This window comes from Hylobates moloch, unplaced genomic scaffold (genome assembly GCF_009828535.3).
Source record: "Hylobates moloch isolate HMO894 unplaced genomic scaffold, HMol_V3 SCAFFOLD_1, whole genome shotgun sequence".
Lineage (NCBI taxonomy): Eukaryota > Metazoa > Chordata > Mammalia > Primates > Hylobatidae > Hylobates > Hylobates moloch.
In genome coordinates, this window is record NW_026652276.1 from 162,638,583 (window position 1) to 162,710,671 (window position 72,089).

Consider the following 72,089-nt stretch of genomic DNA (forward strand, 5'->3'; position numbering starts at 1 on the left):
AACTCAGAAGAGAGAATGGAGCCAGGATATTGCAATAAATAAGAATATTGCCGTAGTCATATTCTTCTCCTTCCTACCTACCATTTAATCACTGCCATTCCTTCAAATTACAGACAAGTGGATAGACTTAAAATACTCAGCTCTTAGACTGTATCCCTAAGAGTAAAGAAAAACTGGTCTCATATTTGGGGAAAAATCATAGCAGACAATCATAGCTTTTCTAGCTATGATACTTTGCCCACATCCTTCAGAGCACTACCGGTCTACCATTTGCCAGTATCTTTAACTCTTTTCCTTAAGGCCTCCTCTGAATTTATAGGAGGCTTCCTGACTGTGGGGTCGGGGCGGGGCAGGGGAGAGTTAGCACTCCTCTGAGAGCTGGCCTTGACCAAATGACTGATAGCAGTTGATGTATGAGTACGTGAGCAACCTTGCTCCTTGGGTTGGATAACTTTGAGGAGCATATTTTGAATTATTTCTTGGAATCTACCCGAGGATTTAAGCTCCAGTTGCCTCCAGTAGTGGCTAGCCTTATAGATACACCCTTTATTCAGTGACTTCCTGTCTAGCTCATTTCTCCACTCCCTGCTGGACTTTTACACTTCCCAAATAAATTACTTGCTATGGAATATTTGCCGTAGGATATGCTTCTGATTCCCCAAATTAAGACAGGATTCAAAAAGCCATTCATAATATACCAAAGCACATACAATGCCTGGCCAAAGCTGTCTAAGTGCATCAGCTAGGGTCCTAGCAAAAATGATGGCAAACTCAAAGGTTTTAACTGAAAAGCATTTAAGGAAGAAACTACCAAAATTTGAATGATGTTAAGGAAACCAACAGGAGATGGAGAAGCACTGGGGACTAGCAGAGCCAGAAAGATATTTCCTAAAGAGAAGAGGAGAAAGAATTGTGCTAGTGGAGTCATGTCAGTGATGGAGCCATGGAAGAGAGGCCACCAGGCAGAAGCTGCGACAGTAGAGGGACGTGGCCATTGTAAGACCATGGCAAGGCAGGAAAGGAGTGGGGATAAGTGCCTTGACTTTTCCCTCTTTCCATCTTCCAACCTCCCGCCAATTCTTCCTGTTGGCAGAACCCAATAAAAAGCCAGAGGGCAAAGGAGGCTGCTGTGGTAATGAAATCAATGTAAGTCAGCCTCCTTGGGCACAGAGCATGTCAGAGGAGGGTATAAATGGATCTGGGCATGGTAAGAAGAAGGAAAATTATCAGCAAACTAAGTGAACAATATCTAAATAAATGGAGTGGAAACTATACAAACATTTGACAGCAAAATATAAAGGAAATAAGCAAGTATGCAAAAGATAGCCAATTCACTCTAAAAGAAAATATCAACCAAGGAACATTTGCTTTACACTGTAGAACAACCTAATAAAAATTTGAATCTGATATAGAGCTCAAAAATAAGATGCTAATACAACAAAATAAGATTGAAAGAAAATTTCCAAACTCAAGGAAACAATTTGAGGATCAAATCTCAAAATAACAGAACTAATAAATGTACAGAAATGTCAAGAAACAGAATTAATATAGCTGATGCTGAAAATGACAAGGAGAAATGAACAATCACAAATAATGTTAATAAAAAAAGACAAAAAGATTAAAACAATTAGAGAAACTAATAAGTATTGAGGACAGAAAAGATCCAACATAAGAATGGCAGACATCTTTTAAGTAGAGAACATATGAAAGTAAAATAAGTATTAAAAATATGAGAAAATATCCCTATAATAAAGAATAAAAATTCTGGTTGAAAATGCATAATGAATTACAAGTAAATTTCATCCACAACATTCAACATGAACATATTGTAGTTATAATGTTGTACCTTAAGGATGAAGAACACTCTAAAGCATCCAGGTACAACAATCAAATCATCTACAAAGAGAAAAAAAAAAGTTGATTATCAGATTTCTCAATTGAATATTGCAAATTTTAGAGGCACTGGAGAAATCTCTATTTGGAGGGAAATAAGGTGTAACTCAAGGATATTACACAAGCCAACATTTTTTTCAAGCAGAAATGCAATAGGCAGATATTCTCAAGCATTGTTAGTAAAGGTTCCTGAAGGAGCTGGGATTTGCGAACATCCTGATGATGGGCAATGGACAGGCTTGGCGGAGAGTAAGGAGTCTTTCTAAGGAAGAAAAGAGATCATTGGCAAAGATGTGGAGGGTGATTCTTGAAGACAGCAGGAAGACAATGATGGTTAGAATTGAGAGCATGTCTTGGTAAGTGAGGGAGACACAGTTATACAGGTAAGGTAGGCCCAAATCATGGAAGGTCTTTAAAGGCAGGATGAAAAATTATTTGTTTCAGTGGGTTAAGAACGGGTCAATGGAGATTTCTGGGAGGTAGATGACATATCAGTCATGTATCTCTGGTGGATAGTTATACCTATAGTTGCCATTTCCTGCAGAGCTTAGGACTATGATCAATTACTGCTTAGATTATTGCAATACTATAATACTACTACTCTGGGGGCCCAGTAGATTATTTCCCTCAGTGCCTATGTAAACCAATGCAATTACAGTCCTGCTTGTAAACTTGGTGTTTAGACAGATTTGTGGACTCTTTCAAGTCATTGGATAAATTATTGTTCTGTCTTTTGTGTGCTCTCTTAAATGTGTCATCATTTCATACATACTTTACTTACTGCTGCAGAATTCTACATGACCCCTCAGTAACCAGAATGTTAATTCATCCTCCTAAATGCTGACTTACTACCAAAGAGACGATTAAGCACTTGACTGTATGGATAAGTTAATTCTCAGTTGGCCAACTATAATAAAGTCTTTTGTATGAGTGGATTTCAGAACTTATTTTTTTCCGATTCTCAACAAGAATAAGTCAGTGTCAAAACAGAAGAATGAAAAATTTATCCCTTTAATCAACAAATTTATATGGAGAACTAATTCTGTAGAAAGCTCTGCAAATGAGAAAGACAAGATTCCTGCTTTCAAGGGACTTGCCACCTAGTGTATCCACAGTACAAAGAACAGGTAGTGAGGTGAAAGTGGAACAAAGGGTTATTTTAGATAGAAGAGAGGCTAGGTACTTCCGAGAGGTTGGAGGTTGCTGGACTGGGAAAAACAGGTGGGATTTTTACAGGCTCAGATAAGGCTGAGGAGCAGAGTAACAGGAATCAAATTTGGTGACTGAGTGCAAGTTGATTAAAAAATGAAAAAAGGGACACTAAATCCCTGGTGAGGGGCCAATGCAGAGTCCAGGAGAAAGACAGAGAATAACTGAAATAGAGTTGTAGCTGTGGAAATGGGCAGATGGGACAGCTACCAGCAGCAGGCGACACATTTTGGTCTGCGTAATAAATGCATTTTTTACTGAGTTCAAAAAAGAGGCTTAAGATCATCATAGATGGAGCATTGTTTTTGCAATATGCAAAGCCATCATTTGCCGTTTCTTTATTTTCATGATGAAGGGAAGAATCAGAACACAGCTCTTTTTTAGGAAGAACATAATTTTGAATAGTTGATATATATAATCTCAAACTAGAAATTATAAAGTGATCCTGTTTCCTCCAATAATCTTATGAAATTTAGTTTTGGTATCTCTCCCTTACATAAGGCTTTGTAAGCCTCTAAGTTTTGTTTAAAATTTGGTGAGTGAGCAAGAACTTCTGTAGCTCATTAATCTCCATGCCCATAATCTTCATAGCACAGCCTCAGAAATGTGCTGAATCCTGATATGTCTTTTGTTTCAGCTCAATGGAGCTCACAGCTGGGCCAGTGCTGTGGCAAGCTGCTGAATTGCCTGGTTTCTGTGGTAGGCAAAATCCTAAGATGATCTCCAACCTTCGAGTGTGGAAGGGACCTGTAAATATGATGGGTTATCACTCCCATGATTAGGTAATATAATATGGCACAGGTGGCCTTAAAAGAGGGCGATTACTCTGGGTAAACCTGACCTAGCTAATCAGGTGAGCCTTAAAAGAGACTGGGCTCTTCCAGGAGAGCTATTGGAATTCTGGGAAATTTGAAGCATGAGAAGATTGCGTTCGAGACAGATTTGGCTCCGTTGTTGGCTGTGGACCACATGGCTAGGAGTAAGGGCAGCCTCTAGGAGTTCAGAGCATCCCCCAGGTGACAGCCAGCAAGGAAACAGACTTCAGTCCTAAAACCACAAGGAACTGAACTCTGCCACAACCACATGAGCTTGGAAGAAGCCCCAAGCTCCAGGTGCAAGTGCAGCTGACCAAGACCTTGATTGCAGCCTAGAGAAAAACTGAGCTGAGAACCCTCCATGGCATGCTTGGGCTTCCAAACTACAGAATTGTGAGCTAAGAAATGAGAATTGTTTTCAGCTGCCAAGTCGGTGGTACTTGGTTCTGCTGCAGTAGAAATGAAATCAAATTCTAAATCTGAATTTGCCTGGGTTTAAGAAAAGCCAATAAATGATATTCCCACAACTACAACCAAATAATTATCTTGGAAACTAAGTAGAAGGTCTTGTCCTTGCTGCTCCAATGTCACTGAGGGGTGGCATGACTTCTCTGTATGTCAGCTTCCTGGGTCATAAATGAAGAAGCTAGGTAAGATGGTATCTAGTTTCTCTAGCCTTAATATTTTATGATTCTCTTCTGGCCACTTCACCTATAACTGATAAAAAGAAAGCTATTGCTACAAGAGTAATTCCATTTTCTGCTTGCAACATTAAGCGGGGAGGAGGAAGTGCACTTGCTGGAAATAATTCTGCAGTGCTTGCTGAAGATACGGTTTCATTTTTCTATCCCTACTTCCTGGTTCACTCACCTGTGCCACACTCATGAGATACACATTGAAACCTATAGGGTCAGTTCTCTGAGCAAACATTAAAACCTGTACAGATGGTTTGGTCTTTCTTGGGAGATTGATGAATAGAAATATTTTGAAAGGTAAATGTGTCATGTTACAGGTCTGTTATCTCAAGCAGTTTCATCTTTACATTATTTTATTTAAAACAAAACAAAGCCAAACTGCACAAAACAAGAAAATAAAAACATGTCAGCTGATCCAATAAGGATATGTCATCTCTGCTTCATTGGCAGATGGAATATGCAATTTATTTCCAGCATATGACTCTTTCCCTGTTGCTATGGGCATAAAAACATGTGGCATGCTTCACACACCAACTAAGTGCTGAGAAAGAAGAATGATGAGATGGTCATTGTATTGCTTCTGAAGCCAGGTGTCCTGACCTTCAATAAACTGGTTTTGTGCTGCAACTTAATAGATGGTAATGATTAAACACACTCAGTGATTCAAGTTTTCCTGTAAAGCCTGGATGAAATTCTAACTTGTAAAATCTCTATACCCGCCTCGCTGTGATTTGGGACTCCTATTAACACAACAATCTGAGTCTTAGGATTTGTTTGTTTTGTTTTGTTTATTCCTCTTGTTGTATTTGAAGACTAAGAGGATATTTTTCTCTTTTTTAAACTACAGAACTAATTAAGGTTCATCATAGAGATGTTAATAATGCAGACAAGCAAAAAAATTCTACAGTCCGAATTAGAGAAAAATCATTGTTCAATTCTGGATATGCCTCCTTCCGTATTTAAAAAATAAAGACGTTTATTTGAATGTTGTGAGGTTGGGCACATCCAGGGCCTGTCTGTGCCATGGTACTAAATTGCCACTCTTCCACCTTCCACTTTCCCTGGCCTATTTCCAGCGGCTTCTGACCTAGAGCTCAGAATAAACTCATTCACCTTTCCCAGCCCACTTTTATTCAGCCATGACCCACCCTAACCACTTTCCTCTTAAGCCAAGGGCTGACCTTATCTAGTCCTTCCTCCCTCCTTTCAGTCCCTCAAAGCCTTTCCTTCCCTGCTTTCTCCTCCCAGGGCTTTTCTCTATTCACTGTACATTAAGGACCTCAGTCCATGTCTGTAAATGTTGACTTGAATCATTATTTTAAGTGGTGGCATATCATTTCTTCAGATGCCTGTAATGTAACTTGTTGAGCCAATCCTATATTGTTAAACAATTTTTAGTTTTCACTGTAAAAAAAACCACTGTGATAAATGCCTTATTTGCAAATATTTGCATTTTTTTGAGACAGGGTCTTGCTATGTTGCCCAGGCTGGCCTCAAACTCCTAGGCCCAAACATCCTCCTGCCTTAGCCTCCCCAGTAGCTGATGTAACCCAGAGTCCCTGGTTTTTCAGGTACCACTGTGAAAAACTACTTCCTTATAACTGTTGCACCTGGAGTTCTTGTTGTTTTAAATAGCTCCAAGAAGAAGTTCAGGCTCTGTTAAAAAAAAAAAAAAAAAAAAGAAAAACAAACAAAAAAAACCCCAGCTGTATCCAGAGTGGTCCGAGTCTAAGATGAACTTTTGCAAATGCTTCTCATCACTGTACTAAAAACCCCACCCAGGGAGGAGCTCATTTGCTACGTTCTATTCATGGGACTGTGCCAGTGCTACATACAGTGACTCAGCTAACCAGCCTATTAAAAATCCTGTTTTCACCTCTGTTCAGGGAGGAATTGCTTTGGGGAATTATCCCTGGTGTCCTTCTTACTTGTTGCAGATGGTAAAATCTCCTTGTTAATTAAATCCTCCTTGGTTGTGGTCATCTGACTGTCACCCGCTGAACCCTCCCCTTGTCTGGGTAACACTGGGACTACTGGCACACGCCACTGCACCTGGCTATATTTGTATCTTTGTCCAGTTATTTTCTTGGGATAAGGTACTACACATAGAGTTGCTGAGTAAACTGCTGTAATGGGTATTTGTCCTTTTTTTGACCATTCAGCATCTACTCACTCTCTTGTTTGGCAACAAAACTAAGCACTCTAATTCTTCGGGGGTGCCACCATCCCCTTTGTGTGTAGAATTGGTAGAACTATAACATAAATTGTCCTGCTCTCACCAGTCAAGCTAGGCCAATCAGATTATCTATTTTCTCTTGGTAGTAGTTCTTGAGAGCAATAATGTAAGAAATTAAAAATGTTGGGGGCTCTTTTGTTTATTAATTATTTTATTCTATGAGGATGGTTTGATGATTTGTCCAGTTCCATTTTTTTTTTTCCTGGACTTGGTTTTCCAACATTCCCTTTGAGTTTGTGTACTATCCAACATCCCTCCAACGAATTTGTTTTTCACATAAGTTAGTCAAAGATAGTGTCTGTTAATTGCAACCCTAATGGAAACAAAGGAAACCTAAATTTTAAGATTTTAAAATATAAATCATCAAGCTGACTTTCCAAAATGTATCACTTTTTATTCCTATCAACAATGTATTAAACTGTCCCTTCTCTCATTCCTTCCTTAAAACAGAATATTATAAAATATTTTAATGTTTTGCTGAACTGGTGAACAGTCTTTTACTTTACTGTCAGTTTTTTACTGTATGTATAGATGCTCCTAGACTTAACGATGGGACTATGTTGTGATACTCCATTGTAAGTACAGGGGCATCCTAAATGTATGTCACTTTCACACCATGGTAAAGTCAAAAAAATTTAAGCCAAATCATTTGTATGTCAGGGACCATTTGTATTTATCTCTACCTTTAAGACTTTTTGTACCCTAGGATTAAAAACTCTAAATTCTTCTTTTGCAAAATAAGTTTTAAAAACTATTTAGATCGTGAATCTCTTTGAAATGTTCTGGAATTTTGTTAGATGTAAGGCAGGGCTCTAATTCTTTTGGTGGTATTGTTGGCTACGGTGAGCCAATACTGATTCAAAGTGACTCTTTGCTACCTTGACCAGCATTGGAATAGCTCGTCATTTTCCTTTTTCCAACAAGCTGAGTCCAAAGACATCTGTTACTTTACCTTACTTTCTATTATGCAGATTCTTTCATATTCCCTTTTTCCTACCAAATTTATTTAAGATTTAGGAGCACATATTTTAAAACCACTATTATATTTTAGTTAATTTTATCTTTACCTTTTAGAAGTTTCCACTTTGTGTATTTCAACGCCATGTGATTTTTAAAGTAAATATTCGTAAGTTATTTTCATTGCAGATTATATACTCCTTGTCCCATTTAATTTTTTCCTTTGAATATTGATATTAATTTTATAATACCATGTTTCTTTTTTTAATCTTAATTGTTTTTGACCCGCCGGGTTTTTACATTGTTTTAATTTGTTTGATTTCCCTTGTCTTAGATAAATCTCCATGTATAACATGTTTCAGCGATTTCACTTTTTATAGGCAAGTTTATCCTACTTACATTTATTGTTATAGTACATGTGTTTGGCTTTGCATCTGCTATCTTTACTTATATTTCCAGTTTTACTATTCCTTCTCTTTTGATATGTAGTCTCTGATTTCTTCACATTTTTACCCTCTTCCCTTCTCTTCCTTTCCCAGTTAGAAGATAAAAGCACCTGCTTTTTATTCTCCTCGAAATTTTCTATATATCTTTCAAATAAATTTATAAGTCTTTATAAGTCTGTGTTTCCTCATCTGTCAACTTTTGAAGTAAAGTTATATTTTCTGTCAGTCCTCAAGACAAATAATAAATAGATACTTTTTTTTTAAGACAGAGTGTCCCTCTGTCACCCAGGCTGGAGTGCAGTGGCACAATCTCGGCTCACTGCAACCTCTGCCTCCCGGGTTCCAGCGATTCTCCTGCCTCAGCCTCCTGAGTAGCTGGGACTACAGGCACGCGCCACCACACCCAGCTAATTTTTGTATTTTTTGGTAGAGAAGGGGTTTCACCATATTGGCCAGGCTGGTCTCGAACTCCTGACCTCATGATCTGCCTGCCTCGGCCTCCCAAAGTGCTGGGTTTACAGGCGTGATCCATAAATACTTTTATATTATTACCCCTGCCTTTTACCTTCATTGTATTGGCATTTTAAAAATTTTTTGACCTAGTCCATTATCCTCAAACTGTTCTTATTTTTACATTATGTAGTGGTTTTTTCAAGAGCTATAGCAATTACATTTTGTTCTGTAACTCTTGTTAGCATAGTGATTTAGACTCAATCGAGTGGTCATCAAGAGTCTTTTTATATTATGCCTTTTCCAATTGTGAGTTTTAAATTTTGTTTTATTTTTCAATTGGCCTTTTTTCCCCCTTGATATATGAATGACCTAGGGATACCACATTTTGGATAAGTTCTTTTTCTCCACAACACTTAGTGGACAGTTCTTCAGTTAGCATAATTAATTGCTAATTAATTAATTCTGCTCTCCAGCTGCCACCTCCTCTGCCTGGAAGGTGTCCTTGCTTTTCTATCACAAGGCTTGTGGAATTGCTTTTTATCTTTTAGTTTCCGTAACTTCTTGAACTTTATGTTTCCTTACCGATTTTTTTAATAAGGAACTCTCTCTCTTGGGTTGTATCCATTTCTTGTCATTATGAACAGTGTTTTTATATACATTTTTATACATTCTTCCTGATATATTTATATAAAATTTTCTCTAAGGATGTATTTTTTGGAGTAGGATTCCTGAGTTGCCTGGTATGCACGTGTTCCACTTCACTAGGTAATGCAAAATTATTTTCCAAAGTGTTTAGCCAATTTCCATATAATACCAGCTGCATGAAAGGATTCCTATTGATGGGTCCAGATTCAGGGCAGGAGCAAGTATTATTCAAGCAGAGAATCAATACAGGTACTTGTGCTCATAAAATCACTGGAATAACTACGGAAACAAAAGTTAAGCCTGCCACTGGAATAGTGAATTCAAGAGCACAGTACCATAGCTGAAATGCAAGGGACAGGAAGCTGCTGTTGCTGCATATTGCAACCCTGAGTCTGGCTGCCACATCTGTCTTTAAATGCTCACACTTCTATGGCCTGGCTTGCAAGCAATAACAGCAGAAGGAAGATGGCCTCTGCTTCATTTTACCTTCCAAAACTTGTTCAATACACCTATTAAACAACTGTACTTTTCCTTCTTGTTATTTTTTCCTCTGCAGAAGAGGTTTTGCTCTTCCTTTCTTTTCCATGTATATATATATTTCCCAATTCTTGGTTTTAATTAGGATTATTTCTGGCCCATCTCCCTGCCCTACCATGGAGGCCCAATGTTTAGTCCACCACTTTCTACCCTCCACAATGTACAAAATATCTAGGCTAGAAAATTTTTTAATCAAAACAACCAATTAACGGTTTATAAAGTTAATTTAGTACAGCTTGACCAGCATTAAAAATGAAATAAAGGCTGGCATGGTGACTCACCCCTGTAATCCCAGCACTTTGGGAGCTGAGGCGGGAGGATTGCCTGAGCTCAGGAGCTCATGACCAGCCTGGGCAACATGGTGAAACCCCGTCTCTACTAAAATACAAAAAATTAACCAGGTGTGGAGGCGTGCACCTGTAATCTCAGCTACTTGGCAGGCTGAGGCAGGAGAATTGTTTGAACCCGAGAGGCAGAGGTTGCAGTGAGCTGAGATCACGCCACTGCACTCCAGCCTGGGCAACAGAGCGAGACTCCATCTCAAAACAAACAAACAAATAAATAAATAAAATAAAAATGAAATAAAATCGTATAGGAGAATATAAAAATAACAGTTTATCACATATAGTATATTCTTACAGTAAGGGTATTTTTGACACCAATTATATACATACATGCAGTAGGTATGTATTTATATGTATTAGTTTTCTATTGCTGCCATAACAAATTACTACAAATTTAGTGGCTTAACATAAAAAGGAATGAATTAATGGCATTCCCAGCAACCTGGATGGAATTGGAGACTAGTATTCTTTTTTTATTTTAATTTTTAAAATTATACTTCAAGTTCTAGGGTACATGTGCACAACGTGCAGGTTTGTTACATATGTATACATGTGCCATGTTGGTGTGCTGCACCCATTAACTGGTCATTTACATTAGGTATATCTCCTAATGCTATCCCTCCCCCATCCCCCCACCCCACAACAGGCCCCGGTGTGTGGTGTTCCCCACCCTATGTCCAAGTGTTCTCTTGTTCAATTCCCACCTATGAGTGAGAACGTGTGGTGTTGGTTTTCTGTACTTGTGATAGTTTGCTGAGAATGATGGTTTCCAGCTTCATCCATGTCCCTACAAAGGACATGAACTCATCCTTTTTTATGGCTGCATAGTATTCTATGGTGTATATGTGCCACATTTTCTTAATCCAGTCTAACACTGATGGACATTTGGGTTGGTTCCAAGTCTTTGCTTTTGTGAATAGTGCCACAGTAAACATATGTGTGCATGTGTCTTTATAGCAGCATGATTTATAATCCTTTGGGTATATACCCAGTAATGGGATCACTGGGTCAAATGGTATTTCTAGTTCTAGATCCTTGAGGAATCACCATACTGTCTTCCACAATGGTTGAACTAGTTTACAGTCCCACCAACAGTGTAAAAGCATTCCTATTTCTCCACATCCTCTCCAGCACCTGTTGTTTCCTGACTTTTTAATGATTGCCATTCTAATTGGTGTGAGACGGTATCTCATTGTGGTTTTGATTTGCATTTCTCTGATGGCCAGTGATGATGAGCATTTTTTCATGTGTCTGTTGGCTGCATAAATGTCTTCTTTTGAGAAGTGTCTGTTCATATCCTTTGCCCAGTTTTTGATCGGGTTGTTTGATTTTTTTCTTGTAAATTTGTTTGAGTTCTTTGTATATTCTGGATATTAGCCGTTTGTCAGATGAGTAGATTGCAAACATTTTCTCCCATTCTGTAGGTTGCCTGTTCACTCTGATGGTAGTTTCTTTTGCTGTGCAGAAGCTCTTTAGTTTAATTAGATCCCATTTGTCAATTTTGGCTTCTGTTGCCATTGCTTTTGGTGTTTTAATCATGAAGTCCTTGCCCATGCCTATGTCCTGAATGGTATTGCCTAGGTTTTCTTCTAGGGTTTTTATGGTTTTAGGTCTGACATTTAAGTCTTTAATTCATCTTGAATTAATTTTTGTATAAGGTGTAAGGAAGGGATCCAGTTTCAGCTTTCTACATATGGCTAGCCAGTTTTCCCAGCACCATTTATTAAATAGGGAATCCTTTCCCCATTGCTTGTTTTTGTCAGGTTTGTCAAAGATCAGATGGTTGTAGATGTGTGGGATTATTTCTGAGGGCTCTGTTCTGTTCCAGTGGTCTCTATATCTGTTTTGGTACCAGTACCATGCTATTTTGGTTACTGTATCTTTGTAGTATAGTTTGAAGTCAGGTAGTGTGATGCCTCCAGCTTTGTTCTTTTGGCTTAGGATTGTCTTGGCAATGTGGGCTCTTTTTTGGTTCCATATGAACTTTAAAGGAGTTTTTTCCAATTCTGGGAAGAAAGTCATTGGTAGCTTGATGGGGATGGCACTGAATCTACAAATTACCTTGGGCAGTGTGGCCATTTTCACAACATTGACTCTTCCTATCCGTGAGCATGGAATGTTCTTCCATTTGTTTGTGTCCTCTTTTATTTCATTCAGCAGTAGTCTGTAATTCTCCTTGAAGAGCTCCTTCACATCCACATCCCTTGTAAGTTGGATTCCTAGGTATTTTATTCTCTTTGAAGCAATTGTGAATGGGAGTTCACTCATGATTTGGCTCTCTGTTCGTCTGTTAATGGTGTATAGGAATGCTTGTGATTTTTGCACATTGATTTTGTATCTTGAGACTTTGCTGAAGTTGCTTATCTGCTTAAGGAGATTTTGGGCTAAGACAATGGGGTTTACTAAATATACAATCATGTCATCTGCAAACAGGGCCAATTTGATTTCCTCTCTTCTTATTTGAATACGCTTTATTTCTTTCTCTTGCCTGATTGCCCTGGCCAGCACTTCCAATAGTATGCTGAATAGGAGTGGTGAGACACCCTTGTCTTGTGCTGGTTTTCAGAGGGAATGCTTCCAGTTTTTGCCCATTCAGTATGATATTGGCTGTGGGTTTGTCATAAATAGCTCTTATTATTTTGAGATAGGTTCCACCAATACCTAGTTTATTGAGAGTTTTTAGCATGAAGGGCTGTTGAATTTTGTCAAAGGCCTTTTCTGCATCTGTTGAGATAATCGTGTGGTTTTTGTCTTTGGTTCTGTTTATATGATGGTTTAAGTTTTTTGATTTGCATATATTGAACCAGCCTTGCATCCCAGGGATGAAGCCCACTTGATCATGGCGGATAAGCTTTTTGATGTGCTGCTGGATTTGGTTTGCCAATATTTTATTGAGGATTTTTGCATCGATGTTCATCAGGGATATTGGTCTAAAATTCTCTTTTTTTTGTTGTGTGTCTGCCAGGCTTTGGTATCAGGATGATGCTGGTCTCATAAAATGAGTTAGTGAGGATTCCCTCTTTTTCTATTGATTGGAATAGTTTCAGAAGGAATGGTACCAGCTCCTCCTTGTACCTCTGGTAGAATTGGCCTGTGAATCTGTCTGGTCCTGGACTTTTTTTGGTTGATAGGCTCTTAATTATTGCCTCAATTTCAGAGCCTGTTACTGGTCTATTCAGAGATTCAACTTCTTCCTGGTTTAGTCTTGGGAGGGTGTATGTGTCCAGGAATTTATCCATTACTTCTAGATTTTTCTAGTTTATTTGCGTAGAGGTGTTTATAGTATTCTCTGATGGTAGTTTGTATTTCTGTGAGATCGGTGGTGATATCCCCTTTATCATTATTTATTGCGTCTATTTGATTCTTCTTTCTTTTCTTCTTTATTAGTCTTGCTAGCAGTCTCCATTTTGTTGATCTTTTCAAAAAACCAGCTCCTGGATTCATTGATTTTTTTGAAGGGTTTTTTGTGTCTCTATCTCCTTCAGTTCTGCTTTGATCTTACTTATTTCTTGCCTTCTGCTAGCTTTTGAATGTGTTTGCTCTTGCTTCTCTACTTCTTTTAATTGTGATGTTAGGGTGTCAATTTTAGATCTTTCCTGCTTTCTCTTGTGGGCATTTAGTGTGATAAATTTCCCTCTACAGAATCCCAGAGATTCTAGCATGTTGTATCTTTGTTCTCCTTGGTTTCAAAGAACATCTTTATTTCTGCCTTCATTTCGTTATGTACCCAGTAGTCATTCAGGAGCAGGTTGTTCAGTTTCCATGTAGCTGAGCGGTTTTGAGTGAGTTTCTTAATCCTGAGTTCTAGTTTGATTTCACTGTGGTCTGAGAGACAGTTCATTGTAATTTCTGTTCTTTTACATTTGCTGAGGAGTGTTTTACTTCTAACTATGTGGTCAATTTTGGAATAAGTGTGATGTGGTGCTGAGAAGAATGTATATTCTGTTGATTTGGGGTGGAGAGTTCTGTAGATGTCTATTAGGTCCACTTGGTGCAGAGCTCAGTTCAATTCCTGGATATCCTTGTTAACTTTCTGCCTCGTAGATCTGTGTAATGTTGACAGTGGGGTGTTAAATTCTCACATTATTATTGTGTGGGAGTCTAAGTCTCTTTGTAGGTCACTAAGGACTTGCTTTGTGAATCTGGGTGCTCCTGTATTGGGTGCATATATATTTAGGATAGTTAGCTCTTCTTGTTGAATTGATCCCTTTACCACGATGTAATGGCCTTCTTTGTCTCTTCTGATCTTTGTTGGTTTAAAGTTTGTTTTATCAGAGATTAGGATTGCAACCCCTGCTTTTTTTTGTTTGTTTTCCATTTTCTTGTTAGATCTTCCTCCATCCCTTTATTTTGAGCCTATGTGTGTGTCTGTACATGAGATGGGTCTCCCGATTACAGCACACTGATGGGTCTTGACTCTTTATCCAATTTGCCAGTCTATGTATTTTAATTGGAGCATTTAGCCCATTTACATTTAAGGTTAATATTGTTATGTGTGAATTTGATCCTGTCATTATGATGTTAGCTGGTTATTTTGCTCGTTAGTTGATGTAATTTCTTCCTAGCATTGATGGTCTTTACAATTTGTCATTTTTTTGCAGTGGCTGTTACTGGTTGTTCCTTTCCATGTTTAGTGCTTCCTTCAGGAGCTCTTGTAAGACAGGCCTGGTGGTGACAAAATCTCTCAGCATTTGCTTGTCTGTAAAGGATTTTATTTCTCTTTCACTTATAAAGCTTAGTTTGGCTGGATATGAAATTCTGGGTTGAAACTTCTTTTCTTTAAGAATGTTGAATATTGGCCCCCACTCTCTTCTGGCTTGTAGAGTTTCTGCCGAGAGATCTGCTGTTAGCCTGATGGGCTTCCCTTTGTGGGTAACCGGACCTTTCTCTCTGTCTGCCCTTAACATTTTTTCCTTCATTTCAACCTTGGTGAATCTGACAATTATGTGTCTTGGAGTTGCTCTTCTCGAGGAGTATCTTTGTGGCATTCTCTGTATTTCCTGAATTTGAATGTTGGCCTGCCTTGCTAGGTTGGGGAAGTTCCCCTGGATTATATCCTGAAGAGTATTTTCCAACTTGGTTCCATTCTCCCCATCACCTTCAGGTACACCAATCAGATGTAAATTTGGTCTTTTCCCATAGTCCCGTATTTCTTGGAGGCTTGGTTCATTTCTTTTTACTCTTTTTTCTCTAAACTTCTCTGCTTGCTTCATTTCATTCATTTGATCTTCAATCACTGATACCCTTTCTTCCAGTTGATCGAATCAGCTACTGAAGCTTGTGCATGCATCACATAGTTCTCTTGCCATGGTTTTCAGCTCCATCAGGTCATTTAAGGTCTTCTCTACGCTGTTTTTTCTAGTCAGCCATTCATCCAATCTTTTTTCAAGGTTTTTAGCTTCCTTGGGATGGGTTTGAACATCCTCCTTTAGCTCGGAGAAGTTTGTTATTACTGATCTTCTGAAGCCTTCTTCTCTCAGCTCGTCAAAGTCATTCTTTGTCCAGCTTTGTTCCGTTGCTGGCAAGGAGCTGTGTTCCTTTGAAGGAGAACACACGGTCTGATTTTTAGAATTTTCAGCTTTTCTGCTCTGGTTTCTCCCCATCTTTGTGGTTTTATCTACCTTTGGTCTTTGATGATTGTGACCTACAGATGGGGTTTTGGTGTGTGTGTCCTTTCTGTTTGTTAGTTTTCCTTCTAACAGTCAGGACCCTCAGCTGCAGGTCTGTTGGAGTTTGCTGGAGGTCCACTTCAGACCCTGTTTGCCTGGGTATCACCAGTGGAGGCTGCACAACCACAAATATTGCACAACAGCAAATGTTGCTGCCTGATCATTCCCCTGGAATCTTTGTCTCAGAGGGGCACCCAGCCGTATGAGGTGTCAGTTGGCCCCTACTTGGAGGTGCCTCCCAATTAGGCTACTTGAGGGTCAGGGACCCACTTGAGGAGGCAGTCTGTCCGTTCTCAGATCTTAAACTCCATGCTGGGAGAACCACTACTCTCTTCAAAGCTGGCAGACAGGGACGTTTAAGTCTGCAGAAGTTTCTGCTGCCTTTTGTTCAGCTATGCCCTGCTCCGAGAGGTGGAGTCTACAGAAGCAGGCAGGCCTCCTTGAGCTGCGGTGGGCTCCACTCAGTTTAAGCTTCCTGGCTGTTTCGTTTGCCTACTCAAGCCTCGGCAATGGTGGGTGTCCCTCCCCCAGCCTGGCTGCTGCCTTGCAGTTCCATCTCAGACTGCTGTGCTAGCAGTGAGCAAGGCTCCACGGGCGTGGGGCTCTCCGAGTCTGGCGCCGGATATAATCTCCTGTCGTGCCATTTGCTAAGACCATTGGAAAAGTGCAGTATTAGGGTGGGAGTGACCCGATTTTCCAGGTGCCATCTGTCATGGCTTCCCTTGGCTAGGAAAGGGAATTCCCCGACCCCTTGCATTTCCCGGGTGAGGTGGTGCCTCGCCGTGCTTCGACTTACGGTCTGTGGGCTGCACCCACTGTCCTACACCCACTGTCCGACAAGCCCCAATGAGATCAACCTGGTACCTCAGTTGGAAATGCAGAAATCACCCGTCTTCTGCGTCGCTCACGCTGCGAGCTGTAGACTGGAGCTGTTCCTATTCAGCCATCTTGGAACCTGGCTTTTTTTTTTTTTTTTGAGACGGAGTCTTGCTCTGTTGCCCAGGCTGGAGTGCAGTAGCATGATCTCAGCTCACTGGAAGCTCCGCGTCCCAGGTTCACACCATTCTCCTGCCTCAGCCTCCTGAGTAGCTGGGACTGCAGGCACCTGCCACCACACTTGGCTAATTTTTTGTATTTTTTAGGAGAAACGGTGTTTCACTGTGTTAGCCAGGATGGTCTTGATCTCCTGACCTCATGATCTGCCTGCCTCGGCCTCCCAAAGTGCTGGGATTACAGGCGTGAGCCACCGCGCCTGGCCAACGAGTCTTGTATTCTAAGTGAACTAACTCAGGAATGGAAAACCAAACATCCTATGTTCTCATTCATAAGTGGGAGCTAAGCTATGAGAATGCAAAAGCATAAGAATGATACAATGGACTTTGGAGACTCCAGGGAAAGGGTGGGAGGGGAGTGAGGGATCAAAGACTACAAATTGGGTTCAGTGTATACTGCTTGGATGATGGGTGCACCAAAATCTCACCAGTCACCACTAAAGAACTTACTCATGTAACCAAATACCCCTGTTCCCCAAAAACCTATGGAAATTAAAAATAAATTAAAAAAATAAAAAAATCTAGTGGCTTAAAACAGCACCCATTTATTATCTCACAGCTGTGTAGGTCAAAATCTCCAATTCCCATAAATACCAGCTGCATAAAAGACTTCCTGTTTATGGGTACAGTGTGGTTCAGTGGAGTCCTGTGCGTAGAGTGCCACAGTATTGAAATAGAAGTGCCAGGCAGGCTGTATTCCTTTCTGGGAGTTCTAAGAATGAATCCACTTCCAAGATCACTCTGGTTATTGGTAGAATTCAGTTCCATGTAGTTATTCTACTGAGGTCCTCATTTCCTTGCTGCCTGTCAGCTCAGGGTATTCTAGCTTTCAGAGGCCACCCACAATCCTTGGCTCATGGCTCATTTTCTCTGCCTTCAAAGCTAGCAGTGGACTAGAATGAGATGAAGTGAGTCAGTTAGAGTACAAAATTAAAAGAGGCACTCACTTATGTAAGTGCATTTGCAGGACTCTGAAAGTGAATGCCTCTTTAAATTTCATATCCTGAGTATCTTATTCACTTCACTTACTCCTGACCCCACTGCAGCGTGTGTGTGTATGTGTGTGTGTGTGTGTGTGTGTGTGTATGTGTATGTGTGTGTGTGTATTGTATTGCAAAGAACATTTTCTTTGAGTCAAAAATGTTTGGAAGACATTACTCTAGGCCAGTGGTTCTCAAATTTTAATGTGCATAAGTCACCTGGGAATCTTGTTAAATGCAGATTCTGATGTGATAGGTCTGGGGTAGGGCCTGAGATTCTGCATGTCTAACAATGCTGCTGATTCCCAGAAAATACACTGAGGAAATTAACAGGGGCTCTAAATGATTCTGATACATGCTATAATTTCAGAACCACTCTAGTTCTCTTAAAGCACTAATTACTGGACCCAGCTTCCAAAGGTATTGATTTAGTAGATTTAGGAAGAGACTTAGGAATTTGTTAGATATACAGCCTCCTAGGTGATGCTGCTGCCACTGGTCCAGGGAATGCACTTTGAGAACCACTATAGTGCTCTGGACCTCTTGGGTCCAAACTTACCTTATCAGGCTGGAGTTCCTGCTTTGCTATCAGCTTCACATGGCTTATCACAATTTCTCAACAGTGTCTTTCATTGATTTAAAAGCATATTTTAAAATATTCCTCCTTTTAAAATAGCTTAAATGATTTGAGGCTATATGACTTTGGGCTCTCTGCTATTCCATATTGCTAAAAATTGAACAAAATTCACATTGCTTTTGCTTGATGGTTCATCATTTGTCTTAATTCATTTTATTGAGGAGCTGCAGGGTTCATTTAAAATTTTTCTTGATTAGGAAGCTAAGTTGTTTCATTTTAGCTATACACAGAATGCCCTCTCTTCCCTCAAATTCAGTATGTTTCAGGGAGGGTAAAATATAACATAGATGTAAACTACAGACAGAACTCAGAACATGATAGCCCAAAATATGGCATCCTGGAATACTGAGTCTTAAGCTGAAAAACTAAGAAAACTGCAGAAGCGGGAAGGTCTCTTTGACCTTCTCCTGCCCCGCTCTCTCCTCAAGCAGGCCACAGAAACTAGAATTTTTTTTTTCCTTTCTCCCCTGAAGTGGGCCATAAAACCAAGCTGACCTTCCCCTGAAGCAGGTTATAAGACCCTCATTCCAAAAGACCCTCATTCCAAACAGTCTTCCCTCTACCTGGATGAAAGGACCATCTTTATCTCTGAAGACACAGACCAGAAAAGAATATGAACAAACAGGCTTTGCTGAGTTCCCCCCAGTTTATTGCCATTGCATCATCTTCCTTTTTGCCCAGTCACATTTCTTCACAAGCATCTTTTTTTTATCATACTTAGCATAAAATATACAAACATATTCCTGTTTTTCCAGATCTTCATTTCTGAGGCTTCTGTGTCACATATAATTTATATTAAACCAACTTATATGCCTTTATTAATCTGTTTTTTCATTATAGGAGTCTCAGCCATGAACCTTGAGATGGTTAAGAAAAAGATGATACTTCTTCTCTCCTACACTGCCATCTTTATCAGAAGCTCATGTCTTAATTTCTGATGGGTCTTCCTGAAAACTAAATTTTCCTTTTTAGCCTCTCTATCAAATAGATAGTAATCAGTTAATGCACATTAAGTAAAATAGGGAAGGTGTTCAATAATTTTTTAAATTACAGGGGTTAAAATAAAGAATATTTTATAGCTCATCAGTTATGAAACTGTAACATGAAAAACAATTCAATACACTGATCATTCTCAGGCATTCAACATATTGATCGTTAACAGATGAAACTGAGTTCAAAGATTCTTTGTTCATCTCCATAATGCCAGTGCCTATCACAGAGCCTGATACTTAACAGACACTCAAAATGTGTGGCAAATGGATAGTGTTTGAATGAATGAACTATAGAATACAGCAGCATTAGCAACTAGAATAAAATATTGGTGTGTCTGAATCAGACATGAGGTATATCATAACAAATTTGTTAATAATAGTAAAAATTATAAGGGTTTTGAAATTTGAAAAGAATAAAAGTTAAGGTAAAAAATAGCATCATTACATTCTCTTATGTTTTCTTAAGTTTAAGTATTTTGAGGGTCACCTCATTAGGAATTATTCATAATCTTCAAAATCTCTTGTCTCTTCTGCAGCCATCCATCTAGATATATATCTTGGGATTGCATCACACATGTTTTGTGAATATCAAACACTGTGGTTCCATAGTGAAGTCCTTTTTAAGAAATACTGAAATATATCATCCAAACAATATATTTCATCACGTATAACAAAATAATTTTATCTAATTATTTATAATTAATGCCTATTACATTAAATAAAATGATATTTATATTAAACATTATTTTGGCCTAATAATTTATAATATAAATCACACAAGAAAACAACTACAGTTTATTTAAACATGAGTAGTAATTAATCATATATCATTCATAATTACAAATTCTCACATAAATGATTTGCTCTTCAAAAAACATTTTCCTTAAGTTTTAATAGTTTCTAAAATATTTGAACAGTTGTTTGCTTAGACATTTTTCTTTCTGAGTTTATTCTCCTTAAATCAAGACAATTACATCCACAAGCTTGTAAGAAATTTTTTATAAAGTTGGAAAAGGGAGGAGACATGACATTCTCTTCTACATTATTACAGTAATTTTGAGGAAAACCTTGACAATCCAAAAAGCAAAGAGAAAAGAAAAATGAGATAGGCAGATTGTTTAATATGCAACAGGCACTTTTTAATATTCTTTATACTATTGTTGGTTAATAGAACTTTTGAAGTTTTTTTTTTCTCCGTTGAAAAACCAGGATTTGAGGTGACCCGCAAGATTGATTCATTTACTGGGTCAACTGCAAAGAGGACAGAGTATCTTAGACTATTACTGAGTAATAGAAGACATATGTAGTTAATGTAGAAAGTATACAAAAAATATAGTCTATCCTGGACATTGAGGAAAATACGCTGGCATGTCTTCACTATGTATAACACTGACACCATCAATAATATATCACAATGATGATACGAGATAAAGTATGTTAGTCATCTAGGAGCATAGATAAGAACCCCTTCTAAGAGATCTTTCACTATTAAAAAAATAAGGTATTCTTTTGTTTCTTCTATGGAATATGTCACTGCAGGGTATTACATTAGAGATGCTTATCCACTCTGAGCTTTTGCAAGGCTATTTTCTGTATTTCAGAACCACCTACTTGTTTTCACTAATTTAAATAATTCTAGTCCTCTCTATATTCTTGTTTGCTACAAAATGACTCTTGAAAATGATCATTTCAGACTTTCAAGTTGTTGGTCTTATTTTATTCCAAGCTTTTATTGAATTGCTGGCAACTCAGAAGCTCCAGTATATGGTCACTTTGTACTTCAGCCCCATTGATCTTTCAAAAAAATATTGTATTACATCATAGTGGGTAGTTGAAGATTTATTTAAATAAAATTGTAAAGCAAGCCATCTAAACAAACCTCCTTTCCATTTATATACTTTGCCATTATGTAGAGCAAGTATTCTGAGAATGTAATTGGTGTACCTCTTTAAGATATCCAGTAATAATGTTACTCAACTGATTTATTTGTACATTTAAGTAGAGAAAATATCAGGACTCTCAAATATCAAAGCCACCTTTAAAAGATAAAAATGTAGCCATTGTGGATATTTAGAGGAGCTGATGCAGATTCTGAAGGCAACTTCTGCAGTTCTATGCATATATTAAATAATGTTAGCATCATGGAACTAAGTGAATAACACCCCAAGGCCACTCTTTTGAAATTAACGACACCCTTTGATGGATCAACCATAGTTCAACAAATTTCCCCTAGTTCCTGGGACTGCCTTTGCCTTTATGTTCATGGACGTTTTCTTAAGTTATGGTGACAGGACAAGTGTGGAGAGGGAGGTTTAAGACCATGCTGAGGTAATTATTGCTGAAAAGAACTGAATTTGGTCAAAATAAGCTCACAAGCATCTTGATTTTTGAAATTGCCTTATGTATTTTCTGATGACCTGATTATTCCATTATCCAAGCCCAGGTCATGTGTCACCTCTTTTTTCATTCATTCATTTCTCCCCACCCCCATTCAGTAAGCATGAGCATCTGCTATGGGCCAAGCACTATTCCAGGTGAAAGGGATCACCAGAGAGAAAGAAGAAAATGATCTGTGCCATCACAGAGGTAATTGTACTTAAAAAAATTATCTTATGGTAATTAATAGTTTTGTTATTTGGGCATATTTTAATCTCCTATTAGATATGAGGTGTTTTGATGTCAGCCTCATGGTCCAATTGATGAATATTTTCCCCATTGCACTTATCACAAGGTCTTACCACTATAAGACAATTAAGTGTGATGGATGAATGAATGATTAAATAAACAGAGGAGTGAATGAATCAATCTTTCTAGTCTATTATGTCAGAGCAATGCAACATAATTTTTACTCTTCTGAAATAGTATGAAATAAGCTCAAGCTTTGGAATAGAGTCACATAAAATCTGGTGGCACCAAAAAGCTATTATAATAAAATTTTAAAAGTCTTCCAAACGTATTTATTTGGACTTTTGGAATGCATTTTTGTAACCTAACATAACCAAATGAGGAAGGGAAAAAAGACTGAAATGTATAATGATATATTTACCTAATAGACTTAACACCTATTTAGAAGAGGCCATTAATGTGTATTATAAGAGAATAATATTTTATGAAATTGCAGTAGGGAAGTTTTTTATACTTCCCTAAATATTTCTTTTTGCATAATAATGACTCAATTAACAAAGCTTAGAAATGATCTCTGCACTTTGGCTTATTTAGAAAAGAGTTTCCTTTCATGTGTGTAAACAATCTTTGAAGAAATAAATTACACAGGTAAATTTTTTTTTAGAAATTGAGATTAATATGAATGAAATTTAGGGAAGAGAGGAAAGAAAATGTCTATTGGAAGTATCTTCCACTGAGGCACCTTCCTTCTTTTCTGAGATGTCCATGTGGGTTTGGCTTATTCCACTCTTTTCTTTAGCTTTTAATTTCTTCCTAGACTTCCGGTCCCAACATTGTCATTTTATCTTTACTTTTTTATATACCTAAATTATTTTGGTATACGTTATTTTTGTTCATGAGCAGACTCAATTACAACATTTTTTATACAAGGTGTTTCACTTAACTGAACTTTGAAAAATGTTCTTCAGTTTCAAAAGGCATGGGGCAAGGGAAGGAGAATTTATTTCAAATTTATGGGTTTGTCCAGAAATTCAGAGGCAGAGTTACCCAATAGTAGTGAAATGGAGCTCCTCACATGTGCACACACACTTGCTTCACTCTTTCTTTCAAGAGGCAGGATAGTTAGCATAGGGGAAGGTGAATGTCGGTCACCACCACTTGCGGTCAATTTGCAAGACTGATGTCTAGGGAAAAGTTTCAAATGATGGAGCTATGAAAGACGTTTGTCTAGAATCCCATAACTTTAAAAATTGTGTGTCTGTAATGTTACATACACACTGAAAAGTATATCATACATATACATATGGTTTGGAGAATGGTTATAATAAAATAAACAGCAATGTAACCCCCATGTTAAGAAATCAATAAAGTGAATAGAGTCAATAGTTAAGGAATCTACCCAGTACTTCAGAAATGCCCTGTGTATTCGTCTTTTCTTTCCTCCAGCAAAGGAAACCACTGTCTGGTGTTCTGTGTTAATTATGTTCTTGGTTTTCTTTATAGTTTTACCACTTACTTATGTATCTCCAAACAATATATTGTTTAGTTTATTTTTGTTTTTAACTGAATAAAAAGTGCAAACCTAGCTGCGTAAGGAGAGGAGAATATTGCCACTCTTAGATGAAGGTTCCAGAGAAGGTAAGCCAAATAGAATTTCTGGGCCATGATCTGGTCTCACCTTCCTTTGGAGTTTATAAGTGCCCCTTCTGAGGAAACTGGAAAAGGCCATGAATTTGTCTTAGAAAACATAAAGAAATTTGGCAGACAATTGGGATAGACATGGACCAAGATACCAAGAAGAAGCATGGCCCGAGGGAGTGGGCTGTTTTCTATTTTCTGTTTACAGCCCACAGAGGCCTAACTCCAGCTCTTAGGAGTATACTGAAGCCGAACCTTTCTACAGGATGAGATGAGAGTCCTCAGCTGATCCAGGCATACGGCTTAGAAGGGAAAGTGAGAACCTCATTAGCACATAGGCCAGTTCTGAGTGTTCTGTTCCTGGGTTTAAAAGATAGCAGAATTTTAGCAGGAATCTTAATGATGACAACCACATCATACTGAATAACACTTTTTTTTTTTTTTTTTTTTGAGATGGAGTCTCTCTCTGTCGCCCAGGCTGGAGTGCAGTGGCGCAATCTCGGCTCACTGCAAGTTCACGCCATTCTCCTGCCTCAGCCTCTCTGAGTAGCTGGGACTACAGGCGCCCACCACCACGCCTGGCTAATTTTTTGTATTTTTAGTAGAGACGGGGTTTCACCATGTTAGCCAGGATGGTCTCGATCTCCTGACCTCATGATCCGCCTGCCTCGGCCTCCCAAAGTGCTGGGATTACAAGCGTGAGCCACCACGCCTGGCCTGAATAACACTTTTGTAACCTTTATTACAAGCTGGAAGTACAGTGAAGTCTTCATCTCTAGAAAGAGAAACCTGTTGGCCCGGCGCGGTGGCTCGCGCCTGTAATCCCAGCACTTTGAGAGGCTGAGGAGGGCGATCACAAGGTCGGGAGATCGAGACCGTCCTGGCTAAGACAGTGAAACCCCGTCTCTACTAAAATATACAAAAAATTAGCCAGGCGTGGTGGCGGCGCCTGTAGTCCCAGCTACTCGGGAGGCTGAGGCAGGAGAACGGTGTGAACCCGGGAGGCAGAGCTTGCAGTGAGCTGAGATCATGCCACTGCACTCCAGCCTGGGTGACAGAGCGAGACTCCGTCTCAAAAAAAAAAAAAGAGAGAGAGAGAAACCTGTTATAACTCTTAAGTGACATTTCTCCATTTCTGAAAATACTTAAACATCAAACAAGTAGCTGAAAATTCTTAAACATCAAACAGGTAGTACATTGGCCTTCATACAGAATCGAGAAAGATCCAGTAAGATCTCACGCACGCCTGACTCTCCAACCTCATATCTCACCACCTTCTCTGTGCTGTAACCATGCTCAAATATTTGCACTACTTGGAACACATACTGTTTTTTTAATACCTCTTTGTCTCTGTTCATATTGTTCTTGTTTCAGGGCTCCCTTCCTGCCTAATTTCCCTGGCAAACTTCTCATTCTTTAAGACTCATATCTGTCTTATATGGGAATTATTCCTTCAGCCTCCTAGGTGGTACTCATCTCTGTGTTCCCACAATACTTTTCACTTATCACTGGCATAATCTTATCAAGTTGTATTTTAATCATTTTTAACCTGCATATTCCCCCCACTTTCTGTGAGCTTCTTAAGATCAATGACTGCAACGCATATATTGTTTAACCATAACTGTATACCATTATCGCATCTAAACGTTAACAATAATTCCTTATTGTCATAGAACGTCCAGTGTTCAAGGTTCTCTGATTATCTCATACTTCATTTTTATTTGTTAATATAGGATTCAAAGAATGTCCATACATTGCAATTGGTTGATATGTCTCTTAAGTCTCTTTTCATCCCTAAGTTACTGTTCTGTTTCTTTTCCTTTTCTTTAATCTTAAAATGTATTTGTTGAGGAGCTGGGTATTTTTCTTTAGAATTTCCATTGTCTTTCCGATGAAGTCATTTATTATGTAACTCTAACTTTTTTATTTCCTCCAAACTGGTAGTTAGATCTAGAAACTTGATCAAGCTTGAACGTTTTTGGCAATACTTCATACACAATGTTGTTTAATTCCATTAAGAAACACATATAACCTGTTTATTTCTCATTTGTGATGTTAATATTGATTGATGACTATTGCCTACATCTATTAGTTCATAGAGGCTGTAAAATAATGATATTCTAATTCTTACATTTTTGTCTTCATTTGTTAGCTGAAATACTTCTATATAGAGAAACTTTTAACAGCTTATTTACTAAAGGCAGGATAAATGCTTGAATCCTTCCCTTTATTCACTACAATTGAAAATAACGAGTTGGTTCTCTGGCAAAAGACTAAAATTTGTTTTCTTTGGGCAGTTAATGCTTAGTACAATGACTAGCACATAAAAGGAATGTCCTAATAGCATGTTTTATGAGTGAATAGAGTCAATAAATTAATACACAAGTGAATGATTGAATCACACTGATTGTACGCAACCCTATACATACAACACATGGCAGCCCTGTAAATAGCTATTTCTTAAGACAGAGCGATCTGGAGGTCCTTAGCAGACCGATGTTCAGACGCTCCAGGCCCCAGTCATGCCCACTGAGTGCTGCATGGTCCCAAGTAGGATGGGGGAACTGGCTTCTCATAGCCCCACTGCAAGGTTATGTAGCACTGGATTGCTGCCTGATTGGTTCTGCCTTCTGTACTGATAATGTGCACAAGCCAGTGCACATCTTCTACTAAGACATTTCTTAGGCATGCCATGGATATGTCAGTGTACAATTATTGGTTTTTAGTACAGTTATAGAGTTGTGCACATCTCCACAATTTTAGAACATCATCTCAGAAGGAAACACTGTAGCTTTAGCAGTTACCCCCATTTCCTTCCCACTGGCAACCACTAATATATTTCTGCCTTTATGGATTTGCCTATTCTGGACATTTTATATAAGTGGAATAATATGTACTCTTTCTTGACTGGCTTCTTTCACCTAGCAAAACATTTTCAAAGTTTGTCTATGTTGCAGCATTTATCAGCATTTCATTTATTTTTATTGCAGGATAATATTCTATCATATGGATGTACTGAATTTTGCTTATTCATTCATCAGTTTATGGATATTTGGGTTGTTTTCACTTTTTCGCTATATGAATAATACTGCTATGAACATTCTTGTACAGGGTTTTGTGTAGACATATGTTCTCATTTCTCTTGGTTATATACCTATAAAGGAAATTTCTGAGTCATGTGGTAACTCTTACGTTTAACATTTTGAGGAACTGCAAACTGTTTTCCAAAATGGCTGCACAATTATGTATTCCCAAATGCAATGTAGGCGGTTCCCAATTTTTCTACATTTTTATCAACACTTGTTACCTGTCTTTTTTATTATAGCCACCCTAGTGTGGGTGAAGTGGCATCTCATTGTGAGTTTGGTTTACCTTTCCCTAAGGGTTAATGATGTTGAGCAACTTTTCATGTGCATATTGGTCATTCTTTGGAGAAATGCCTGTTTAGATATTTGCCCATATTTGTCCCTTATCAGATACGTGATTTTCAAATACTTTCTCCTATTCTATGGATTGTCTTTTTACCTTAAAAACAGAAAAGTTTTTAACTTTGGTAAGGTTTAGAAAAATTTATCTAATTTTTGCTTTTGGTGTCATATCTATGAATGCTTTGCTAACCCAAGCTGCAAAGATTTACTCCTGTGTTTTATAGTTTTAGGTCATACTGAAGGTCTGTAATCCATTGGAGTTAATTTTTGTGTATGGTGTGAGGAAGGAATCCTCCATCATTCCTTCACTTGTGGATATCTAGCTATCCCAGTACCATTAAAAAAGAAGACCATTCTTTCCCTCATTGATTGCTTGACCACACTTGCTAAAAATCAGTTAACCATAAATATGAAGTTTTATTACTGATCCTTAATTTGATTGCAACAATCTATATAATTAATCTTATACCAGAGCTGCACTGTCTTGATTATTGCAGCTTGGTAGTAAGTTTTGACATTGGTAAGTATGAGTCCTCCAAGTTTGTTCCTTTTCAAAATTGTTTTGGCTATTATGGGTCACTTGGTTTATTACAAGAATTTTAGGATCAGCTCATCAATATCTCCAAAAGGCAGCTGGGAGAGAGCTTTGAGACGCACTTTCATCTTTAATATGTTATCGAGGTATATTATAATGATGTTTTCTAATGTCGCATCTCTGGGAAAGCCTTATTTAATCTTTTTTTGTGTGTAATATTTTATAACATATATAAGTATATAATATATACATATATTACAAAATTATTATATGTTATACATTGTTTACATAGCATATATAATAGCATATACATAGATTTGTTATTTCTATTATTTGTTTCTATGGTCACAAGTGGGGATGGCCTACAATTTTCTGTTCTAGAGTCCTTCCTTTGGTTTTATATCAGGGTTAGGCTAGTCTTATTAAATGAGTTCAGTAGTTTCTTTTAGGTGTAGACTGACCTCATTAAATGTGTTCAGGAGTTAACTTGCCCTTATTTTCCTATTTCTGAAACAGTTATTAAAGATGGAAAAGTTCATTACTTTCATTCTTAGAGTTTTAGTTGGAATTATCTATTAAATGGTCTGGGCTACTGCCTTTTAGATGTCAGTGTTAGGAGGTGTAGTTAATGAGTGTATAATGAGCTATAAATACTTTCATTGTCATTGGGCTATTTTAATACTTCAATTTTGAACAATAATACTTTCTAATAACCAAAAATTATACTTTCATACATTCATTGGTGTAGAATTTTGTATAGCAGTATCTTAAACATTTTTCTGACTGTTGTGTATCTATAGCTATTTTTTGTCAATGTCAAGTTTTACCTTATCTTTTTTTAATAGCTTTCCAAAGTTTATCTCTTTAAAATTATTTCTTTCTTTTTTTGTCCTATTGTTCAATTATCTGAAAATTCCACATATATATTTTAAAGTATGTCTATTTGGTAAAGATTCTTCCTCCTCAGTTTTATTAAGGTATAACTGACAAAGATTGGATATATTTATGGTATACAACTTGATGTTTTGATAAATGCATACCTTGCAAAATCATGAAATCAGGCTAATTAACATATCTCTCACCTCACAAACTTTTGTTGTGTGTGAGATAAGAAAATTTAAGATCGATATTTTTAGCAATTTTCAATATGCAATATGTTATTATTAACTGTAGCCACCATGCTCTGCAAGCTCAATGCTTTGGAACTTATTCATCCTGTCTAACTGAAACTTTTTTACCATTTGTCCAACATCTCCACATTCCTCTTCCCTTCTGCCAGCCCTTGGCAACCACCATTCTACTCTCTGCTTCTATGAGCTTGACTTTTCAAACTCCACATATAAGTGAGATCATGTAGTATTTGTGCCTGGCTTATTTTACTTAGCATAATGACTTCTAGGTTTATCTAAATTTTTACAAATGATCAGATTTCCTTCTTTGAAAAGATTGAATAGTATTTCATTTTGTGTGTGTGTGTGTGTGTGTGTGTGTGTGTGTGTGTGTGTGTGTGCTGCATTTTCTTTATCCATTTATCTGTCAATGGATGCTTAGTTTGCTTCCATATCTTGGTAATTGTGAAGAATGCTGCAATAAACATAGGAATGCAGGTATATCCTCAATGTACTGATTTCATTTTTTAAAATATATACACCCAGAAGTGGGATTGCTGGATCATATAGTAGTTCTGTTTTTAAATTTTTGAGGAATATCCATACTGTTTTCTATAATAGTTATGCTAATCTACATTCCCACCAATAGTGTACAAAGTTTTCCTTTTCTCCACATCCTTGCAACTTTTGTTGTATTTTGTCTTTTTGAAAATAGCCATTCTAAGAAGTGTGAGGTGAGAGTTCACTGTGGTTTTTGTTTGCATTTCCCTAATGATTAGGGATGTTAAGGATTTTTTCATATGTCTGTTGTCCATTTGTATGTTTTCTTTTAAGAAATGTCTGTTCTCATCTGTTGCTCATTTAAAAATTGGGTTATTCATTTTCTTGCTATAAGGTTGTTTGTGTTCCTTATATTTTTTGAATATTAACCCCTTATCAGATGTATGATTTGCAAATATTTTCTCCCCTTTTGTTGGCTGTCTCTTCACTTTTGTTTTCTTTGCTGTGCAGAAGCTTTTCAGTTTGATATAATCCCATTTGCCCATTTTTTATTTTGTTGCCTGAGCTGTGGAAGTCATATCCAAAAAGTAATTTCCCAGACCTATGTAAAGAAGCTTTTCCCCTATGGTTTCTTTTAGTAGTTTTATAGTTTCAGGCCTTACAATTAAGTAAGTAATCTATTTTCAGTTGAGTTTTACAGATAGTGCAAGAAACCAGTCTAATTTCATTCTTTTGCATGTGTATATTCAGTTTTCCCAACACCACTTATTGAAGAGACTGTCCATTCCCCATTGTGTGTTCTTGCTGCCTTTGTTGAAGGTCATTTGACTGTAAATGTGTGGATTTCTTCTGGACCCTCTATTCTGTTCCATTGGTCTATATATCTGTTTTTATGCCAGTACTGGGATGTTTTGATTATTATGCCTTTGTAGTATATTTTGAAGTCAGGTAGTGTGATGCCTTCAGTTTTGTTCTTTTTGGTCAAGATGCTTTGGCTATTCATGATTTTTGTGGTGCCATAAAAATTTTAGAATTAAAAAAACTTTCTGTAAAAACCTCATTGGAATTTTAATAGGAATTTCATTAAATCTGTGGATCACTTTGAGTAGTACAGGCATTTTTATGATATTAATTCTTCTAATCCATGAAAATAAGATATTTTTCCATTTATTCTTTTCATCTTCAATTTATTTCATCAATATTTTGTAGTTTTCAATGTAGAAAACAATGTAGAAACTCCTTGGTCAAATTTATTCCTAAATGTTTTATGTATTTTTAAAATGCTATGATATATAATATTATTTTCTTGATTTCTTTTTTGGATAGTTTGTGGTTAGTGTACAGAAATGCTGTTGATTTTATAGCTGATCTTGTATTATACAACTTTACAGAATTGATTGGCTCCAAGAGTTTTTCTGGTGAAATCTTTATAGTTTTCTATGTATAAGGTCATGTCATTGGCAAAAAGGGAAAAGTTTACTGCTTTCTTTTCAGTTTGGATGCTTGTTATTTCTTTTTCTTGCTTAATTGCTTTGGTTAGGACTTCCAGTACTATATTGAATAGGAGTAGAAAGAGTAGGCATCCTTGCTTTGTTACTAATCTTGGAAAGCTTTCAACTTTTTACCGTGGAATATAATGTTAACTATTAGCTTGTCATGTGTGGCCTTTATCATTTTGAGAAACATAACAAAAAGAATATTAGTATATTCTTTATGTAGTTGTTGAAAGTTTTAATCATAAAAGGATGTTGAATTTGTCAAATGCTTTTTCTGCATCTATTGAAATAATCATATGATTTTTATCCTTCATTCTATTAAATCACATCAACTGATTTGCATATGTTTAACCATCTCTGCAACCCAGAGATAAATGCCACTTAATCATGGTATATGATTCCTTTAATGTGCTGTGGAATTTGGCTTGCTAGTCAAATTTTTTGAGGATTTTTGGGGTTCATTAGGGATGAAGATTCTTGATTGCATATGTCTATTTGTCTTAATTCTCTATATGTCTATTTAATTCCTCTTGCACTTGCTTACTTTTTGACTGAAAAACTGTGACATTTTTCATAGCCAATATTTACATATTTTTAATACTTTAAAATATTTTGATTGGCATATATATATACACACTTCTTAGAATGGCTATTATCTAAAAGACAAAATACAAGTGTTGCAAGGATGTGGAGAAAAGGGAAACTTTGTACACTATTGGTGGGAATGTAGATTAGTACAACTTATGAAAAACAATTTGGAGATTCCTCAAAAATGTAAAAACAAAACTACTATATGATCCAGCAATCCCACTTCTGGGTATATATATATATATATATATATATTTTAAAAAATGAAATCAGTACATTGAAGAGATACCTGCATTCCTAAGTTCATATCAGCATTCTTCACAATTACCAGTAAAAAAATATATATATATATACGCACAATTTTAAAAAATCTTTTTGGTAAAGATGAGACCTTGCTATGTTTCCTGGGCTAGTCTCAAACTCCTGGACTCAGGCAGCCCTTTTTCCCTGTCTTCTCAAAGTGCAGGGTTTACAGGTGTGAGCCACTGTGCTCAGCCTGCTTTATATATTTTGACTATACCTCATATTTATAAAGGTTCGATGCTGTTACGTGTTCTTAGTAGATTATTCCTTTTATCAATATTAATAATCATTTTTTATTTCCTGGAATTTTTACCAGGAAAATTTTTTATTGACTTGTATGACAGTAAAATTGCCATATAATCATTATATTAGTATTTGGCAGATTTTTAAAATATCACTTTATTTTTTAACATTTTTCTATTTTTTTTCAGGTTTCTCTTTTGGTAAATAATAAATAGCTACATTTTTTATCTTTTTAGCAACCTGATATCTCTGTCTTTTAATAGGTCTAATAAAGCTACTCATATTTATGCAAATATAAATGTTTAGTTAGGTTTGTTTGTTTGGTTGGTTGGTTTTTTGAGATGGAGTTTTGCTCTTTTTGCCCAGGCTGGAGTGCAATGGCGCAATCTCGACTCACTGCAAACTCTGCCCTCCAGGTTCAAGCAATTCTCCTGCCTTAGCCTCCCAAGTAGCTGGAATTACAGGCGTCCACCACCACACCCAGCTAATTTTGTATTTTTAGTAGAGACGGGTTTCACCATGTTGGCCAGGCTGGTCTCGAACTCCTGACCTCTCAGGTGATCCACCCACCTCGGCCTCCCAAAGTGCTGGGATTACAGGTGTGAGCCACCACACCTGGCCTAGTTAGTTTTTTAACAAAGATTTTTAAAAAGCTTTCTTTCCTTCTGTTGATTAGATTGTGCTTTGCAACATTTTCCTTCTTCTGTTTTGATAGTTACTTATTCATCTATTGTTTTAGTTTTAGCCTGTGTATATTTTTAACTCACACACAGAAGCTTGCACATTATTTGAGAAAAAGTCTGGATTATGTCCTAGCCTCCTCAATAACACAATAAATTTAGCATGTATTCATTTCCTTTTATACTGTCCTTCCTTCTCCCCCAGCTAACTCCCATGTTGACATCTTATCAGATTTTATTTCTAGATTGTTTATTTAACAGACACATACATAACTCTTAAATTTGGCAATATTTTTTAAGTGATTACTTTGCTCACCATATTTCTTATAATTATTTCCTCCCAGATTTAGTTTTCTTCTTGCCGAAATATGTCCTTAGTAATTTTTTCAAAGAAGGTGGGTGTAAAGTTTCTGAAGTCTTATATGTGTGAAAATGCCCTTAATTAGTGAAAGAAGGTGAATGACTGAATTTATTTCACTGACTTCAGTAAGATCTGGGCCCATGCCTCTTTCTCCTCACTTTTCCTTTCAGACCCAAATTGGATAACGGCTGCTAGAACCTAAGCTTCAGTCTTGCAGAACCTGAATCCTGTCTCATTATTAATACAGCCCCATACCTTCTGTGAATTGGAACAGTGGACAATTTTCAGGATATAGTGAAATATTGACTGACCTTCATCAACCTAACATGTAAATTCTTATGTTTTGTTGTTGTTGTTCATTTGTTTTCAGAAACAGGGTCTTGCTCTGTTGCCCAGGCTCAAGTATGGTAGCACAACCATAGCTCACCTTAACCTCAGACACCTGGGCTCAAATGATCCTCCCACCTCGCTCCCTGAATAGCTAGAACTACAGGCGTGTGCCACCATGCCCAGCTAATGTTTCATTTATATTTTTGTAGAAATGAGGTCTTGCTTTTCTAAGACCAGGCTGGTATTAAAATAAACTCTTGGCCTCAAGCAATCCTCCCATCTCAGCCTCTCAAAGCACTGGGATTATAGGCATGAGCTGCTGCACCCGGCTAATCTAACATATAAATTCCTTAGGCTTTCTGCTCTTCAGCAGAAATAGCTATTTTGAGCTATTCTCATGTTGCAATGGTTTTAATAAGGCTTAAGCTAACAGCTTTTAGCTGGCTTTTCTTCTTCCACAAATTCATCCTCACTGTTAAATGATAGTTTGGTTAAATACTGTTTTCCTTAAGAATTTTGAATATTTTGTCCCCTTATCTCATGGCTGCAATACTCATCCAGTATTGCTAGCAAGTCTGTTGTCTGTAGTGGTCAATTCCTTATTCTGGGGTTGGCACCTTCCACTGTAGCCTCTGCAATTTCCTGCTAGGGCTATGGCTTACTATTGTGGCTTCCCTTCTGCTTCTTTTTTGGGGATTTACAAAATTTCTGATCTAATAAAAATCTTTCCCGTGTTTTACACAAATCCCAACATGTGTATTAACTTCCTTAAAAATATGCCTTTAAAAATCATTCATAATGATTTCATGTTAGGAGAGATTTCAGCACGTGCTCAAATTGAGACCAGATACTCTTATTTTTGTCTGTTTGGATGGATCCATGTGAAACTATATCCCTGGGGATGTAGAGAAGGACTTTTATTGTTACTGTATACTTTCCTTTATTTGGATTTCTGCTTATTAATTTCCCTTTGATTCAAGATAATAGAGCACACATGTGTTGAATATCTTCCTTCTTCCTCCCCTGCCCCACCCCACCAATGCACCTGCCAGCTTTCTCCACATGCTCAAGAGCCCTATATGTGCTACTTACCTGTGTAGACAGCATTCAAGGGCTCCTACTCTTCTGTTTTCCAGTTGGGTTTGCCCAGTGGGAGGTACTGACAGGAGATCAGACAGCTGGGTGGCAATGAGGATGGGATATTTATTACCTGGTCATCCCACTCTCCTCCTCCTACCCATACTTGAACACCTTGTTTTGGCTCCAGTCTTTTACTGAAGGCAGCTGCCATCAAGCAGCCTTTTGCATACAGGGACACTCATTTCTTCACGTTGATCCTTCTGGCATAGGGGTAGCTGTTGCTCCCAAGGACATAGCATGGAGAACCATATACCATTACTAGCTTCTCTACATGCTGCCCATAACTTTGTAACTACTCCCTTTATTAACCCCTTCTCAAATTAGCTTGAAAATAATTTATTTTTGCCCTGGGCCCTGACCAATACAGAAACAAAAACAAAACAAACAAAAACCAAAGCAATAATGTATACAGGTAACTTTATATAGTTTGGTCTTTTTGCTGTTTCATAACAGAATAAAATAAGAAAGAATATAGGTGAAGAAAACTTACTTTAAAGGAAATATGGCACAAAGACAAAGTAATAATAAATGTTTTGAGCAGAAACTTAAACTGAATTTTCTGTCCCTTTTCCTATTTGTGTTGCCGCTGGGTTTCTGGGCCTAAAGGGAAAGCAGGCATGAGTGAAGTTCCGCCAATGCACGTCTTTATGCAGCACTGTGGGATCATACCACAGAGATTTATAGAATTTCGGAGTGGGAAGGAGCCATGGGGACTATTTAGTGCAGCAATGAACAGCACAAAGCACTGCAAATTTGTGATATAGCCTGGATTTAATCTGTGAGGCAAAGATTTAAATACCTCCCTATGCTGTTGCTTGTTCAGTGTGTCTAGTGCCTATAAAAATTTTTTATGGCTAAAATATAGAACTAATTTTCACACTGGCATTTTGAACAGTAGCTTAAAATGGGAACAGGTAACATTCACTGAATGCTCGCTGTGTGTGAGAGTGTGTTCAAAGCATTACATGCATCATTTCACTCAACCCTCAGCTGAATGCCATGCAGTGAGTACTAGTGTTATTCTAATTTTACTGATGAGGAAAATAAGGCAAAGAAAAGTTAAGGGACTCGCCCATCTTTACAAGGCCATTCATAACGTGATAGAGCCAAGATTCAAACCTGAGTAGTATGACATTGGGTCCCATGTGATTATCCACTAAAATTGTTCCTCTTGTTACAACAGCTATGCAGAAAAACTATATATATATATATATGTAAATATATATATATATATAACAAATACTGCTTTATGTCTAACAACATACAATATATGTTCCACATTATTAAATACACCATGATGCCGCTTTAAATGACGGTATAATATTCTGTTGTTTTAGTACATGTTTGCTTAATCAATTTCATTGTTAAATAGTTATTTGCTCTATTTCCCCCTCAGCTTATTTCCAATCCTGACTCCTATTATAGTATAATCTCTGACCCCAGCATTTTGTTAAGCTTCATAACCCCATCTGTAAAATGATAATATTTTTGTCATCGAGTGATTAAGTACATATATAATTTTAGCTAATGATTCTTATTATTCAATGGACTGTTAAACATTGCTGTTGGGGAGTGGGGCTCTAGGGGGTGACTCTGGTTTTCTCCATTTTGCTTACCATTATATAATTTTTCATATTTAGATGTATTGTGTACTAAGGAATATGAGTTGGAGTTTTTTAAAAAAACATTTAATTGAAAATATAAATGTTAAAATATGCTTCAGCTCTTCTCTCCTACAAATGGTTTTATTGCTCATCAACAGTCACCAGTCCAGGCTAAATTCATTTTTTTTTACTTCACTGAACAGTGCTTGTCTGCATTGTTCACCACTGGTCAATACTTCACATGCTCTATGCAATCAGAAAATGATTCCAAGGACACTTATCAATCAAAATGCACAAGCCTCCCTCTCAATGCTTGGTATTTATTCCTGATGCATGTGCTTCTGTCAGACAGAGAGAGTGTTATAGGTATTAGCAATTCACAGGCACTTCTTAGAAATGCTGGAAAGGAGTTCTTATTTTTGCTGTGAGGGTGTTGCCCTATTATCAACACCTCATCTTTCTGTATCATCTTCCGACAATCTTTGTGAGAATTTGATTTGCTATCTTAATTCTAGTGAGACTCAGGCACTGATGCATTTATACCTGGGCTCTAAGCAGGGCTGAAATGGTAGTGAGCTGATGTTTTACTCAACAAGAGAATAATCAGTGAAATATATCTTTGAAATAGATTATTATTGTATTTGTAAAAAGGAATTAAAAGCATATAAAACCAGAACTTAGCCTTTACTCTTTGGAACGCAAATTGCAATTGTGTTCTTCATAAATGATCTCATGACAAATGATTTAGCAAAAAAAGTGCATGACAGAGAGAGAAATTGCATTTTAGACAAAACTGCTTTGAACCTATTTCACCTATTAAAGGAAAGATTGCTAATTGGACATAAATGTTAATAAAAGAATGTGACAAAAATCTTCAAGATATTTTTTCTTTTATTTAAAATGTTAGCTATCACACCACATCATACAATGAAATGAAGACATTAGAATCACATTAAAACTTTTAAAAACATCTCTATATAGTCACAAAACATGAAACATGCTTCAGAGATACAAATATAGTGTAATACCAAAATCTCAGTACATTTTCACCATGAAAACAAATAGGAAAAGCACAAGACTGTCAGGAGTTTCCTTCCCTTTCCGCAGTAGCTGACATGACTGCTTCAAAGCAATGATTTTTTTTCTTTAGGGACTGTATCATTGACAGGTTTTACAATTTCATTTAACACTGTGCTTTGTTGAGAAATAACCACTTATTTCTATTTTAATGGAGTCATCATATTGGAATTAAAACACATGTTTACAATACATATTGGCACAATATGAAAAATAAACACTTTTTGCATTTTCAACCCCAAACAACTGTTATTAAATAAATTATTATTCCTCATAGTGCATGTCTTAATTTACCTCTGATTGCCCATTGTCACAAATGAAGCTGAATAAATATAGTTAGGTAGTTTATTAACGTCTTCTTTCATAATTCTGCATTGCACTCCTTTCATAAGCCACTGAAAACAAAGAAGAGATAAAGTGTTTTTTCAGTGAATTCACTGAGGGAGTTACACAACTAAAGTTCAGGGCATATAGTAATTTATTTTAAACTCATAATGACATTTTCCCTCTATAGAAAGTATTTCTAAAAATGTTATCTGCACATCTTCCAATCCTGCCTCAGTCTCTATCCTGATTGGAAATGATCTAACCACAGAACTCGGTTTCATTCATCATTCATCATATACTTGGTGCACCCAAAGCATATTTCCACAATATATTGCAGTGTTGATTCTCAGCAGCTTTCTCAAGTAGTAGCAGATACCCACAGCGAATTATAGAAAGGACAATGCCTAAAATAACCAGGAATACTAGTAGGATAAAAAGAAAATGTGGGACTTTTATTCTAGCAGAGACCATGGGCCAAATCTAGAATACCACTTGTTCTTGTAGATAGGTTTATAGGAATACAGACACACTCATTCATTTACATATGGTCTGTGGCTGCTTTGGCCTAAAATAACAGATTTGGGTAGTTGCAACAGAGATTACATGGTTCACAAAGCCTAAAATATTTATAATCTGTTTCTTTTCAGGAAAAGTTTGCTGATCTCTGCTCAAGGGGCATCTAATTGTGTAGGGGTCTCTTCCTAGCTTGTGGATACCTCCCAGTGATGGATTGCCCTCAAGACTAAAAACAGCCCATTTACCGTAGGTAAGTCAGTTGAGCCATCTAAATACCATACTGTTTAACTTTAGTGGCCTGTGAAGGATTAATTATTGCTTCCAAAGGTATTTAACATATAGCTAGCAAGTAATTTAAATACATTGATTATCTGGACAAAAAAATGCCAAAATTGTATATTATATTATATTACATATAATTTCAAAAGGATCTGTAAACACAAAGGGGTAAAAATCAGACCGTTGCAATAAAAGTATTTTGGGATATTTTTCATCCTTAACTAATACCTTATAGACTTAGATGTATGGTATAGTGGAACTACTATGCTTTTTGAAATTTAGTATGGCCTGTATAAAATACTGAATGTAAACAGAAACAGTGGAAAGATCTGTGAAGGATCTGTAGGAACAACAGGTGCTACTCTAAACAGTTTCCTCAGTGAGAAGATTTGCTGACAAGGAAGGCAGGTAAAAGCACCAGTGTTATCACTTCCCTCTTTAATACTGGTCTTAAACACCCAACTATCCTTTAAGTGCGGTTAACAATAAGCTGCATATTTTACATCAATTAAGTATGCACTTGTGAGGCAGAACAGTCTGAGCCAACACTGGACGGGCTTGAGGGAAGGAAATAGTTTATTTCTCATTCGGTTTGATTATATTAGGAACAGGATGAATAGCCCAAGTTCAGTCTCTGACAAGCTTTAGGTAACATGACTCTATTCCTCAGAGAAATTAGATGAAAGCTAATGTAAACCAACTAAAGACAGACAGTGATTTAGCTGGAACATAATGTCCTCTTACATGGAAACAGAGTTTCTTACCTGCTTCAGAGGGTCTTTGAACCCTCTGAAGCCTGATATAAATTTTTGAGTGTATGAGCTGATGAGGGTTTCTGTGGGAAAGGGCATCTATCTAGATTTATCAGATTGTCAAAGGGGTCCCTGACCATGAGTGGGTAAAGATCAGAGGGCTGTAGATTAAGGCTATGATAACCTTGCCTCCATGAGGTATATAAAAAGATCCCTGATTGACTGTGGATCATATCACATTTTTGCCCATTTTTCACCTATTTATATTTTCTTAACTAAAATGGAGGAACAAAGATTTAGTTATAGATTGATCCTGATTCATTACAATGATTCTATTTATCACTACTTATGTTATGATTTTAAGTACGTTTAATTGTATTTAATCTGTTCTAACTTGTACAATATCTACATTTGTAAAGTTAAGCATGTTCTGAAACCTATATCAATTCTGGAAATGGAAAGTTGATGACTAATATGATTATCAAGAAAACCACAGTTAAGTGAGGACTAGTATGTATTGATACAAATAAAAGCCATTGTGGTTTAAATTTATACTTCATTTCTAAAAGTGGGAAGATAATACATATTAATAAAACAATTACAAGTTTTTCATTAAGGCACATTGATAATTTCTTACACTTCACTTACACTTCGGCAGCCCAAAATGACTGGGGAGAAAATGCAAAGGTAGTGTCTACATAGAAAGTGCGGACCCAATAAAAACACTAGGATAGCTTGTCCTGTGGACTTCAACACCAAGAACTTCAAATTCCAGATTTATTGGAAATTTTGTATAAAAGGTCAATTACGAAACACTTAGAACTTTTCAATTATATGAATATATTCTCTGGCTTCTGCTGTAGCCCAGATTATGTTAACTTTTTTTTCTATTGCGGGTTTTGATTTTTGCCCCACAGAAAGTGGTTTTATTTAATGTACCCAAGTCTTACATTTCACAATAAAGAAAAAAATCTCCATTAAAAAACACTAGGGTATTTTTCCTAGGATCCAGATAATTAACGATTAAGCCAGCACATCTTATAGATTGTCTAGAAACTAGAAATATTCTAAATGGGTAAGACAGCTGCTGATTACTTTCTAATTAATAACATATTTAGTATTTTAATCCTATTTTCACTGAAGGCAAAATAGAATTTGAATAGCTTTTCCAAGAAGCCCTAGAGGTAAGAGCTACAAGGTCTTAACAAAAAGTGAGCTTCTATTAAAATGATCTAGGGGTTATTTACCTTGAAATCGGTGTGATGAATGAGTTAACTAATAATGGTTTTCAGATATATATATATATATATATATATATATATATATGGTATTTACAAAGAAGATGGAAACTGAAGAGAAGGAAACTTGCAGCATTTATATCATATGAAAAAGTTGTTCAGAATTAAAATGAGAATTGTGGCATCCTTTCTCTCTAAGGAGTTTATAGCCAGAACCAATTTATAACACTCAAGGATATTTAATTGTGTTCCTTTTTGAAAGTACTGAAATAAACCATATCACTTTTGTCCTCTCCAACATCCATCAGGATGTTTAGATTTTGAATATCTACAACTTCATAAAAAGTGATTAATTTGTATAAAGAATTTGTTTTGTGAATTTATTTTTGTGTTGGAAGATCGCCAGATGTAATGTCTTGTAAAACTTTCAAATTACTTTGATAACAAGTGAAAATCAGCCTCATTCTTCCCTGCACTCCCCACTCCCCTTGGTTCAGTAAGGTTAAACAAGGCTTATTTAACAGACCCAAAGGAAAGAATATAGTACTAACCCAAAGATTCAGGTTGGTAATGATTAAATGGGGCAGACACTGGTAAGAATGGTGATTGGAGCGAAATAGACAGATATTATGGTAATATTAGCTCAACCAGCTATAAATCCATTTGTGGTTACAAGTACAACAGTTAAGTTTTTTCACCATAATACTCATTTTTATATCTACTACTCCTTTTTAATATTTTAAAACTATGTCTTAGAAAAAAATAGAAATAGATTTGAGATACTATTTTCAGTCATAATTTCATACATACCAGAATTTAAAGCTCTTTTGCCCATTAGTCCAACAAAGGAATCTGTTTTATGTCCTGGAAAAATACATTTAGGGGCATTTTAATATGTATATCTTTGAGGAAACAAACTATTATTAATAGAACAAAGCAAGCTTCTGAATATATGTCTGTATAATATCTATCTACTTCAAGTTTTGGTGAGACTGAAGAAATAAAGATTCCTTCAAAGTTTTATAAATTACACTAAAACAATACAATGAAAGCACTTTTCTTAATTCTATATTTAATGTTAGCAAGCACTCTTTATTCATATATTTTATCTGTTATGTAAGGGCTAAAAATATTTTATATAAAATGTTGTTATTTGAGCTAGCTTTGATTTTTTAGGAAGTCAATTTCACATTTGTGTGAGAGTGAAATATCCAAGCGTATTTCCTTGTGTTATTAATAAGTTGTACTTCTCAGCAAGTAGACCTTAATTAAATCAGATTCCTTTCCTTGATGATTATAATCTTCTAAAAGGTCACTGTTTTTATTTTATTGGATATTAAAAGATACTCCTTTCAGAAAAGTGTATTAGTTTTCACATGAACAGAGTACATTTTTTAATTACATAGAATTTTTATATATAATTCCCTTCAAAGTCAAATCCTTAGAAAGTAAATATGAATACCATTTATTTATTTTTCAAAGATGAACTCTTCGGAAAGGTTACTATTTTAATGCTAGTGAGAGAATTTCTCTTGGTTTTTATTTTAATAGTTGAGAACAGAGCTGCTATGTTAATGTGGCCTGCTCTGCCACCCAATGAACCAAATCCACGACAGGGTACATGAGTGGACAATATGATCAAGATAGACCCTTGCCACTTCTTGTCAACTCCGGTTCCATTAACTGAGAAACAAATCTAATGACTTTCATGTACCACAATTTTGCCATCTTTGCTGCCCTAAGAAATGTTTTACTGATCGAGTTTTCCCATTCAATTAGGGGATTAAAAAACTGCATCTCTACCCATCTTCATTTTTAGTATGGATTCTCTACTTATATTCATTCACTCATTCCATTTAATTAGCTGCTGGATGACCCTAATAAATGACATCATTATTGGACCAAGCATACTAAAATGAGTTAGGAGATGCCTATAAATGCTTGTGGGGGTTTCGTGTTTGTTTGTTTGTTTGTTTGTTGGTTTACAGTGAAAGTAAGCTTAGGGGGTGGGTGGGTGGGAAGAAGTCTGTATGGTAGATTTCTAATCCTAGGATTGAAATTCTTATCTAAAACTAACAATTTAAGTGACTTAAAAGACATTTTTTTCTTTTTTAATATAATGCATCTCTTTGCTAAGTACAATATGTCTAAATAACCATATTCTGGATGTAATATGAATCTCCCCCATTCTTATATTGTCTTCATTAAACATATTAAGCCCTAGAGTCATGACAGAAAATAAGGTAAGATAAATAAAGTGAAATTCAATATAATTTTACATTTAAATTTGATAAATGTCAAAATAATTTTGAACTTACTTTTGTGAGAAATCTGGCCATGTCCTAGAAGAAAGATAAAATTAGCAAACACATACAGATTTGTTTTTAAAGATGCTACATTATATCTTTTATAAAATAATTTGATTCTCAAAATATGTAACATTTTCTATCTATATATTATCCTGAGGAATAAAGCAGAACCATAAATGCTAAACAAATTATTAATCATAAAAACTAAATATTTAAACAAATAGAATTTTTATTAAGTGCCTTCTATGGGATTCAAACCTAGGACTATGAGACTTCTGAGGCCTCTTATTAACTACAAGACTGTAACATATCCCACCTTCAAGGCTGGCCACCCACTGAGAGAGAGAGAGAAAGAGAGAGGGAGAGACTGAGACAGAGAGAGAGAGAGTGACAGAGAGAGAGAGTGACAGAGAGAGAGAGAGAGACAGAGTGAGAGAGAGACCGAGAGTGCGCAAATCCATCTCTTTATTAAACAGGCATGATCCAGATCTTGTATTTCAGCCCATAAAAGATTTTATTTCACTTTCCTGCATGTGCTTTCACAATAGTAAAATAAAGATTTATAGGAATGTTTACCATAAAGAGCCTTTAACAGGGCCACTTGTTTTTCAATTGAGGAATCTGACAAGAGACGAATTGTCATTAACTACACGTTCCACTGACCGTGCGATGAATTCAAGCAAACAATATTTCTATCCCAAGACAAATCTACTCTCACCTCAGGGAATGCTATAAAATCCTGCTCCACATGCACTTGGATCATCCGCACTACTACCCCCGGAGGCCCGTGCCTTCCCTTTGTCAGCTTGGATCTTTAGTCAAGGGAGCGCTTCACTCGAATACAGTGAGGCATGCGAACCAGATCTTTCCCTCCCCCCCGCGGGCCCGTGCGTGCCTTAGTGCGGCGTGGGCCAATGTCGCGCCTGGGGAATTACACCCCTCTTGGAGTGGAAATCTCTATTCAGAGCGAGAGACCCTGGGGTACTCCAGGAAGGAGTGAGCAAACAGGGCGGGCTGCCCAAGACACCTAGGGACGGTCGCCTATCTCACCAGCATCCCGTTTGCCCATTAATCCAAAGAACTGCTGAGGCTTGGGTCTCCGGGCGATTCTCTGCAGAAGATGCTCAAAGGGCTCCGGCAGTTCCTCCTGGGGGACAAAAGCACGGACAAAGGGCGTGTAAGGCAACCAGAGCGAGGCACCCAGCAACCCGAGCTCTTCCCGCTGTACTGCGGCCCCGAGGCGGGGGGAGGCAGCCTTCCCCACGCTCGGGCTGAGCGGGGTCCCTCCCGAGGCGCTCCCTCTCTGCGCCCCTCCTCGCGGAACTCGCGTCCTGCCCCCCGCGAGCCTGCCAGGGCGAGTTAGCAGCTGGCTTGGCGTCTTCAAGCTTGGAGCACTTTCCGCTCTTTCCTCCCAGCCCGGGGACCTTCCCTCATCTGCTGCGCCGCCACCTGACTTTGTCTTGTCTCGGTGCCGGCTTTGTAGAGTCCTCACTGCCCTAAATGCACACAGGTGTGTGGGATCTGGGGCTGGGGCTCCGGTGGGGAAGGGTGACAACGCTTTACAGACGACTTTCACCGTTTTCCTGAGGCGCGCTCCCCAGCGCCTGTAGCCTACGAGTTTCTAAAGGGAAACTTCAAGCTACAACCTCAGGTCCGCAAAACAAACGTGAAGGCAGGAAATTAACTTCCCTCCAGCCTCTGGCCCTCCAATCCCCATGCAGCTGGCGCGTGTGCCCGCTGCTGCCCGCGACCAAGGCGCCCTCCTCTGCCCGTGCCCAGACGCTAGGGCAGTGCAGCTGGACCTGAGCCCCCGAAATCCCCGTTCCTGGGGGATGAAATCTTAAGAGATTTCCCGTCTTGTTAGGATCTCGGGCACATCCGGGAGGGCATCCCTGCTGCAGGGAGTTCTGGGCCGGACGGTGAAGCCCTCGAGAAGAAATTTGAATCGTGGGCACAAAATCCCGTGAGGAACCCGGGAAATAGTGCTCCTTTCCATCCTCCCGTACGCATCCGCTGCCTCCTGTCGCGGTCGCGGTGCCTGCCACGTTAACTAGGGTACTGTTGCGTGGGAAGGTGACAGCTCTCGAGCCCAGGAAGAAGGGTGCGGGCCGTCCTGGGAAGGGGCCTCACCTTGATCTGGTCGCTGTCGGACCAGTCGGACCAGTAATTCAGATCATCATTGGCTCCTATTTCTTCTGCAAACAGCTGAGTGGAGACAAGAAAAAAGACTGCCAAGGCCACGAGGATTTTCATGTTGGATTTCTGGGATGGGGTAGGGGTAGAAGACACCAAAGAGAGAAATAATATATCTATTAGGGGTGGTTATCCAAGAGTTAGAGCAACAGAATTTTCTGCCCCACAACGGATGAACCAAGATCAAAAACATAAGGACTAAAGTCTCACCTGTACCCGTTAGGCGAGAGAATCGCGTCCCCAAGATTCTCCAACCCTCTTCTCCCTGAATCCCAACTCCCCCAGCCCCCTAACCCACCAACCCACGCCTTCAAACCAGGAAACTCAGCAGGTGGAAGACAAAGAGGGGCGTTGGCGTTTGGGAAGCCAGTCTCCCCGCTGTCCCTCGCCGCAGCGGCGCACCCAGCGCGGCCACCTCGGACAGATGCGGGGCGGGGTGACCCGGGCAGCCGCGGCCAGCACCGCGCGGGCACTTACTGCGACGGACAGTCCCGAGGGGTGCTGGGTTCCTCTGGTTCCTCCGAGCGCACGCTGGTCGCTCCGCACTCTCGGTGGCTGCGGCCGGGAAAGAGGTCCGAGCGCGCTCTTTCGCCTGCTCAGTGCCTGGCGGTATTTATCCCAGCCTCCTTGAACCTCCAGACCCACGTGACATTCTCCCCACGCGACTTTCTGCTCAATATTTAATTAGCCGCCTCCTCTCCTTTCGCTTGCGTGATTGAGAGTTTCCGAGACGGTAACTCGTCGATGCCCATAACATCTGGACCCAGTTGGGTTCTAAATGACGCAATTTTAGGAAAATCGAGGTCTCGCCATCCAATCCGGAGCGGCCTGCTTCCGTCTGCAGATCTGACGCCCCCTCCCCTCTCCTTCGAAACTGGGTTTCATGACACCTGATATTACTCATCAAATTTGAGCAAAGTGACTCATTCCTTGGACTTCGGTAACTTTTCCGTCCCTTGAGACGTCAGGATAAGTTGCACTTTTGAAGATGGCCAAATAACTGTAGGCATTCAGACATTTCTTAGGAAATCAGGCTAAAAAAGGAAGACTACACTTGAGGGGAGATGCGGGGAAGCATTATTTTCCCCTCTATTTCTAGCTTAAGAGTATTTAAGTGTTTCTGAGACACAGCATCTTTCTATAACCAGAACATCCCTCTTCTAAATCAGCGCGAATACTGGCTTTTCCTTAGCATAACAAAAGGATGTTTCGTCCCATAGTATTTTAGAAGATGCAAGCAGATTTATGTTACATTTTGGAGAAAGGGGAATTTAAACATGACATTGTGTGTCAGACTTAGGATTTCTTTTGTTTCAAGCTGGGTAACTCCTCTTCCTTGCCACATCCAGGAGCAGGGGTTGAACAGGACGTTTTTTGCTTCTCTCCTATACTTTCTTGCTGAAGACTAGGAAACCAGCAACATAGTGTGTAGGATCCTCACCCTTGTCACTAAAGGGCTCTATAAATCATATGTTTCTCCTTTCTATGAAAGTAAGTGTAGTGAAGATGCTAATGGGACAGTCATTAACAGCACAAAATATTAGACAAATAGCATTTGTACAGAAACCATAGCTTTCCATGAGCCCTTGGTTGCCTGGCAGGCACATTTCTTTGATCTCTAAATGAATTAAAAGATATGACATCTTTGGTGGAGTAGTTTTCTCCCCTTTACATATGAAGTATTATATTTTTCAATTAATTATTATTTTTTAGTATATTGCATAAAAGAAATAAATTTTTGCAACTCAAACCAGAATTTTTTTTTCTCTACGTTGTTCTTAAATAATCCTGAATTTGGAAATTCTCATGCATCTCTAATTTCTTTTGGCCTTAGCCTCACAATGCGAGCATTTTATTTTCCGTCTTCAGAACTTTCATATGGAAAATTATAAGCATATCCAAAAGTAGAGAGAAACATCCACTTCCAAGTTTCATCTACAACCCTTCCAGTTTCCTCTGCACTCAGATTATTTTGAAAAAAATCCCAGACATTTAATCATTTCAACTGTGAATATTTCAGCATGTCTGTATAAAGGTAGGAATTAAAAAAAAAAAAAAACCATGCCATTATCCCACCTAAAACAACATAAAATAATTGCTTACATTTCATCCGGTTAGCATTCAAATATTTCTCATTGCCCCCTAATTCCTGCCCACACAGTTTCCTGGTTGAAATCAGAATTATAATGAAGTCTATACGTTACAATTGGTTTTGTTAGTTCAGGCTGCTGTAAGAAAGTACCATGGTCTGGGTGACGTAAACAACAGAAATTTATTTCTCACAGTTTCGAAGGTTGGAAATCTGAGATCATGATGTCAGCATGGTCTGGTTCTGTTTAAGGCCCTCTTCCAGGTTACAGACTGTCATATTGTCTCCTTGTTATATCCTCACATGGCAGGAAAGAATGAGAGAGCTCTTCAAGGTCCCTTTTATCAGGGCACTGATCCCATTCATAAGAGCTGCACCCTCATGATCTAATTATCTTCCAAAGACCCCACTTCCTAATGCCATAACATTAGGGGTTACGATTTCAACACATGCATTTTAGAGGGACACGAACATTCCTTCTATTGCATGTTTCTTAAATTTCCCTGAATCTATAATTCGCGCTCTCTTTCTCTCTCCATTGTAGTTTATTGATAAGACAGGTCAGGAGAGTGTACTGCATTCTGGAATTTGCTGATTGCCTTTTAACTTGTTTCTCTGTTTCAATTATTTCCTGTTAATTGGTAGTTGTATCTAGAAGTTTGATCCTCTGTACATTTTTTTCTTTTTCTTTTTCTTTATTTTTTTTTGATGAGACCACTTCACATGTGTTGTGTTGTTCTGGTAGGAAGCACATGATATGTGGTTGTTTCTCCTTTTGAGTTGTTAGCAGCCATTGACTATCATTTTCTAGATCTATGAATTCATTAGTATTTTCAAAACAGTGCTATTTTGATTTTATCATTCATTATTTGTCTAGTAGGTAGACTGTTTCATGTTTCTCAACAACTAGTTATTCTAAGGCATTATTAATATAGGAAAGATGGGATAAATGCCTGATTATGTCTCTCTACCAATTTTGAAAATAATGAATTGGTAAATTAACACCTTTAAATAAGACCCACTTTGAAAAATTAGGATTATTATGACTTCATGGATTTAAACACATTTGACATACAGTCATCACTCAGTATGCGTAGGGGATTGGTTGTAGGACCTCCTGTAGGTATCAAAACCTGTGGACCCTCAAGTCCCTGATGTAAAATGGTGTGGTATTTGAATATAACATATGCACATCGTTTCATATATTTTAAATAATCTCTAGATTACTTACGATACTTAATATAATATAAAGGCAGTGTAAATAGTTGTTATACTGTATTGTGTGGGGAATAATGCAAAGGGAAAAAGTCTGTATGTGTTTAGCACGGATGCATTTTTTTCTAAATATTTATGACCTACGTTTGGTTAAATCTACAGATGCAGAACCCATGGATACAGGGGGCCAACTATATTTCAACCCATGGCAGGCATTCTTCTAATTGAAGTTCAGATCTATTCTTGGCCCGCAGGTGACTCTTCAAAGTGACTCCTGAGACTTTATGCCAATAGGCTTTGATGGTTTTTCTTGTTTTTGGTATGACAAAATGTTTCAGGTCAAAGTTATATATGTTTTGCTTCTGACCTGAAATCTGCCTGTAAGGGGCCCTAATTTTAGAATTGAAAATGACCATTAGAGATCACAAACTGGGCTTTATTGTTACACATTGTTAGTGAGTTCTTCATTGCTTCAAGACCCTTTCAGCGGACAGAGCTGAGAAAAATGTGCGTCTCTCTCTCTCTCTCTCTCTCTCTCTCTGTGTGTGTGTGTGTGTGTGTGTGTGTATCTATAATCATGAACATATACTGACTTTTTTTTCAAATCAGGATCTCATAGAGTTTTTAATTAACCTACTCTATTTTGCATCTCTTTTTCCATACCCCAAATGACATCAACATGATTATTCATTAGGTTTATCCCAATACATGATGCCAGTATGATCAACAATATCATTACTGGAAACAGATTAAGAGTTTTTGTTTGCAGTTTTGTTCTTTTTTTATCTTTAGGGCATATCACACCAGGTATGTTCGGTCATATTACTGTGTTATAAAGTCTCTTTACAAGTTATTTGTATGGTTGTGCTACCAACTCTTACACAGGTAGATTCATTTTCTCATTTTGCTCAAGTTATAGGGATCACTTTTTAAACGTAAGTTTAGAATTATGTAAAATACATGGTTCTAAACTCAAATATTAAAAACATTATGTGGCCGGGCGTGGTGGCTCACGCTTGTAATCCCAGCACTTTGGGAGGCCAGGGTGGGTGGATCACAAGGTGATGAGTTTGAGACCAGCCTGGCCAACACAGTGAAACCCCGTCTCTACTAAAAATACAAAAATTAGCTGGGCGTGATGGTGGGCGCCTGTAATCCCAGCTACTTGGGAGGCTGAGGCAGGTTAATTGCTTGAACGCGGGAGGTGGAGGTTACAGTGAGCCAAGATGCCACTGCACTCAGCCTGGGCAACAGAGCTAGAATCTGTCTCAAAAACAAACAGACAAACAAAAAACCTTATGTATTCAAAGAAGTGTACCTTCGGTCCCTATCTCTCTGCTCTCTTTATGTCTAGTAACCATTTCTTTTTAGGTTTTTGGTTTAGCCTTATATTGCTATTGTTGTTATTTTAATATAAGAAACGATGTGATAATTTCCCCCTAAATCTTGTAAAATTCTATACCTGAAGTGGGACATTTTAGAAATTTTTTTTATTTCTCAGATACTAATGTGGTTTATGGTTTATGAGGTAACAAGACAGCTACTTTATAATATCTAAACTACTAGTTCAGTATAAACAGTTGTATAATTTTATTCAGATGCTGTATGTTATAAATGTGCCATAGTACATAAAATAGAGGTTATTTCATAGAATTGAGTAATAAACAGTAATGAGATAAAAGGTATATCCAAGAATGCATTTGCCACATTCCCCACATCATTCATTAATGCTATCTTAGGGATCCTACTAAGACATGCACGTTTTGCACACTTTCCCTTTGAACATTGTAGAGGTTGAGATATTTGCATTCTTTATTACCTGTTTTATTTCCTAGGATAAGTTTAGGAAAAAATACATATTAATAAAACACATATGTTTGATGCATGCTAAATTCATGATTAGTAGACTGGTGAACAAGTAATTCATTAATACCTCATTTTTGTGTTGCAAATAAAATTTGCAACATAAATTAAATTAAAAACCTGGACAAAAGTAAAAAAAAAAATCACTATTGTCCATTTTCTCATCACTCAAAAGGAACCACTGTTAACGTCTTGGTATACTGCTTATGATATTTACTTATTTATGTATAATTATTATTGTTTTTTGAGACAGAGTCTTGCTCTGTCTTTCAGGTTGGAGTGCAGTGGCATGATCTCAGCTCACTGCAATCTGTGCCTCCAGGGTTCAAGCAATTCTCCTCAGCTTCCCAAGTAGCTGGGATTACAGGCATCCACCAACATGCCCAGCAAATTTTTGTATTTTTAGTACAGACGGGGCTTCACCATGTTGGCCAGGCTGGTCTAGAACTCCTGACCTCAAGTGATCCACCCCGCATGGCCTCCCAAAATGCTGGGATTGCAGATGTGAGCCACCATGCCCAGCCTGCTTACAATTTTTAAAGGGAAAAAGTCACCTGATTGTTTTTATAAAAATATTTTATGCATTTCGTACAATGTATGCATTGTACTTTTTATGCATTTTATACAATTAGAAGGATAGAGCAATAGACAAATGAATGTTATGAAAATAGGATAAGACCCTAGTAACTATTTTTAACAAAAGATAGTTATTTATATTTTATTTGATATCAGTAGAAGAAAAACAAAACTAATGTGAAAAATGTTTGTTCACCACAGGATATTTTTTTCATAAAAAACTGACTAGTGCTAAAAAAGCAGGGTTTATTCATCTGGGTATATGCCCAGAGGTTCATTGCAGCACTGTTGACAATAGCAAATACATGGAATCAACTTAAATGGGCATCAATGACAGATCGGATAAAGAAAATGTAGTACATATACACCATACAATACTATGTAGCCATAGAAAAGAACAAGGTCATGTCTTTTGCGGAAATCTGGGTGGAGCTGGAGGTCATTATCCTTAGCAAACTAATGCAGGAACAGAAAACCAAATACCACAGGTTCTCGTTTATAAGAGGGAGCTAAATAATACAAACTTATGAACACAAAGAAGGAAATAACAGACACTGGTGTCTACTTGAGGGGGGAGGGTGGGAGGAGGGAGAGGAGCAGAAAACTACTGGGTACAGGGCTTAATATGTGGGTGATGAAATAATAGGTACAACAAACCCCCGTGACACGTGTTTAACTATGTAACAAACCTCCACATGTACTCTCAAACCTAAATAAAGTTTAAAAAAGCAAGGCTTAGAGATAAACATGAAGAGGCTAGTATTAATATGTAACATTAAAAAATAGATATTTATATAATATCAATTCCCTAATTTTGAAAGATTAGGATGTTAGCACTCTTAAATTTCTTCCCATTTTCCCTTTCCCCTATTTCCCAATTTTTGCAGTTACATAATTAGTTTACATTGTTCAAGTTTATAACATTCACATTCAGTATTGCTACCATACTTTTATTAGTTGTCTACTTTCACTGTATGTTTAAATATATTCCTTGATCATTACCGGTTCTTTTAATCTCACTTTGCCATTCTTAAATTTATTTTTAATCATCTTTTATTTGACTGGATGTCATTGTCAAGAAAATTTTTCTTCTCCAAGAAGAAATAATGTGTATTGCATTTCCTGAGTTCTTTCATGCTAGTAAATGTCTGTTAGTGGTTTCTATGCTTAAATGATGTCTTGATTAATTATAATATTTTTAGATTAAATTTTCACAGAACTTTATGGACATTGCTTTATTATCTTGTGGAATTGAGTGTTATTGATAATTCTGAAGTGATACAGTTTTTCCCTGCTTTTCTGTTTGAATATCTGAAGAATTTTTTCTTTATCCTTGACATTCAATAGTTCAGCTAAGAAATATTATTGAGCATACTACCTCTAACTTTCTTGGAGTATCATGAACTGTTTTTGTTTTGTATGAGTAGGGACTTGCTCTTTAATATATTAAATTATTATCCTTCATTTCAGGGAAATTCTATTGTATAATGTCTTTGAATATATCTTGAAGTGGAATTTTTACTTCAATAATATTATGAAAAATTTCCTTGGATTATCATATATATAATACTATAATATATATTATATTTCATGTCTATAATATTCTCCCAAATTTGCTTTAATTCTTTGTCTTTTTTAGCTGCATTCATTCAGATTTTCTCAGTTCTTTTCTGCCAGTAACGACTTTTGTCTATTCTGTGTCTTGCAGTTTCTAATTTAGTTATCATTTCCATAATCATGTTGCATAGTCCAAAATTTGTCCTCTAGACTAGTAATTTCCTTTATCATCTCATTTAATTTTTAAATTATTCTATTAGTATGCTCTTATTTTATTGAACTAATGTTCTTAAGACCTTCTTAGAGTGAAGTGGGGGAATTGCATTCTATTTCCTGAGTTACGTTTTCTTCTAGTTCAGTGGTAAAATGCATGAGTTTTGAGCAAACTCTGCCAATTTTTACTGGCTTAGCCATTTGCTAGCATGTAGCCTTGGATAAGTTACTCAAGCCCTCTATGCCTCAATTTTCTAGTCTGTTAAATACAAAAATAAATAGTATTTACCTCAGAAGTTTTGCTATGGGGATTAAATGAGTAAATACGTGTGAAACGTAAAGAACAGTACCTAGGGGCCAGGCGCGGTGGCTCACACCTGTAATCCCAGCACTTTGGGAGGCCGAGGCAGGTGGATCACCAGAGGTCAGAAGTTAAAGACCAGCCTGGTCAACTCGGTGAAACCCTGTCTCTACTAAATATACAAAAATTAGCTGGGCATGGTGGTGGGTGCCTGCAATCCCAGCTACTCCGGAGGCTGAGGCAGGAAAATCGCTTGAACCCAGGAGGCAGAGGTTGCAGTGAGCCGAGATTGAGCCATTGCACTCCAGCCTGGGCAACAAGAGCAAAACTTCATCTCAAAAACAAACAAACAAACAAACAAACAAAAAACAGTACTTAGCACATGCATTGAATGTTAACTATTATTATTCTAGATGGATATGTGTATGTGCACACTCATGTTTGTGTGTAATACTTAATTTTTTATGTCACTTTGATTAGGCTATGATGCTGAATTATTTGATTATATACATCTACATGTTCTTGTGAAGTTTTTTTTTTAGATGTTATTAGTATTTCAATCAGTAGACTTTGAGGAAAGTCATTACTTTCCATGATGTGGGTGGGCTTCATCCAATCAGTTGAAGGTCTTAAGAGAAAAAGACTGAGGTCCCTTGAGGATGAAGGAATTCTGCTTCCAGACTGCCTTGGGACTTAAGACCTGAAGACATCAACTTCATGCTGGAATTTTCAGCCTGCCAGACAGCTGTGTGCATTTTAGATTTGCCAGCATCCACAATTTGTGAGCCAGTTTCTTAAAATCAATCCCTCTTTCTCCACACACATCCTGTTGGTTCTGTTTCTCTGGAAAACCCTGACTAATACAGTATCTAATATGTTTGCATAGTCTCTGGGCTATTTTCTCCATCTTGATGTTGTTTGCATGGCTCTGGGCAGACAGAGTGGGAGTGACTATTTGTGTTCCAACAAAATCTGAGATTTATTTCTCCTCATCTGAGGGCTAAGAATTTTGTGTTCAGCTTTACTTTCTTAGCCTGAGGGAATGACAGAGGGAGCAGGGGACTTGACCAAGATGCCCTGCAGTCTGAATAACTTGTCTCTGCTCTTTCCTCTGAGTTTTGTGCAATGTCTTGTTCCATGTTAATTCCCTGGTTGGAAAGTCTGTACTTCTCCTGCAGGAGACCCCATTATAATTTGATCTCTGGGTGGCCTGGGAGCCTCCTTCCATTCTTAAAGAGTCAGCTCTAGAGTGCCTTTCCCTGGCGTCACTCGTCTCCATTGCATTTAGGAAGAAAATAATGATCTGCCTACTGAGTTTTCTTTTCTCTATGTGTCACATCATTGATAATTCTCAGAATTTGTCAACTCAAAATAAAACCTCTGGAGGGTGATGGAGGGGTTTGAAGGAAAGGGGCTCTGTGGAGCCAGGCAGTAATGACCCTCTCTGCTTCGCTCCAGCATTTTATTTCTTTCACTGGTTACTATTTTTGAAGAGTATCGTATCAATTAGACGTGACTCTTATTTGTTTGGTTGGTGATTACAGATTTTAATTTTTCTTTGAATTAACAATTTTTACCATATTTTGCAGATATGGGGGGGCGGTCCTAGAATAGTGCCAGGTTTATATTATCTGACTAGTAAATGTTTGTAAAATTGTTGGATTTCATCTATACCAAGTTGGTGCACCAGTTCTTCACTGTTTTGTTGCCCCAGACTCCAGAACTTTAGAAAGTCTTCTGGAACATAGCTGTTGCTGCAAATATTACATTAACATAGTATGTTGTATGCAAGGCAAAGTCCCTTCTGTCTTTCCTGATACACTGACTTACCTTTTCGTATTATTTACCTGGGCAATCTTGCTGCTATAATCATCTAATTTTTTTCTTAATGCCTTATGGAAATTCTAACTTGCTTTATTAATTTTAGTCATATTTATATTTTCAATTTTAATCCTTCTGTAGAAAATACACATAACATAAAATTTGCCATCTTAAGCATTTTAAGGGTACAGTTCAGTGGTATTAAGTACATTCTTATTATTGTGCAAATCACCACCATTTATCCCCAGAACTCTTTTCATCTTATAAAACTGAAACTCTATGACCATTAAACAATAACTTCCAATTACCCACTTCTGACAGCAACCACTATTCTACCTTCTGTCTTTGATTGTGATGACTCTAGGTATCTCATGCCACTGGAATCATACAGTATTCATCTTTTTGTGACTGGCTTATTTCATCTAGCATAATGTCCATCAAATTCATTCATATCAGAATTTCCATCCTTTTTAAGGCTGAATGGGATTCCATTGTATGTATGTACTACATTTTGCTTATCCATTCATTTGTCAGTGGACACTTGGATTGCTTACATGTTTTAGCAGTTGTGAATAATGCTGCTATGAACATGGGTGTACAAGTATCTTTTTGAGACCTTGCTTTCAATTCTTTTGATTTTATATCAAAAAGTGGAATTGCTGGATCATATGCTAATTCTATTTTTAATTTTTTGAGGAACTGCTATACTGTTTTCCACAGTGGCTATGCTCTTTTACATTCCCACTAACAGTGCACAGGGGTTCTAATTTTTCTGCATTCTTGTCAACACTTGTTACTTTTTGTTTCACTGTGATTTTTTTATGCTAGCCATCCTAATGTATATGAGATGGTATCTCATCTGGTTTCGATTTGCATTTCTCTAATGATTAGTGAGGTTGGGCATTTTTTCACTCTATTGACCATTTGTTTATATTCTTTGGAAAAATGCCTCAAGTTCTTTGCCCATTTGTGAAACAGGTTGTTTGCTTTTTGTTGTTGAGTTGTTTTTTGTTGTTGTTGTTGTTGTTGTTTTGAGAAGGAGTCTCGCTCTTTCACCCAGGCTGGAGTGCAGTGGCGCGATCTCGGCTCACTGCAGGCTCCATCCCCCTGTGGGTTCACCCCATTCTCCTGCCTCAGCCTCCCTCGTAGCTGGGACCACAGGCGCCCGCCACCTCACCTGGCTAATTTTTTTTGTATTTTTTTTAATAGAGACGGGGTTTCACCATGTTAGCCAGGATGGTCTCGATCTCCTGATCTCGTGATCCGCCCGCCTTGGCCTCCCAAAGTGCTGGGATTACAGGCGTGAGCCACCGCGCCCGGCCCTATTGTTGAGTTTTAAGAGCTCTGTTGGCCGGGTGCAGTGGCTCACGCCTGGAATCCCAGCACTTTGGGAGGCCAAGGCGGGTGGGTCATGAGGTCAGAAGATGGAGACCATCCTGGCTAATGCAGTGAAACCCTGTCTCTACTAAAAATACAAAAAAATTAGCCGGGCATGGTGGCGGGCACCTCTAGTCCCAGCTACTGGGAAGGCTGAGGCAGGAGAATGGCGTGAACCCAGGAGGCGGAGCTTGCAGTGAGCTGAGATTGCGCCACTGCACTCCAGCCTGGGCAACAGAACGAGACTCTGTCTCAAAAAAAAAAAGAGTTCTGTCTATATTCTATGTATTAGTCCCTTATCAGATATCTAATTTGCAAATATTTCTGCCTGTTTTATGGTTTGCCTTTTTACTCTGTTAATAGTGTCTTTTGATGCACAACATTTTAAAAAGTTTCATAAAGTCCAGTTTGTCTTTTTTAAATTTTATTGTCTATGCCTTTGGTATCATATTCAAGAAATCATTGCCAAATCATAGCTTTTGCTTTATGTTTTCATTTAAGAGTTTTATAGTTTTAGGTCTTATGCTTAGGTCTTTGATCAATTTTGAGTTAATTATTTTTTGGGGAGTTAGGTAAGGGTCCAACTTCATTCTTTTGCATGTAGATATCCAGTTTTCCCAGTACAATTTGTTGAAAAGAATGTCCTTTCCCCATTTGAATGGTCTTGGCATCCTTGTAAAATATCAATTGACCATATGCATTAGACTGAATGTTTATGTCTTCCCAAAATTCATATGTTGAAACTCTAACCTCAAGGTGATAGCATTAGGAGATGAGCCTTTGGGAAGTGATTAGGTCATGAGGCTAGAGCCTTCATGGATGGGATTAATGCTTTTATAAAAGAGATCCCTTGTCTCTTCCACTATGTGAGGATGTAGCAAAAAGATGGCCATCTCTGAACCAGGGTAGAAAGCCCTCACCAGATACCAAATCTGGTGACACCTTGATCTTGGACTTCCCAGCCTCCAGAACTATGAAAAATAATTTCTTTGTTTATAAGCCACCCAGTCGATGGTATTTTGTCAACTAAAACACATATATGTGAGGGCATATTTCTGGTCCTATTTTCTCTATTCTATTCCATGGGTCTATATGTTTGTTGGTACCACACTCTTTTGACAGTTTTTCCATTAATGTGTCTAGCAAAAGGGTTTGGACTCAGGCTGTCTGCTTCTCAAGTTCATGCTTCTAGTTCTTACATCCACTATATTGTCTATAGTGCTGTGGAGTTGATGTCAATATCACTGGGTATTTGGGTGGGGGTTTCAATTGCCATAGCTTTGTAGTAATAGTCCTCTAGCTTTTTGTTTTTCCTTCATTTCACTAATGTGGTTTATTACATGGATCAGTTTCATATGTTGAATCATTGTCGTATTCCAGAAGTAAATCCCATTTGGTCGTGGTATGTAATCCTTTCCATAGGCTACTGAATTGAGTTTGCTAGTATTTTTTTGAGGGTTTTTGTCATAATGTTTATAAGGGATATTGGTTTGTAGTTTTATTTTCTTTTAGTGTCTTTGTCTGGCTTTGGTATCAGGGAAATGCTAGCCTTATAGAATGAGTTAGAACGTATTTTATCTTCACATTTTTGGAAAATTTTGAGAAGAATTGGTGTTAGTTCTTCTTTAAATGTGTGGTAGAATTCACCAGTGAAGCCATCAGGTCCAGGATTTTCCTTTTGTTGGAAAATTTATTATTGATTCAATCTCCTTATTAAATAGCTCAATTTGGATTTTATATTTCTTCTTGATTTAGTCTTACTAGGTTGTGTGTTTCTAGAAACTTGTCCATTTAATGTAAGTTATTCAAATTTTGGCATGTAATTATTCGTAGTATTTTCTTACTATCCTTTGAATTTCTGTGGTATCAAATATAATGTCCCTTCTTATGTCATTTCTGATTATATTTCTTTTAGTCTTTTTTTCTTCATCAATCTAGCTAAAGATTTTTCAACTTTGTTGATCTTTTTGAAGAAGTGGCTTTTTGTTTCGCTGATATTCACAATTGTTTTTCTATTCTGTATTTCATTTATCTGTCTCTAATCTTTATTATTTCCTTCTTTCTGCTGGCTTTGGATTTAGTTATTTCTTCTTTATTAGCTTCTTAAGTTGTAAGTTAGATTGTTCTTCTGAGGTTTATCTTGTTTTTAAATGTATATATTTATAGCTATACGTTTCACCCTTAGCATTACCTTTGCTATCCCATGAGTTTTGGTATGTTGATTTTTTGTTTTCATGAATTCTTAAATACTTTCTTTTTTAACATTTATTTTTGGTTTAGGGGTACATGTGAAGGTTTGTTACATAGGTAAACTCATGTCATGGGGGTTTGTTGTACAGATTATTTTATCAGCCACATATTAAGCCCAGTACCCAATAGTTATATTTTCTGCTCCACTCCCTCCTCCTCTTTTCCTCTACACTCCACCCTTAAGTAGACTCCAGTGTCTGTTTTTTCCTTCTTTTGTGATCATGAGTTCTCATCATTTAGCTCCCACTTATAAGTGAGAACATGTGGTACCTGGTTTTCTGTTCCTATGTTAGTTTGCTAAGGATAAGAGTCTCCAGCTCTATCCAGGTTCCCTCAAAAGACATGATCTTATTCTTTTTTATGGCCGCATAGTATTCCAAGGTGTGTTTGTACCACATTTTATTTATCCAATGTGTCGTTGATGGGCATTTAGGTTGATTCCATGTCTTTGCTATTGTGAACAGTGCTGCAATGAATGTTCACGTATATGTGTCTTTATGTAGAATAATTTATATTCCTCTGGGTATATGCCCAGTAATGGGATTGCTGGGTTAAATGGTAGCTCTGCTTTTAGTTATCTGAGCAGTCACCATACTGCTTTTCACAGTGGTTGAATTAACTTACACTCTGACCAAAGGTGTATAAGTGTTCCCTTTTCCCTGCAACCTCACAAGCATCTGTTATTTTTTGAGTTTTTAATTCTAACTAGTATGTGATGATATCTCATTGTGGTTTCAATTTTCATTTCTCTGATGATCAATAATGTCAACCTTTTTTTTTGTATGCTTGTTGGCCACATGTATGTCTTCTTTGGAAACATGTTTGTTCATATTGTTTGCTCATTTTTAAATGGGGTTGTTTTTCTCTTGTGACTTGTTTCAGTTCCTTATAGATACTGGATATTAGACCTTTTTCAGATGCATAGTTTGCAAATATTTTCTCCCATTCTGCAGGTTTTCTGTTTATTGATAGTTTTTGTTTTGTTTTGTTTTGTTTTTGTTTTTGCTGTGCAGAAGCTCTTTTTTTTTTTTTTTAAACTCAAGTGTGATATGCAACTTAATACCCACAAGAACATCACAGCCTAACTAGTCATACAAAATTTTCCTCTAAGAGCCAAAATTTTAATCAGTGGGAAGAGCTGATTGCCATGCATTTCTGAAGAGGAAGGGTCAGGATTTCGAGTGCTACATTGTTCACTGACGTCTAATTCAATGACTCCAGCCCAGCCTGAGCCAATCTTTTCCTAAATCCTTTTGCATTTTCTTTTTACTGTCAATTTACACCTTAACAAAATAAAAGAGCTTTAGTATAAGATAGAATCTTAGAGTTGATTTACTTCAATCAACTCTCATTTTACAAATGAGTTTGCTGGGGACTCCCTGTTCTAAAATATAATTCTATTCTTGCCTCTGGCATCCCTAGTTTTACCTTCATCTCCCTACTCTCTCCCACCTCCATCCATTGTACCCCCTATTATTTTTTCTTTTTTTTGAGGCAGAGTCTCGCTCTGTTGCCCAGGTTGAGTGCAGTGGTATGATCTCTGCTCACTGCAACCTCCACCTCCCAGGTTCAAGCAATTCTGCTTCAACCTCCCTTTAGCTGGGATTACAGGTGTGCACCACCACGCCCAGATGATTTTTGTACCTTTAGTAGAGACCGGCTTTCACTCCATTGGCCAGGCTGGTCTTGAACTCCTGACCTCAAGTGATCCTCCCACCTCAGCCTCCCAAAGTGCTGGGATGAGAGGCATGAATCATTGCGCCCGGCCCACCCCGTATTCTTAACTCTTTACTTCCTACCCCTCACCTACCCCTCTTTGTGGGCCATTTCATTCTTGGAATAGCCTGTTTTCATTATTAGTTATGGGCCTATTTTCCTTACTATGTACAATTTTAAAATTATATAATAGTTTTTCTTCAAATGTTAAAAACTATGTTTACATTTAACAAAATAAGATACTTGTTATTAAGGGCATATGTTCAAAAACCTTCTTTTCCACTTATTTTTTTCTATGACAAACGTAGAAAATGGTATAATATCTTATATATTGTTGAACTAAATTTGATCTGAGGCCGCCTCTGTTCCTTGAATCCCTACCTGATTGCAGCTTAGTTTAGTATGTGAACAAACTGAAAACCTAATTTAGGGGTACATTAAGTCCTCACTAAAAATGGTCGCAAAGTCCTTAGATACTGTGACTCTAATCATAAGGAAACCAATTCCACTACAGGCTAACTGATATAAAGAGGAATTAATTTCCTACGGCATACTTCTGGACATAAAAACATCATCAAACTTCTAAATAATAAATGAAACACTTCAAATAATAAACATTGAAATAAATTCCCGGTCTCGCCCTGCTGATCCCTGTATGTTAGCCTCCCAAGTAGCTGATGCTACATGGATCTTCTTCCTTTTTTCTCTAGCCCCATTTCCAGTTTGTTTCCACAGTAATTAGAATGAGTTGCTATTGTTTTGTTTCTTTGCTCTTTTTTCTCTTTTTAAAAATTTTATTTTTAAATATCCTTTCCAGAAACTTCTGGGTAACATGTGGTATTTTGTTACGTGAGTAAGTTCTTTAGCGGTGATTTGTGAGATTTTGGTGCACCCATCAACCAAGCAATATACACTGAACCCAATTTGTAGCCTTTTATCTCTCACCCCCTTCCCACCCTTCCCCCACCTCTGAGTTCTCAAAGTTCATTGTATCGTTCTTATGCCTTTGCATCCTCATAGCTACTCACCAAGCCCGGACATTTATCATGGTCTGGGGACATTAATTTGACAGTGTGTCATTTTCCATTTGGTTTGGGCTCAGTGGAGGCTGCCCTCGAAACACCTTCAATTAAATGCAGCTAATAACACAGAGCTATTTTGAGCAAGGAGGGCCCTCTTCCTCCCCCCAGAGCATAGCTTAGCTCCCACTTATGAGTGAGAATATATGATGTTTGGCTTTCCATTCCTGAGTTACTTCACTTAAAATAATAGTCTGCAATCCCATGCAGGTTGCTGCGAATGCCATTAATTCATTCCTTTTTATGGCTGAGTAGTATTCCATGGTATACATATATACCACAGTCTCTTTATACACTTGTTGAATGATAGGCATTTGAGCTGGTTCCATATTATTGCAATTGCAAATTGTGCTGCTATAAACACGTGTGTGCAAGTATCTTTTTCGAATAATGACTTCTTTTCCTCTGAGTAGATACCCAGTAGTGGGATTCCTGGATCAAATGGTAGTTCTACTTTTAGTTCTTTCAGGAATCTCCACACTGCCTTCCATAGTGGTTGTGCTAGTTTACATTCCTACCAGAAGTGTAGAAGTGTTACCTTTTCACCACATCCATGGCAACATCCATTATTTTTTGATTATGGCCATTCTTGCGGGAGTAAGGTGATATTGCATTGTGGCTTTGATTTGCGTTTCCCTGATCATTAGTGATGCTGAGCATTTTTTAATATGTTTGTGGGCATTTTGTATATCTTCTTTTGAGAATTGTCTGTTCATGTCCTTATCCCACTTTTTGATGGGATTGTTTATTTTATTTCTTGCTAATTTGTTTGATTCATTGTAGATTCTGAGATATTAGACCTTTGTCAGATGTGTAGATTGTGAAGATTTTCTCCCACTCTGTGGGTTGTCTGTTTACTCTGTCTGCTATTTCTTTTGCTGTGCAAAAGTGCTTTAGTTTAATTAAATCCCACCTATTTATTATTATTATTATTTTGCATCTGTTTTTGGGTTCTTGGTCATGAAATCTTTGCCTACGCCAATGTCTAGAAGGGTGTTTTGATGTTATCTTCTAGAATTTTTATAGTTTCAGGTCTTAGATTTAAATCCTTGATCCATCTTGAGTTTATTTTTGTATAAGATGAGAGATAAGGATGCAGTTTCATTCTCCTACATGTGGCCAGCCAATTATTCCAGCACCGTTTGTTAAACAGGGTGTCCTTCCCCCACTTTATATATTTGTTTGCTTTGTTGAAGAACAGTTGGCTGTAAGTATTCGGGTTTATTTCTGGGTTCTTAATTCTGTTCAATTGGTCTATGTGCCTATTGTTATACCAGTGCCATGTTATTTTGGTTATTATGGGCTTATAGTATTGTTTGAAATCAGGTAATGTGATGCCTCTGGATTTGTGGGATTTTGTTTGTTTGTTTTTCTTAGTCTTGCTTTGGTTATGTGGGTTCTTTTTAGGTTCAATATAAATTTCAGAATTATTTGTTCTAATTCTGTGAAGAATGATAGTGGTATTTTGATGGGAATTTCATTGAATTTGTAGATTGCTTTTGGCAGTATGGTAATTTTCACAATATCAACCCTGCATCCATGAGCATGGGATGTGTTTCCATTTCTTTGAGTCATCTATGATTTCTTTCAGCAATGTTTTGTAGTTTTCCTTGTAGAGGTTTATCACCTCCTTGGTTAGGTATATTCCCAAGTATTTTGGTTTTTTTGAAGCTATTGTAAAAGTGGATGAGTTCTTGGTTGGTTTCTTAGCTTGGTCACTGTTGGTCTACAGCAGAGCTACTGATTTGTGTACATTAATTTTGTATCCTAAACCTTCACTGAATTAATTTCCAGTTCTAGGAGCTTTTTGCAGGAATCTTTAGGGTTTTCTAGGTATACAATCATGTCATCAGCAAACATTGACACTTTGACTTCCTCTTTAGTTATTTGGATGCTCTTTATTTCTTTTTCTTGTCTGATTGCTCTGGCTACGACTTCCAGTACTATGTTGAATAGAAGTGGTAAGAGTGGTCATCTTTGTCTTGTTCCAGTTCTCAGAGGGAATACTTTCAACTTTTCTCCATTCAGAATTATTTTGGCTGTAGGTTTGTCATAGATGGCTTTTATTACATTGCGGTATGTCTCTTGTATGCTGATTTTGCTGAGGGCTTTAATCATAAAGTAATGTTGGATTTTGTCAAATGCTTTTTCTGCATCTATTGAGATGCTCATGTGATTTTTGTTTTTAATTCTGTTTATGTGGTATATCACATTTATTAACTTGTGTATGTTAAACCATTCCTGCATCCCTGTTATAAAACCCACTTGAGCATGGTGAATTATATTTTTGATATGCTGTTGGATTTGGTTAGCTAGTAATTTGTTATTGAATTCTGGATTTATGTTCATCAGAAATATTGACCTGTAGTTTTCTTTTTTGGTTATGTCCTTCCCTGGTTTTGGTATTAGGGTGATACTGGCTTCATAGAATGATTTAGAGAGGATTTCCTCTTTATCTTGTGAAATAGTGTCAACAGGATTGGTACCAATTCTTCTTTAAATGTCTAGTAGAATTCAGCTGTGAACCTGTCTGGTCCTGAACTTTTTTTTTTGGTACCTTTTTTATTGCCATTTCAATATCACTGTTTGTTACTGGTCTGTTCAAGTTTGCTAATTCTTTATGATTTAAGCTAAGAGGATTGTATCTTTCCAGGAATTGTCCTCTAGTTTTTTAGTTTATTCATGTTAAAGTGTTCATAGTAGCCTTGAATGATCTTTTGTTTTTCTGTGGTGTTGGTTATAATATCTCCCATTTCATTTCTAATTGAGCTTATTTGAAACTTCTCTCTTCTTTTTTTGGGTTAATCTTGCTAATGGTATATCACTTTTATTTATCTTTTCTAAGAACCAGCTTTTTCTTTCGTTTAACTCTCTTTTTGTTTCAATTTCATTTAGTTCAGCTCTGATCTTGGTTATTTCCTTTCTTCTGCCTGGTTTGGGTTTAGGTTTGGTTTGTTTCTTCTTGTTTCTATAGTTCCTTGAGGTGTTACCTTAGATTGTGTATTTGTGCTCTTTCAGACTTTTTGATGAAGGCATTTTAAGGCTATGAACTTTCCTTGTAGCACTGTCTTTGCTGCATCCCAGAAGTTTTGACAGGTTGTGTCACTACCATCATTCAGTTCAAAGAATTTTTTAATTTCCCTCTTGATTTCATTGTTGACCCAATGATCATTCAGGAGCAGGTTATTTAATTTCCATGTATTTGCATTGTTTTGAAGTTTCCTTTTGGAGTTGATTTCCAATTTTATTCCACTGTGTTCAGAGACAGTATTTTGTATATTTTCAGTTTTCTTAAATTTATTGAGTTTTGTGGCCTATCATTTGGTCTATCTTGGAAAAAGTTCCATGTGCTGATGAGTAGAATGTATATTCTGTGTTGGGTAGAATGTTCTGTAAGTATCTGTTAAGTCCATTTGTTCCAGGACATAATTTAAATCTGTTGTCTTTTTGTTGACTTTCTGTCTTGATAACCTGCCTAGTGCTGTCAGTAGAGTATTGAAGTCCCCCACTATTATGGTGTTGCTGTCTCATTTCTTAGGTCTAGTAGTAATTATTTTATAAATTTGGGAGCTCTAGTGTTAGGTGCATATATATTTAGGATTGTGATATTTTCCTGTTGCACAAGGCCTTTTATCATTATATAATGTCACTCTTTGTTTTTTTTTTAACTGCCGTTGCTTTGAAGTTTGTTTTGTCTGATATAAGAATAGCTACTCCTGCTCATTTTTGCTGTCCATTTGCATAGAATGTCCTTTTCCACTCATTTACCTTAAGTTTATGTAGTCTTATGTGTTAGGTGAGTCTTTTGAAGGCAGCATATACTTGGTTGGTGAATTCTTATCCATTTTGCCATTCTGTATCTTTTAAGTGAAGCATTTAGGCCATTTACATTCAATGTTAATATTGAGATGGGAGGTACTATTCTATTCATCATGCTATTTGTTGGATTTGTTTAATTGTATTTTTGTTTTATAGTTCTTGTGAGATCTATACTTTAAAGAGATTCTGTTTGGATGTGTTTCCAGGATTTGTTTCAAGATTTACAGCACCTTTTAGCAGTTCTTGTAGTGCTGGCTTGGTAGTGGTGACTTCTCTAATCATTTGTTTGTCTGAAAAAGACTGTATCTTTTCTTCATTTATGAAGCTTACTTTCGCTGGGTACAAAATTTTTACCTGATAATTGTTTTGTTTAAGGAGGCTGAAGATAGAACCCCAATCCCTTCTAGCTTGTAAGGTTACTGCTGATATATCTACTGTTAATCTAATAGCTTTTTCTTTTTTTTTACAATTATACTTTAAGTTCTAGGGTACACGTGCACAACGTGCAGGTTTGATACATAGGTATACATGTGCCATGTTGGTTTGCTGCTCCCATCAACTCATCATTTACATTAGGTATTTATCCTAATGCTATCCCTCCCACAGCCCCTGACCCCCTGACAGGCGCTGGTGTGTGATGTTCCCCACCCTGTGTCCAAGTGATCTCATTGTTCAATTCCCACCTGTGAGTGTGAGCATGCAGTATTTGGTTTTCTGTCCTTGTGATAGTTTGCTGAGAATGATGGTTTCCAGCTTCATCCATGTCCCTGCAAAGGACATGAATTCATCCTTTTTTATGGCTGCATAGTATTCCATGGTGTATATGTGCCACATTTTCTTAATCCAGTCTATCATTGATGGCCATTTGGGTTGGTTCCAAGTCTTTGCTATTGTGAATAGTGCCACAATAAACATACATATGCATGTGTCTTTATAGTAGCATGATTTATAATCCTTTGGGTATATACCCAGTAATGGGACTACTGGGTCAAATGGTAATTCTAGTTCTAGATCCTTGAGGAATTGCCACACTGTCTTTCACAATGGTTGAACCAATTTACACTCCTACCAACAGCGTAAAAGTGTTCCTATTTCTCCACATCCTCTCCAGCACCTGTTGTTTCCTGACTTTTTAATGATTGCCATTCTAACTGGTGTGAGATGGTATCTCATTGTAGTTTTGATTTGCATTTCTCTGATGACAAGTGATGATGAGCATTTTTTCATGTGTCTGTTGGCTGCATAGATGTCTTCTTTTGAGAAGTGTCTGTTCATATCCTTTGCTCACTTTTTGATGGGGTTGTTTTTTTCTTGTAAATTTGTTTGAGTTCTTTGTAGATTCTGGATATTAGCCCTTTGTCAGATGGGTAGATTGCAAAAATTTTCTCCCATCTGTAGGTTGCCTGTTCACTCTGATGTTAGTTTCTTTTGCTGTGCAGAACTAAATGCAGGCTTTAGTTTAATTAGATCCCATTTGTCTATTTTGGCTTTTGTTGCCATTGCTTTTGGTGTTTTAGACATGAAGTCCTTGCCTATGCCTATGTCATGAATGGTATTGCCTAGGTTTTCTTCTAGGGTTTTTATGGTTTTAGGTCTAATATTTAAGTCTTTAATCCATCTTGAATTAATTTTTGTATAAAGTGTAAGAAAGGGATCCAGTTTCAGCTTTCTACATATGGCTAGCCAGTTTTTCCAGCACCATTTGTGAAATAGGGAATCCTTTCCCCATTGCTCATTTTTGTCAGGTTTGTCAAAGATCAGATGGTTGTAGATGTGTGGCATTATTTCTGAGGGTTCTGTTCTGTTCCATTGGTCTATGTCTCTGTTTTGGCACCAGTACCATGCTCTTTTGGTTACTGTAGCCTTGTAGTGTAGTTTGAAGTCAGGTAGCATGATGCCTCAAGCTTTGTTCTTTTTACTTTGGCTTGTCTTAGCAATGCAGGCTCTTTTTTGGTTCCATATGAACTTTAAAGTAGTTTTTTCCAATTCTGTGAAGAAAGTCATTGGTAGCTTGATGGGGATGGCATTGAATCTATAAATTACTTTGGGCAGTATGGCTTTTTCATGATATTGATTCTTCCTATCCATGAGCATGGAATATTCTTCCATTTGTTTCTGTCCTCTTTTATTTCGTTGAGCAGTGGTTTGTAGTTCTCCTTGAAGAGGTCCTTCACATCCCTTGTAAGTTGGATTCTTAGATATTTTATTCTCTTTGTAGCAGTTGTGAATGGGAGTTCACTCATGATTTGGCTCTCTGTTTGTCTGTTAATGGTGTATAGGAATGCTTGTGGTTTTTACACATTGATTTTGTATCCTGAGACTTTGGTGAAGTTGCTTATTAGCTTAGGGAGATTTTGGGCTAAGACAATGGGGTTTTCTAAATATACAAGCATGTCGTCTGCAAACAGCGACAATTTGACTTCCTCATTTCCTAATTGAATACCCTTTATTTCTTTCTCTTGCCTGATTGTTCTGGCCAGAACTTCCAACACTATGTTGAATAGGAGTGGTAACAGAGGGCATCCCTGTGTTGTGCCGGTTTTCAAAGGGAATGCTTTCAGTTTTTGCCCATTCAGTATGATGTTGGCTGTGGGTTTGTTATAAACAGCTCTTATTATTTTCAGATATGTTCTGTCAACACTTAGTTTATTAAGAGTTTTTAGCAATAAGGGCTGTTGAATTTTGTCAAAGGCCTTTTCTGCATCTGTTGAGATAATCATGTAGTTTTTGTCATTGGTTCTGTTTATGTGATGGATTACGTTTATGGATTTGCGTATGTTGAACCAGCCTTGTATCCCAGGGATGAAGCCCACTTGATCGTGGTGGATATTCTTTTCAATGTGCTGCTGTATTCGGTTTGTCAGTATTTTATTTAGGATTTTTGCATTGATGTTCATCAAGGATATTGGTCTAAAATTCTCTTTTTTTGTTGTGTCTCTGCCAGACTTTGGTATTTTGATGATGCTGGCCTCATAAAATGAGTTAGGGAGGATTCCCTCCTTTTCTATTGATTGGAACTGTTTCAGAAGGAATGATACCAGCTCCTCTTTGTACCTCTGGTAGAATTCAGTTGTGAATACATCTGGTCCTGGACTTTTTTTGGTTGGTAGGCTCTTAATTGTTGCCTCAATTTCAGAGTCTGTTATTGGTCTATTCAGAGATTCAACTTCTTCCTGGTTTAGTCTTGGGATGGTGTATATGTCGAGGAATTTATCCATTTCTTCTAGATTTCCTAGTTTATTTGCATAGAGGTGTTTATAGTATTCTCTGATGGTAGTTTGCATTTCTGTGGGATTGATGGTGATATCCCCTTTATCATTTTTTATTGCATCTATTTGATTCTTCTTCCTTTTCTACTTTATTAGTCTTGCTAGTGGTCTATCAATTTTGTTGATCTTTTCAAAAAACCAGCTCCTGGATTCATTGATTTTTTGAAGGGTTTTTTGTGTCTCCATCTCTTTCAGTTGTGCTCTGATCTTGGACTCCCACACAATAATAATGGAAGACTTTAACACTCCACTGTCAATATTTGACAGATCAACAAGACAGAAGGTTAATAAGGATATCCAGGACCTGAATTCAGCTCTGCAACAAGGAGACCTAATAGACATCTAGAGAACTCTCTACCCCAAATCAAGAAATATACATTCTTCTCAGCACCACATCACACTTATTCTAAAATTGACCACATAATTGGAAGTTAAGCACTCTTCAGCAAATGTAAAAGAACAGAAATCACAACACACTGTCTCTCAGACCACAGTGCAATCAAATTAGAACTCAGGATTAAGAAACTCACTCAAAACCGCACAACTAAATGGAAACTGAATAACTTGCTCCGAATGACTACTGGGTAAATAATGAAATGAAGGCAGAAATAAAGATGTTCTTTGAAACCAATGAGAACAAAGCTACAACGTACCAGAATCTCTGGGACACATTTAAAGCAGTGTGTAGAGGGAAATTTATAGCACTAAATGACCACTAGAGAAAGCAGGAAAGATCAAAATCGACAGCCTAACATCACAATTAAAAGAACTAGAGAAGCAAGAGCAAACAAATTCAAAAGCTAGCAGAAGGTTTGTCTTTATAGGTTTGTCTTTACAGGTCTTTATAGGTGACGCTTTTGCCTCACAGCTCTTAAAATTGTTTCCTTTGTCTTGACTTTAGATAACCAGATAACAATGTGTCCAGGTGATGCTCTTTTTGTGACAAATTTCCCAGGTGTTTTGATCTTCTTATATTTGGATGTCTAGGTCTCTAGCAAGGCCAGGGAGGTTTTCCTTGATTATTCCCCCAATTATGTTTTCCAAATTTTTAGACTTCTCTTCTTTCTCCGAACACCAATTATTCTTAGGTTTTATCATCTAATATGATCCCAAACTTCTTGGAGGCTTTGTTCATTTTTTATAATTCTTTTTTCTTTGTCTTTGTTGAATTGGGTTAATTCAAAATCCTTGTCTTAGAGTTCTGAAGTTGTTTCTTCTGCTTGTTTTATTCTATTGCTGAGACTTTCTAGTATATTTTGCATTTCTCTAAGTGTGTCCTTTATTTCCTGAAGTTTGATTTTTTTGTATTCATTCTATCCATTTCACTGAAGATTTCTCTGATTATATTTTGTATCTTTTTTTGATTTCCTTAAATTGGACTTCATCTTTCTCTGCTGCCTCCTTGATTAGCTTAGTAGATTTTGTAGATTACATTCTGAATCCTCTTTCAGGTAAATCAGTGATTTCTTTTCAGTTTGGATCCATTGCTGGTGAGCTAGTGTGATTTTTTGGGGGTATTAAAGAACATTGTTTTGACATATTACCAGAATTGTTTTTCCTGTTTCTTATCATTTAGGTAGGCTATGTCCTAGGGAAGATCTGGGGCTCAAGCCTGCCCTTCAGATTCTTTTGTTCCATAAGGGTGTTCCCCTGATGTAGTACTCTCCCCGTTTTCATAGGATGTGGTTTTCTGATAGCCAAACTGTAGTGATTGTTATTTCTTTTCTGGATCTAGCCATCCAGCAGGGCTACCAGGCTCTGGGCTGATACTGGGGATTGTCTGCATGGAGTCCTGTTATGTGAATCATCTTCAGGTCTCTCAGCTATGGTTACCAGCACAGTATTTGGGCTATCTCCCAGGTCCTGCCGGAGCAATCTGCTTCCTTCAGAGGGTCTGTGGATTCTCTCGGCTTTCCTGATATATTCCTATAGTAGTTCTGGAGCAAAAGTTCATGATGTGAGTCTTCACACACTGCTCTGTTTGTCTGAGCTGGAGCTGCAAGCTAGTCCTGCCTCCTAGCTACCATCTTCTCCTAAGCTTCAATAGAGTTCTGGAGATTAAAAATCCAAAGGGGTTTACAGACTACAATCAAGGTGTTGGCAGGATGTGTCCCTTCTGGAGGCTCCTTAGAGAATTCTTTCCTTTCTCTTTTCTGACCATTAGAGGCCATCTGCCTGCCCTGGCTCATGACTTTTCCACCTTCAGGGCCAGCAATGACAATGGAGTCTCTCAGGCCACATCCCTCTGACACCTCTTTTTAAATTTTCTTATGCTCCTTGCTCCTTCCTGCACACTGAAGTTGCTGTTTTAGATTTTTTTTTTTTTTTTGAGTGAGGTCTTCTCACTCTGTCACACCCTGGCTGGAGTGATTAATAGCTGACTCTGGGTACACTGCCTGAGTTAGCCCTGCTTTGAATCACCATTAGTCCATAAGGTTCTTGGATCAGGCCTCATCAGAATGTTGGCATGATTACATGGTTCTTTCACAATTCACCATGGCTGGAGAGGCCTCAGAAAACTTGCAATCATGGCAGAAGGTGAAGAGGAAGCAAGGTACCTTCCTTACAAGGTAGCAGGAAGGAGGAGTCCAGAAGCTTTTTAATTAGATCCCATTTGTCAATTTTTGCTTTTGTTGCAATTGCTTTTGGTGTCTTTGTCATAAAATCTTTGCCCATTCCTATGTCCAGGATGGTATTGCCTAGGTTGTCTTCCAGGGTTTTTATAGTTTTGCATTTTGCATTTAAGTCTTTAATTCATCTTGAGCTGATTTTTGTACATGGTGTAAGGAAGGGGTCCAGCTTTAGTCTTCCACATAAGGCTAGCCAGTTATCCCAGCATTATTTATTGAATAGGGAGTCTTTTCCCCTTGCTTGTTTTTGTCAGCTTTGTCAGAGATCGAATGGTCATAGATGTATGGCCTTATTTCTGTTCCATTGGTATATGTCCCTGTTTTTGTGCCAGTACCATGCTGTTTTGGTTATTGTAGCCCTATAGTATAGTTTGAAGTCAGATAACGTGTTGCCTCCAGCTTTGTTCTTTTTGCTTAGGATTGCTTTGGCTATTTGGGCTTTTTTTTCTATCATGTTAATTTTAAAATAGTTTTTTCTAGTTCTGTGAAGAATGAATTGGTAGTTTGATAGGAATATTATTGAATCTGTAAATTGCTGTGGGTAGTATGGCCATTTTAATGATATTGATTCTCCTATCCATGAGCATAGGATGTTTTTCCTTTTGTTTGTGTCTTCTCTGATTTATCTGGGCAGTGTTTTATAATTCTCATCATAGAAATCTTTCGCCTCCCTGCTTAGCCATATACCTAGGTATTTTATTCTTTCTGTGGCAATTGCAAATGGGATTGCCTTCCTGATTTGGCTTGACAAAGCTTGGCTGTTTTTGGTATATAGAAATGCTAGTGATTTTTGTAGATTGATTGTGTATCTTGAAACTTTGCTGAAGTTGTTTATCAGCTGAAGGAGCTTTTGAGCCAAGACTATGGGTTTTCTAGATATAAAATCATGTTGTCTTCAAACAGAGATAATTTGACTTCTTCTTTTTCTATTTGGATGCCCTTTATTTTTTTCTCTTGCCTGATTGCTCTGGCCTAGTACTTCTAATACTACATTGAATAGCAGTGGTAAGAGAGGATATCCTTGTCTTGTGCCAGTTTTCAAGAAAAATGCTTCCAGCTTTTGCCCATTCAGTATGATGTTAGCTGTTGTTTTGTCATTGATGGCCCTTATTATTTTGAGGTATGTTCCTTTAATACCTAGTTTATTGAGAGTTTTTAACATGAAGGGGTATTAAATTTTATTGAAGGTCTTTTCTGCATCTGTTGAGATAATTATGTGGTTTGTGCCTTTAGTTCTGTTTATGAGATGAATCACATTTATTGATTTGTACATGTTGAACCAACCTTGCATCCCGAGCATGAAGTCTACTTTATCATTGTGGATTAGCTTTTCAATGTGCTGCTGGATTCAGTTTGCCAGTATTTTACTGAGGATTTTTGCATTGATATCAGGAAGATGCTGGCCGCATAGAATGGCAAACCTGGGTGACAGAGTGAGACTCTGTCTCAAAAAAAAAAAAAAGGTTGGGGCATTTAGCCCAT

The 72,089-nt window shown here is 37.4% G+C and overlaps 1 protein-coding gene across 3 annotated transcripts; it reads right to left on the bottom strand.

Moving 5' to 3' along the window:
- Nucleotides 1-37,014: 37,014 nt before the first annotated feature.
- TAC1 (tachykinin precursor 1) lies at nt 37,015-45,516 on the bottom strand. 3 transcript variants are annotated; one of them, XM_032753458.2, is made up of 7 exons: nt 45,310-45,516; nt 44,770-44,901; nt 43,690-43,786; nt 43,216-43,260; nt 42,649-42,672; nt 41,141-41,194; nt 37,015-37,613 (listed from the first exon to the last, which is right to left on the bottom strand). In XM_032753458.2, the coding sequence occupies exons 2-7, from the start codon at nt 44,890-44,892 to the stop codon at nt 37,567-37,569; spliced, it is 390 nt and encodes a 129-aa protein (XP_032609349.1). In that variant the 5' UTR covers nt 44,893-44,901; nt 45,310-45,516; the 3' UTR covers nt 37,015-37,566. The 3 variants fall into 3 exon arrangements, with proteins under 3 accessions (XP_032609349.1, XP_032609352.1, XP_032609350.1); XM_032753459.2 differs by lacking the exon at nt 45,310-45,516 and adding an exon at nt 45,043-45,115 and having other exon boundaries at nt 37,057-37,613; XM_032753461.2 differs by lacking the exon at nt 43,216-43,260.
- Nucleotides 45,517-72,089: the final 26,573 nt, after the last annotated feature.

What these genes read in the sequence shown, in the direction of transcription:
- TAC1 (XM_032753458.2), bottom strand. Translation starts at nt 44,892, where the DNA reads ATGAAAATCCTCGTGGCCTTGGCAGTCTTTTTTCTTGTCTCCACTCAG. An exon ending in CCGACAGCGACCAGATCAAG is followed by an intron (nt 43,787 to 44,769) that starts GTGAGGCCCCTT and finishes TTTGTCCCCCAG; the next exon opens with GAGGAACTGCCGGAGCCCTT. An exon ending in CAAAAGAGCTTTAAATTCTG is followed by an intron (nt 37,614 to 41,140) that starts GTATGTATGAAA and finishes CTTTGTTTTCAG; the next exon opens with TGGCTTATGAAAGGAGTGCA.